Source organism: Lampris incognitus, chromosome 8 (genome assembly GCF_029633865.1).
Source record: "Lampris incognitus isolate fLamInc1 chromosome 8, fLamInc1.hap2, whole genome shotgun sequence".
Taxonomy (NCBI): domain Eukaryota; kingdom Metazoa; phylum Chordata; class Actinopteri; order Lampriformes; family Lampridae; genus Lampris; species Lampris incognitus.
Window position 1 is genome coordinate 18,169,379 of NC_079218.1, and position 72,089 is coordinate 18,241,467.

Consider the following 72,089-nt stretch of genomic DNA (forward strand, 5'->3'; position numbering starts at 1 on the left):
TGTTCACACAGAACTCTTCGAATTCTGTCAGAGCATTCTGCTTCTGTGAAAGCTTTCCTTGCTGCGTGTAAAGATGAAATGTGTTGACCAACCCATGTACTCATAGTAAGTAGTGCCCTAAAGAGCAGGAGGCTTGTCTACTAGTACCGAGGAAAGGTTTGGGTTCTGTCCAAACACCAACTGGTATAGACTGTACCCATGCACATTGTGCAAGGAGTTCTTTGCCATTAGAGCCCAATCCAGGGCTGTCTTCCAATCACATCCTTTGTCTTTCCTTACCTTTAACAAGATCTCAGTGAGGATCTGATTGTGTATTTCTAAAAGGCCGTTGCTCTATGGACTGTAGGCAACAGTGGTTTTTACTTCAATGTTAAAGTTCTCTGCCATGTCTCTCATCTCTTCATTATTGAACTCACCCTCATTTTCACTCAACAGTCTTTGTGGAGGACCGTGAACACTTATCCAGGAATGGATGAAATGCTCTGCCATCTCACTGGGTTTCTTTGTTGTTACAATCCTACCTGCGCTAAAACACGTGAAGTGGTCGATTATGTGAAGATACCATACCCCTGATTCTAGTTCGCGCAAGTCCACTGCCACAGTTTCATTGTACCTTGATGCCATTGGCAAACACACTGCAGGTTTAGGTTTGCTACAGTCATATTCGCTGTTATGGTAAGGACCATATTCTCACGAGCTATTTCTTGGTTCTCTTCATCTGTTATATTCACACAATAGTGTCCTGACAAGGTTAGTTCAAGTTTAACTGAGTGCTTGAACATTACTGCCTTGTCATTCTCAATATCTAAGACTGCATCTGCTCTTTTCAATGATGTTTTGCTCAGAAGTAAAGGAATATCTACTGGGACAACGTCAGTCTCTGTCCAGCACTTGGTCTTGCCCATCTTGGCTGGAAGTTTTACTCTCTTAGTGAAGTGTACCACTCTCCCATCACCAAATTTGAAAGCCTTATTATTACTTTTTGTATTTCTCTTTCCTCAGTCTCATTAATTCCACTGACAGAATTGTCAAACCACTTTCCTCCACAAATCGTTCTTGAACATGCAGTGACTGCAGATCCCAGTGATTCAACCATAAATACTCTTTGGTAAATAGCGCATTTCGATCTCCTCACGTAGTGCTTGTCCAGTGGATTTGTACCGGGCAGTGGCGTCCTCGCCTGACCTGGATATTGTGCTTTCTTTTTTTTATAAATTTATTTCTGATTTTTCCCTTTTTTCTCCCAATTTAGTGGCCAATCGATCCCTATTTTAATTCAAACACCCACGCTCGTATTGCATGCGTTCGCCACTTGCACCTCTCCGGCCGGCAGTCTCGAAGGAGACGCCTCCCCACTTTCGTCACAAGGCGACTCCAGGCCGAGCCACTGTTTTTTCCGACACACACAGGCGCATTCAAGCCGACTCCGCCCCCCTCCCGAAGACAACGTTGCCAATGATTGCTGCTTCATCGAGTCCGGCCATAGTCGGATCTGACGAGACCGGGGCGCGAACCCCCGTCCCCAGTGGGCAACTGCATCGACTCAAAGCCGATGCTTAGACCGCTACACCACCGCGGACCCAGGATATTGTGCTTTCTTGCCCTACCTTTTACCGGTGCCTTCCGCGTAAAATGCAGCGTCTTCCCTCATGTGAATTCCGCCTGCTCCATACATTTTTAGCAGGCATTGCACATTGCTATCCAGGGGTCCTCTCCCCGAGTGCACGGGACTTATTGCACTTCCGGTGGCTAGTGTAGTTTTTGTATGCTTGTATTTCAAAGCACACTTGTATTTCAATAAACACTTATGCCAAGATAGCGTAAAAAAAATCCAATTTTGATTTTCGGCATTTATGTTCCAGTCTCCTGCAGGCCCGCTTAAGAGCTCACGTCTCGTCGTTAAACCAGGGTGTAGGACTCTTTAGTTGCCTAGCTCTGGTAGTGAGAGGTGCAACTGAGTCGAGGAGACTAGAGAGGACCACATTTAAGTCACTGGTGAGATTTTCAACAGAGTCTGTCTCTACAGTGAAGCGAGCCAAGACCTCAGGCAGCTGCTGGCCAAATGCATCTACAGTGGACGGACCAGTATGGTCAGTAGCAGTTACCTCTGTGCCGACATTAACTGGAAAGGCCAATAGTGCTTCAAATTTGATGAGAAAATGATCTGACACAGCAGATGTGGTTGGCAAGACATTCAGACCAGAAACCACTATCCCTTTAGATAAGACCAACTCAAGGGTGTTACCACTGCAATGAGTCGACTCTTGAACAAACTGAGCGAACCCAACTGTATCAACAAGCGCCAGAAAGGCTTTACTTAGAGGATCAGCATCCTTATTCAGATGCATATTGAAATTGCCAAGAATTAGAATCTAATCAGCAAGAGTAACAAGACCTGAGATAAATTCTCCAAATTCTTCAAGATATATTGAGTAAGGGCCAGGGGGACCAATAGAGTATCACAATGTGGACTGAACAATCTGTTCGTGGCTGAGGGAGATGGATTTAGAATAAGAGCCTCAAAAATTTTTAATTTAGTTTCAAGTTTAGAAGTTAAATTGAAACTAGACACCCCCACCTTGTTTATTTACCCAAGCTACATGGGCACAAGTATAGTCAGGTGGGGAAGCTTCATTTAACGGAATGAAAAAAATGTGGTTTCAGCCATGTTTGACATAGCCCAACCATACCAAAACTATGTTCAGGAATCAGATCATTTATTATTAAGGCTTTGGTAGACAGTGAGCTGATATTTACGAAACCAAATTTGGACAGTGATTTTTTTTGTGGTATTTGTTAGTTTGGGTATGTGTGTTCTTGTAGTTTTTGGATGTGTTTTTGTCTTTGTGTTGTACTGCTGTGGGCTGGGGGAAACGGCATTTCATTTCATGTATGCACGTGCATGAAGTAAAATGACAAATAAAGTGTTCAAGCATCTTGTTGAAGTGATCAGTAGATGATAATGCTAGATGTTTCATCCTGCAGATTATTAGCTGCTTCTTTGCACATTTCACCACCACCGGTGGTAGGAATGATTATTAGATTATTGTGATTCACATATTTAGGAGAGGAGCACTTTGGAGCAATACAGCAGGGTAGGGGGACGGTCTCAATGTTATAGACCAAGCTGTCCCTGACTAAACATATTCACTAAATAAGTCGATTCCACATCCGCACTAGATTTAAACCTAGCAGGCTCTCTAATCATCTGCAACCTGCTGAATGGTCAGTCCCTAGTGGCAAACTAACCATAGACAGCTATCTAGACAAAAGAGCGGTGCCGTCCCAGGTAACGTGAATGCCATCCACTTTCAGCAGGTAAGGGTGGTCCCAGAAAGTAGGCCAGTTATCAACAAAGCTGAATCCCTGCTCATTACAGTAATACGCCAGCCAGCGGTTCATTGAGGTGAGCCTACAGTACATCTCATCATTACCCCTCACGGGTAAGGGACCAGAGACATTTAATTGATGCAGTCACATCTTTCTGGCCAACTCAAGCATCCTGACTAGGCTAGCTTTTGTGATCTGATTACTTCATCCTAGCATTATTGGTGCCGATATGAATAAAAATGTTGCTGAAAGTAGTGGTACTGTGTGCCTAGGTTCCCCGATCCTCCCTCCATGATGCCAGCACCCCAATATTATCCTCTGTGTCAGAGACTCTGGCCCTAGGTAAACAGTGAACCAAGGCTGGTGAAGCTAATCTGATATTGTGGGTAATGGAGTTTCCGATCACTAGCCCTAAATTGTGATAGGCCTCTGGAACTGCTGATAAACTGGCCTCTCAGTAAAACTGGGTGTAACCGAGCTAACTGCTGGGGAAGCAGACTGAAGACACTGAAACAAGCACTGAGAGCCCCACTGGGTAATGGCCCCTTTGTTCCAATCAATCTGGGGATTATGAGCCTCAGGGGTTGCTTAACACTATGGGAACTCTAGGAGAACTAATAACATGCAAACTCAAAAGCTCAGAGTGGTTTGATAGTTTGATGGAGGTGAGATGTGGAGCTTAGAGATGGAAGAGGTATGAGGAGCTGGTTTTGGCAGCTGCTGGTGGTGGAGAGGAGGTTTCTACCATGGCTCTGGTTTGTTCCAAGTGGAGAGTTGCCAGTGTGAAGGATATTTTCTTAACTGGTCCATGACTGTTTGCAGCATCTGCTCATGGTGACCCAAATGCTGCCCCTGGTTGGAGATTGCCTGCCTCAGGACATCATAGTCTGCTGGGTCCATTGCGTGGCCAGCACGTGCTGACACAAGGTAGGTGGAAGCACCCAGATCCAGACTCGGAGACACAGGAGAAGGTAAGTGGAAATTCTTTACTGAAGAATTTCCAAAAACTAAGTACAGCAAACTAAGAAATTCTTTACTGAAGAATTTCCACAAGCTAAGTACAACAGAAACTGATCACTTTCAATTCAAAACGGAAGTTGCAGAAAACTAAAACAACTGAGAGGCTGAAAATACTCAAACTAGGAACTGTTGGTCTACAGCAAAGAATACTGCATATGTGTATATATATATCCATCCATCCATCCATTGTCTTAACTGCTTATCCTGCTCTCAGGGTCGCGGGGATGCTGGAGCCTATTCCAGCAGTCATTGGGCAGCAGGTGGGGAGACACACACACACACACACACACACACACACACACACACACACACACACACATATATATATATATATATATATATATATATATATATATATATATATATATATATATATGTGTGTGTGTGTGTGTGTCTGTGTATGTATGTATGTATGTATGTGCATATATATATATTTATATATGTATATATAGAAAATGAGCTACGACCCTCAACTTATATAAACTGCTGATGAGGATCCTTCACAGCATTCATGCTAATTCATCCCAAAAGGAGACTTAAAAAATAAATAGCACACACACTCACACAGGGGTTCACGGGCGGGGCTGGGATCATGACACCTTACAATCTACTGACTGCAAACATACTCCAAAAATGGATGATGAACAAATCTATGTAGCTACATGTCACATCTGCTCAGAATGACTGAGCTATTCTGATCCCTTTGTAACTATATGAAAAAAGAGCGTGTATCTTATTGAGCATGTAGGTCTGTCTCAGGGAGGTTGACACAGCAACTTTAACACTATGAAAAACGGAGTTATCGCAATGATATTTAAAAGATACGGAAAATGAACAGCAACATTTCAAACATTTTTGAAAGAGCACACAATTTTACATGGAAAGTATTTAATTTTCTACAAGATTACACCCGAAAGGCACTGGTCCAGAAGATAGCTTGAACCAATTTCAGGACTGCACATTCGACCCAGGTCTTCTGTGTGAACAGGCCTACCTGTCCCAGTGGTCCGTCTCTCTGCACCCCCTGCCTGTGTTCCACACTTGAGTGCACAGAGGAATGCAAAATCCTCTAAGTGTTGAAACCTGATTGGCTCAGTCTCTTGTCCCCTGAACACCAGGGCTAGATCCATACTTTATGGTGGAAGTCAAGGGTCATGCAGACGCCGTCAGCATTAGAAACCAGTGCCAGCTAACCATCTCACTCTCTTTCTCAGACTTGCCTGCCAGATCACTCAATCACACATAAACAGAGGGGCATTAAAAAACAAAACAAAACAACAATCTGCATTGTGAAAGCTCCACTTGCACCGCTTTATGCTGTGTGGGCCACATGAGAGCAACTGAACAAGAATAGCTCAATAACACAGAGAAAATCAAAGCAAATAAATCAATGACCCTAAATGATTCTTGAAACCAAAACGGCCTACAGTGGATATTGTATCTTCGGAGAGAAGTTAGGGAGAGAGGGGGGTACGTTTTGAATAGGAGAAACTGAGAGAGAGAGAGCGAGAGAGAGAGTTTAAAGCTCGTGGTGTGTTTTTAAGCTGCTCTCAGCCTGAGGCGCAGCAGAAGAAAGACATCTCCACCAGATTAAAAGGGCTGAAGACCAGGAGGGGAAACATAGGAGAGAACACGCCTTGAGCCCCCAGGGGTAAAGACCCTCTGGAGAAACAGAAGAAAGAGGAATGCCCGCGAGAAAGCTGAGCTGGAAAGCATTGAGGGAAAGAATGGGGGGTGGGGTGGGGGACTTAATTCACACCCTCTCAGCCCCCGTCTCCGTCCTCACTGTTGGGAAGATGATAGTGCATAGGGAAAGGAGTGTTTGAAACGAGAGCTAGTGAGAACACAAACGCATATTACACTTGCGTCAAGAAGATACTCCCGATTCCAGTACGTGGCACACACGCATCAGATGCACTTCACCGTAAAAGAAACTCCCAGTGACTTTCAGCATTTATGGAGTACTTTTACGGTTAACATATGTCCATACTGGAATGACACTGATTTGAATTATAAATGTAAAAGCCCACAAATTCAGTTCCTACTGCATTGTCAATGGGGCAGGTCCTGGTTTTGCGGGCCTTGATGAAATCAAGGGTTGACACATTGGCCCGTTATCACCGAGATACTGTGTGAATTCTATGTGACATATTTAAAATGTGTGACACACAAAATGTCGCTTGTGCGCTTCATGTGTCTCAACAGGTTATGAAGAGAACGGGCATTTGCCGGGAAAATGTAAAAGTATTGTTCATTACGTGAGGAAATGGAAGTCTTCCTTAGATGGTAAACAGTGGTGAGAATCTTTATTATGAATACTGAATACACATTATCTTATTATCCACACGGAGCAGTAACCAAAACATACTTTACCTATCAAACAAGGTACATAGCGATAGGGACACCCCCCCCCCCCACCGCCTCCACCATTTCTACCAGATTTCAGATTTTGGGGGTGTGGAGGGGGTCGTTATAAATCACTTCAGTAATCAGAACTCGACAATTCTGCCCCTCGAATAAAACATAATGATACAAAGAGAAGTAACTTGTTGGTATATAACATGAAAAGGTAATGGGATTTCTGATCATCATCCTCCTGGATTAATTAAAAAAAACAGTTAAAAACTGTCACTCCCCCTTTGAAAATACACTGGTTTGTCAGGGTGTAGACCCCGACCCCATCCCGCATGTTTAACCTAAACCTACGCCCTTATATAGAGATCTTCAATATGAAGACCACATTTCACTAGTCTTTTAAGGGACCTCACATTCATTCCAATTATCTTTGAAATATCTTGGAGCCGTTTGTCCTGATTCACCATTGCCATAGGTTTTCAGTGAAACTGAAAATGTCCCTTGAAACCTCAAAATATCATATTTAACTGAAAAGCTTTGCTAAGAGAGTTGTCATTTCAAGGTACAATCCTGAAAATTTACATGCAAACAAATAGTCTTTTTAAATTCTTTCTATTGCTGGCGTATTCAAGACAATAACCAATCCACTGGCAATGGCGGCTGTGCTTGAACCACCACCGCATTTATCTCAGATCACCACAGGTGTCAGTAAGTTAAAACCAGTTATCAGGATTGCAACTTGTTCCTAACAGTTGCTCTGACAGACCATACAATGTCATACAATCCACCGACTAAGGAAGAAAAATGAATTTTCCCACTGAAGCTTTTCCACTTTGCAATAGTGTAAGGCTTTTTTAAGAGATACCCCGGAAGGAATTGACATTAAATGTGCTATTTTAAGTGAGTTTCACCAGGTTAAAGGTACATTTTAAGATATACTGCAGTACGACAGTGATGAATCAGTACAATATGCGTACTAAATATCTCAAGTTACAGAAAAAAAAAGATGCAAAGGAACATTCTGTAGTATGAAGTTGCATCTACAGTATTTAAGACATTACAGAAATGCAAAACAGACGGCATCTGTCAGGAGTACCTTGACATTTTGAGTTATAATGTGATATTTCTCTCAAACTCTCACTCCCAGACATTTACAGCTGGGGAGAATTCGTGAAAGGAAGAGTAATCTGTCGCTACTCTTGCCTGTGTAAGCCAGTCCTTGTGTACATATCTGAAGATTGCTGTGTTGTCATGTTGTCATTCTATGTTAAGTACAACGAGAGAGCCACGAAACCGGAGTCAAATTCCACGGAGGCGCAAACCTACACGGCCAATAAACACGATTCGGATTCCACAACGTGAATAAAGAAGCTGCTTCCGAGGCAAACACATACCGTTACAGAGGCGGCATGAGTCAAATGAGTCGCATCATGTGCCGTCTGCAGCACAAATGGGAGGCGCCAGCTGAGGTGCCCAAAATATAAAAATAGTTGTTTTTAGCACTTCTCTGACACCTTTTACTCAAAGAAAATTCAAGTCTGTATGAGTGTCTCGGCTGGTGAGTAGAAGTGCTCACTACTCTAGTCAAGACGCTGCGGGCTTGTGTGTCTGTGTGTGTGTGTGCGTGCGTTAAATAGAAATGAACAGGAGGACCCTCCTTGACCCATGTCAAATGGAGCCGCTGTCTTCTGGCCTTTCACATTGTTCGAATTCCACATTGAATCTAACGGATGCTGCTAGTTACAGACATTGTTTTTTTTAGCTCATAGCTACCATTATTCAGTGGTTTCAATGATGAATGCTTACAAAGTCCACTAATCATTTCAGTGATACTTAAAGCCGCATAAGGGAATTTCCGCCCAATGGCGGTGGACAAAGCCCCACGCTGTTTTAGTTGAATTCAGTTTCATGTTGCTTGAACGACGCAGGAAGACAATCGTATATCATGGCTTCTAACACTGACGTCTTACATGTTGTGATTTGTGTACAACCAGCAAAAGCAAAGTAACCGATTTAAATTTAAATAGCGTAAATATAACATACACATCATATAAATGCTAGTCTATAATTACGCAAAACAACGTCACTTCCTGTGCAGCAGTCAAAATTTCATGGAAAAATATGGCAGTTGACAAATGGGTAAATCAGGGGCGTCCGGGTGGCGTAGCGGTCTATTCCATTGCCTACCAACACGGGGATCAGTGGTTCAAATCCCCGTGTTACCTCCGGCTTGGTCGGGCATCCCTACAGACACAACTGGCTGTGTCTGCGGGCAGGAAGCCAGATGTGGATGTGTCCTGGTCACTGCACTAGCGCCTCCTCTGGTCGGTTGGGGCGCCTGTCGGGGGGGAGGGGGAAATGGGGGGAATAGTGTGATCCTCCCGCGCGCTATGTCCCCCTGGCGAAACTCCCCACTGTCAAGTGAAAAGAAGCGGCTTGCAACTCCACATGTATCGGAGGAAGAATGTGGTAGTCTGCAGCCCTCCCCAGATTGGCAGAGGGGCTGGAGCAGTGACCGGGGCGGTTCGGAAGAATGAGGTAATTGGCCGGATACAACGGGAGAGAAAAAGCCCCCCCAAAAATGGGCAAATCAGCAAATCCATCTGACAACTCTTTTCTTAATTTTCCTTGGAACTGGGGGGGGGGGTAGTATTTTGGAAACTAATAGCAATTAAAAGGCAATATTTTACCATAAAAACGTTCCCTCATGCAGCTTTAAGGACATATGTAGAAAATGGCTGCCACTAATGTGACCAGTGACACACAAGAAAAGCTCAAACCGAAGCAAAATCTCAAAATGTCAAGGTATCCATTTAAGTTACACTTTAAAGCAGATCACTCATGGACATTTTTGATTAATAAAACAGACACTTTCAGTCCATAGATATGGATGAATGGCACTCAAAGATGAAAACGTTTAGAGATTTCAAAAACAGACCACTTAAAAGTTGAACAAAATATCTGGCTGGATAGATTCCTTGGCCAAAGTCTCCGAAGAAATCTAATTCAACAGTGCTCTCTGGTCTCAGTGTCCACTTGGTTCTTGTTCAGTTTCAGTGTTTTGAAAATGAGCTGCCAAACACAATCACAGGCATCAGAAAAGACCGACCAAACCCCGAGAGAAACACAGGAAGTGCCTTTAGACCGCAATTCCCATTCTCGCTGAAAACTACAAAAGTGCTCATATGTCTCGGCTTCTCTCTCTTTTGACACATGGCTGAAATGGAGAAAGGAGAGTCACGCAGATCAGAGGAGACAGACTAAAATGGCTCTCCAAAGTCTGTATTACACATCACACCTGAGTAAAGAAGTGTCATTTTTAAACCCAATGAAAACAGAGAAAATCCGATAAAACCTCTATTTAGTTTTCTAAGAACAGTGGCCATATCATGATATATGAATGGATCAATTCAAGACACCTAAGGTGAAGACGTTGCCCGTCGATGAAAATCCATAGACTTCATCATTACGCATTACTATGAAACCAGTAATCCTAATTGTCTCATTTGGTGAGAGATGACAGCCTCATCTCACTGTGGCAGCAATCATGGCCAATGAATAGTCTTAAATTTTCATCAGGACACAATATTAAAAAAGCCGTAACCCGGGGAATGGTATTGGCATTGATCTGTCTTTCCTCTGGCTTGAGCAGTTTTATTGGGTCTTGGCCACAGTTAAACATGACAACAGTGAAGCAGGCAACTAGCAGAGGGTGAAATGGCCACTACTGTAATAACGACGCAGAGGCAAAATGTACAACACCAACTTCAACCCATAGTCCGCGGCTTCAGGGCTTTAGGGGCTAGTGTGGGTGGTTTGGGCTTGTCTTTGGACAGCTCTCTCATGCTGCTGGGAAGGTTGTCTCTCGTGAAATGTTTTATTCAGTGGCATTCAGAAACGGTGCCAAAACCCTTTGATGAAGTCCATATTTCGTGTTAATCACTGGTGCCCCGAAAAGTACTGCGCAGTTCTGTGTGTAGGCAGTGCTCTCACACCGTGGCTACACTTGTGTGCTGGTGTTTGTATTAGGGTTTGGGGCCAGGCGACCTATGCTGTGATTAGAATGGCATGGATGCTGCGCTCTTGCTCCTTATGGTCACAGTCTGAATGCTGGAGAGAATCTTCCTCTGATGTCCAGCCAAAGTCACTCCCATATGCAGCAGCTCCCTGGGAACAGAAGTACGCAGTCAGGTGACAAGAAGTGCAAACAGACCGGCAGGCAGAAATAAGTACATCAATAATTAATGCCTGCAAGATGAATGGACGCATTGTAATAGTTTGATATGCAAGATATTAGACATTAAAAGAATTTAAATGGTGCTTCACTTTGGTGGAACATTTTCCCCCTATGGTCATATACCTTTATGGCCATCTGTAGTTTCTCAATGGTCAAATCACCAAAGTTGGCCACTCTAAGGACCTATAATAGTTCCTACTTTTAAATTTGGAATCCTAGTCTGAAGTTTTTTACAAATACATTTTCTATAGTACCACACATACTGAGGTGGAAATGTCATACCAAAGTTAAATATTGCTTTAAATAAGAAAACATTATAACTGAAATAAACTGACTCTGTGGTGATCTGCGCCAGCTGATCTACTGATGTGAAGCCGGCCTGAAGGAAGCTATCTTCGTAACGCTCCATCTTGATGGCCCTGAGCCAATCTCCCACTGAGGCACATGTTGAGAGGGCCGGGGGCACGCGTTGGTCCAGCAGGGGGTAAGATGGCCTAGGGGACACGGTACCAAAAGAAAGGAGCAAACAAGACATCCCATCATCAAAACAACAGTGTGTGCCTGACATATAGCCTACAGCAACATTCCTGTCCACAAGGAGAGGTGAAATTTGTGTCAGAGTGACTGACAGGGAAAAACAATAGTGTTTGTGAAGGGTGGATGTGTGCTATGCTCTATGTGACCAGTGAATAGGTAGAATGAGGGAGAAGGGAAATGGGCACAGTGAGTAGCTGACAGGTCACAGCAGGGCATTAAGGAGGCCGACAGAAGATTGGGCAGTAGGAGGCTAATGTCAGTCCTCTGACTGGAAGGATTCTTAATGGACTGTGAGAAGACAAAAGATATCATCGTAGACAAGATGTGCTTCTCTATTTTTCTGTTGCAGGCCCAAACTGTATATCACTTGCCACTCGGGCCATCAGATGCAATTTTCTGTCCACGTACATGCTTCACTGAAAGAGAATCGAACTCACTCACCCTGCACCTTCTTGGGCCAATATCTTCAGTGACGCGGGGTTGCGGATCAGCTTGTCCAGGGCACTGACGATGTCAGCAAAGCGTGGACGTGCCGTACGCTCCTTCTGCCAACAGTCCAGCATTAGTTGGTGGAGGTGGGTGGGGCAGTCAGGGGGAGGGGGTAGCCGGTAGTCTTGCTCAATGGCATTGATTACCTGACAAGAGGTATAATAAGAACATTATTTTGGGAAAGTATCCAGAGACACCAGATTCACATGAATACCTTCATGCACATAAACACAGAAACAAATGCACAACTTATAAAGAGAGTTCCAGTTTGCCTTGCTAAATGTATGAGTCACAATGAAGCCACTGTAAAACCTCTCCTGGTTCTTACAGTCACTTAAACTTACATCTTGGTTGCTCATGTCCCAGTATGGCCTCTCTCCAAAGGACATCACCTCCCACATGACAATGCCGTAGCTCCATACATCTGAGGCTGATGTGAACTTTCTGAAGGCTATGGCCTCAGGTGCCGTCCAGCGAATAGGAATCTTACCTCCCTTTAAGGAGCGGGTATGACAACAGTTAACAAAGCACACTTCACAGTCATGTCCATAAAGGGTTCTTTAAATACCAGTGTGATACTTGTTGGTTATCAAATCAGAAGACTTTTAAATAATAAGTACAAGATGAAGAATGTGCTTTTTTAAATATTCATAATCGTCCCGACATATGAACCACATGTAAGGCCGTAATGGGGGGCAGCTAAATTGTGATTCAATTTTATACCAATAGTAGGTTAAAAAAAAAGCTAGCCCTCTCTAGCTAACTAGTCATCATGTCCCTCTCATGTACAAGGCTAATTGGCAGACCATCAGCCCTGCTTATTTTCTTACCTTCCCTTTCCCTTCCAACAAGGCTTATGCTTGATGTTAAATCATTTTCACACACAAAAGCGGATCTGTAAATATTCAGTTTTTCACTTAAATACTGTAGTAACCTACTATTTAGTTAAAAAGAGCAGCCACCGATTTGATGGTTGATCATTTCAATGTTTCCTATCAGGCTTAATTTTGTTATTGCCTGGACTGATACAGCAAAACACAAGCATCTCCAAGCTTGTGGACTTAAACGCTAAAAGCGGGTTCTTCTGGCAGTCAGAGAGGAGGGTAAAGCTGTCTTACCAGAGAACTGGTGTAAGTCGGGTCAGAGGAGTTCTCCTGCAGGAAGCGTGAAAGGCCAAAATCAGAAACCTTGCACACCAGATTGCTGTTGATCAGGATGTTGCGGGCAGCGAGGTCTCGGTGGACATAGCTCATATCCGACAGATACTTCATGCCGGAGGCGATGCCACGTAGCATGCCCACCAGCTGGATAGGAGTGAACTGGCTATCATTCAGCTGCAGAAGAAGAGAGAAAATAAAGGGGAAGTGAATTAATGTAAATGTGTTTTTGTTTTTTTTGCATGTGGTGGAAATTAATTGGTTGCTAGAGTTAAGACAGATTACATTTATAAGCATTCGATTTGCTTTATTCTATTTCTTTTACTGATGATATAAAAACAGAGGGAACATAATTTCACAGTTGACAATTTCAGAGGTGTGACAAAAATGAAACTAGAAGTTAACGTTATGTATTGAATGTTGTTTTTTCATGTTTTTGGATTCAACTGAAGATGAGTTTTGCACTCAAGTCCATCTCGCCTTGTCTTTTTAAATAGTTTTGACCAGAAGTGTGTGTGTTTCTCGTGTCATACTGACCCTCAGAAAAGAGTCCAAAGCTCCATTCTCCATAAACTCAGTGAGGATCATGACCGGACAGCTGGCTGTGATGATGCCCTCCAAGTGAATGATGTTAGGATGCTGAAACTGGCCCATGATGGATGCCTCAGACAGGAAGTCCCGCCTCTGCTTATCAGTGTAACCACCCTTTAGTGTCTTTATGGCCACGTAGTTTTCTTTCTTCCCTGGAATCTTCAGTCTTCCGCGGCAAACCTCCCCGAACTCCCCTACGGCAAACAGTCACATAGTAATTTATTTGTCACTTATAACAATATTTATTGCTTCCCCCCTTTTTTTCCCCCAATTGTATCCGGCCAATTACCCCACTCTTCCGAGCCATCCCGGTCACTGCTCCACCCCCTCCTGCTGATCCGGGCAGGGCTGCAGACCACCACATGCCTCCTCTGATACATGCGGACTGCGGAGTCACCAGCTGCTTCTTTTCACCTGACAGTGAGGAGTTTCACCAGGGGGACATAGTGCGTGGGAGGATCATGCTAGTCCCCCCAGTTAACCCTCCGCTCTGAACAGGCACCTCGCCCGACCAGAGGAGGCGCTAATGCAGCGACCAGGACACATACCCACATCCGGCTTCCCACCTACAGACACGGCCAATTGTGTCTGTAGGGATGTCTGACCAAGCTGAGGGTAACACGGGGATTCAAACGGGCGATACCTGTGTTGGTAGCCAGCGGAATAGACCGCCATGCCACCCGGACGCCCAGTTATAACAATATTTTGAGCAACAACTTTCTCCTTCAGTTACTATGGAGCTGGGTTGCAGTTAATGGGGCCATTTGGTTTGAATAACGGATGCTGCTAATTCCAACACTTTTTTTTACTAGTTCATTGAGGTGAGGGTAGTAAATCTTTTCCCCACCCTATGCCAAGTGCTTGGACAAGGGAAAGAGGCAGACAGAAATTTCAAATGTCAGTACCCTTTAACGCAGTTCACCACATGCTTTGCTTTTTCAATCATCGCTAAAGAGAACAATGAGCCTGTAGACACTATAAGCAAACAATACTAAAAGTCATCAGTGTGTTTATGCACAGGAACCACAGGTCAGTACTAGGTTTATCAATCTAAAAGTAGCAAGAGAAGCATGAAGCTGGGGCTCACCGGCACCGATAACCTCCTCAATCTTGACAAATGAAACATCAATTTCCTTGGCAAACTCTCGAACTGCCTCATTGGGATCTTCATAGGTGAAAGGGTCGATATAAATCTTGACCCCTAAGGGAACGAGAGAGACAGAGGCAAAGGAGATCGTGGGAAAGGAAGAGAAGAAATGCCAGATAATTATGAACAGCAAGCAGTTATATCAAATGCACCCTGATTTTCATGGCATGTATGAAATAACTGTTGGCTCCAGCACAGTTTATGTGTGTGTGTGTGCCTCTGCATGTGTCTGTTATCCATCCACCTTGTCCAACGAGGTGCTGGCTGTTTTTGTCACTCAGCTCTGGATCCTTTATTCTGCCATGTCGGCTGCAGAAAGAAAGAGCACAGAGGGGGCGATTAATGGAACGTGGTGACGGAGAAGGCCAAGACAGTGATGGGGTGGGGTGGGATCATACTTTACTCTTAAGGTATTTTGAGTCCTTTGTGACACCATTGTATGCAACTAAAATATGCATGTTTAGGGACAAAGGCGGATGACCCTCCCTACCCCCCACGGCAAAAACTCAAGCTTCAAAGTGGAACCATGATATGGCAGGTATCATGGTTCCACTGCCGCTGTGCAAGCCAGCAGAGAAACTAAAAATGCGACACAGGGACTGGATTTATGAAGGGTTTTCCATACAAAAAAAAACAAAACTCTGCGTTGGTGGGAAAAGGCTTTCATGATGGTTTATATGACGATAGATCATGGTTGGTGGTTGTGATAACAGAGCCAATCCCTATGGATCTGCTCCACTCATGGCCTCGTCTTCTGGACTGTGACATGGGTGGCTCCATTATAATTCCACTTGCACAAACTCATCACAGTAAGACTGTACAGCCCTGTAGCTACTGGATCTTTGCCTTCCACCGTCTCTCTCTTTTTCTCTCTCCTTCCTCACATTCCCAAAATAGCAATATTGCACCACCCTCAGCTAGTGGCAGATCTGGGCCTCTGCTTTGTGTATAAGTGTGTGTGTCTACATGTATGTGTGTGAGGTGCACACACACACACACACACACACACACACACACACACACACACACACACACACACACACACACACATATGTGAGTGGTTGCGTATGTGAGTGTGTGTGTCACAAGGTCACAGCTATTGTTCTCCTGTCCTGTGGAAACAGGGTTGGGACGCCTGCATCCTGTCTCTCTGCCCTCTACCTCTCTACCTCTCTATCTCCATATCTCTCTCTCTCTCTCACTCTGATGGCATCCAGCACTATTTATTGAAACAATGAAGCCTGAGGAAAATGTTCTAATGAGCAGGATAACTTTAAGCTGTGTAAGCAAAAAGAATCTTGAATATTGTTTTGTCTCTAAGCAGCCTCATAAAATGAAAAAAAAAAACAGTGCGGGGTAACTAAGTTCCTACAAACCCTTGATAAGAGTAGAACAAGAAAGAACAAAGTACTGCCAAACAGTAAGACTGAGGTCAGGTTTATTATTTTCTTTTGGCCTCTCTGATTTCCCCCCTCTTCTCTGTTTCCTGTTGCTCTGTCACCTTAGTTCCTTTCCAAATCTATCTCTCGCTCCCTGGTTCTCACCGTATGCAGAAGACAGCCACACAGATGAGAGTGATGAGCAGCAACATTCCCACAGCGATAAGGACACCAGTGACCAAGAGCTGGGAGGGAGAGTCATGCCCTGTGGGAGTGGGATGAGGTGCGGCGAGAAAGCGAGAGAGAGAGACAGAGAGAGAGAGAGAGAGAGAGAGAGAGAGAGAGAGAGAGAGAGAGAGACAGACAGACAGACAGACAGACAGACAGACAGACGGCTTAAATATAAAAATGGCAGCAGGATGTTTATATTGGTGTTAAAGAACAATATGGTAAAAGAGAAGAAATGAAAAGAGGGAGAGAGAAAGCATGATATAAGGCTGTAACACAGAGAAAAGCTTAACACAAGGGCACCGGCTCAAGTGAAGGACACCGTCCATATTTCCATAATATCTGCAGTGAAATTATCTGCAAAACAATTCAATCTAAAAAACAAAAATATGTGGAAGACTAAAAATATACATCTACGGGAGATGCAAGTCAAAGTCACCCTTAAAAGTACCTTTCCTTACCATCAGGCAGGGTGCGGAAAATGGCTGTTGGACTGAAGCTGCCGTAGCCAGCCATTGTGCGTGCTCGGACCTGGACCTCATACTGGGTGGCCCTGCGAAGGTCGCTCAGTACCACGTGGTTACTGTCACTCTCTCTGAAATGACACTGATCCTCGCCACGCCGCTCCTACCAAACAGAAACAGCGTTAGAAAAAGGCGAGGTGAGGTAAAAGAGGAACCTATGGGGCAGATGACAGCGATAATAAAATTGAATTCCTTATGAACAGCAGAAATGTGAAACCGAGACAAAAGTGGTGAAATGAGCCTGACAGCTTGACAGCGGGAGGACGGATGGATGTTGTCCAAGTTGGCTGTGCGCTCACCTTCTCACAGTAGCGTAGCTGGTACTCCAGGATGGTGTAGTAAGGCTGGGCTGGAACTGACCAGTGGAGAGTCAGACTGCTCTCTGTCGACACGCTCTTCCGAATCACAGATACCAGCACCGGCACTGTCAACGCAGATGAAAATCACAGTCAAGTCATGAACTCCTCACGTTTTAAAGTTACCTGACATGTTATGCTTCTCGTCCTTTCCCCCCCTGCTTTTCGTACCGTCATGGTTTGTTGTGATGTTAACACTCTCGCTGGCAGGGCTCTTGTCGCTGAGCTGAGATACCCCGTTGAGGGCTTGAATGGAGAAGGTGTAAGTGGTGTGGGGCATGAGGCCCCAGACCTCCACCCTGCGACCCAGCAAACCGTACTGCGCGGGACGGTAGCTGACACTGTCTCCGCAGGGCATGCAGGGGCCCCTGGGCGGGCCACAGAGGGAGCATCTGATGGCGTAGCTCAGGTCTGTCCTGCCACCACTGTCCAGGGGCTCATTCCACTCCAGTGAGAGGGTGGTGTCGTTGATTTTGGTGACAATGCTGCGTGGTGCTGAAGGAGGTCCTTGGGTGACAAAAATGAAAATAAAAAAATAAAATAAATTAAAATTAAAATTACGACGTTTAAGCAATTTCCCATGTAATTATAATGGGCAGCAGAGTAACGGCAGGGTGAAAAGTTGATTCTTGGAATGTAGCGTGAGGTTCAGGCCGCCCTGACATTAAAATATCAGCCCTTTTGGCGTGTCCTTGAGGGGGAAACCGAATCCCCAGCAGCGAGAGGGTTGCTGCACTCTGGCTGATGCTTTGCTCTAATCTCCCTGTGCAAGAGGAAGAAAAAAAAAGTGCAGAAAATTTCATCCACTGGTGAGCCACACAGAGCAGCACGAAAAGAGGACGTGTCGAGAGTGCACTACGCTAAAATATGACAACCGTAGTGTGGAAAATACAAACGAATACAATCACTAGACTTTTACAGAACCTGTTCTGTTGTTGCTCCATAGACCGTGTGAGACATATATTTACTTGCTGCAATGGGAACTTTGTTCTGATGACATTTTAATCAGACTGTACCACTGAAGAGAGGCTTAGGGGCACAGCAGGAAACAACAGACATCCAGAATGGAACGGGTGCTCCAATTGCATTTGTCTATAATTGGATGATAATGATCACCGGCTGAAAATTGTAAGAAGATTGCGATTGCTTCCGGCCAAGCATAACTAAACAGCGATACCACTCAGCCGGAGTGAATGAGCCCCTGCCAACGAAGACGGAGCTTTGCCACTGAGCCTGCAGCCGAGAACCTAAGTGCCAATGGCAATGTTCTCGGTGGAAATGGTGGGGGTGGGGGTGGGGAGCTTGCAAGGAAGATGTGACATGTGTCATTCAAATTTACAACAACTCTTTGGTGTCAAAATTAAGATACAATGGAAAACAGAGCAAAGTGTGAAATTGGAATGCCGTGATTGACTGGGAAATCAACGGCATAAAACATGTCCAATTGGCATTATCAGTAATTGGAAAATTGGTGAAAGTGAATGCCAGTTGGTAATTGTGTCACACCTGCTGAGGAGAAATATAGTCAATAGCGTGCGGCTTAGATTTTCACATTATTGTTCCAAAAACTCTTCTTTTTTTTTATAGTCTCTCTGAAAGACTGCACCTAATTAAAAAGTCAATCCCATTTGCACATCAAATGTGTGGCTGAATTTAAATTCCCCGAGTCCTTGCGGAGGTGTCACTCGAGACTCCCTTTGAGTGACCGAACTGCCTCCCCCATTCCTAAAACCTGTCACAAAAGATACGCATCTCAATACTCAGCACCGCGACAAAGGACAGACACAAAGCAGTAGGTACGAAGCCGGCTAAAACCAGCGGAGGGATAAAGAAACAAGGTCACAGACGGTAAAAACAAAAGTGGCCAAGCCAACGGGAGCACAGTGAAGGACAGCAACTCCAACAGGGAAAAAGTAATAGTGAGAGTTGGAAAAAGAGACAGAGAGAGAGAGCGAGAGAGAGCGAGAGAGAGAGAGAGAGAGAGAGAGAGAGAGAGAGAGAGAGAGAGAGAGAGAGAGAGAGAGGCAGACGGACAGATGGAGGGAGATAACTTTTTATAGTGTGGAGCGTCCATATTTGCATGTGTGGCTGTGTGTGAGTTGTCGTGTATGTGTATGCATACTTACTGGTGCAGGGGGAGTCAGGGGGGTCAGACTGTGCGCGCAGATATCCTGGGCGGCACACACACACAGGTGACCCTGTGACCAGGGCATGGCTGAATCCTGGACAGCCTGTGCATTGGTCCTCTGTAGCTGACTTGAACTGACCCACCGGACAGGCTTTTTTTTTTTTTGGGGTGGTGGTGGGGGGGGGGGGGCAGGGTGACAGAGTTTAGAAAAAAAGGGGGGAAAAATCATCAGAAGTTTGGATTGGAAGTACGGAAGATTTTATTTTACTTAAAGATGTACCAACTAAAAAGGGACGTCACGCAAAAAATAAAATAAAAAACTAAAAATAAATAAAAATAAAAGAACCACAATCCCCCCAGTAGTCAACTGTATAAATACACACTTTTTACCATTTGTGTTTTGGAAATTGAAAATATGATATGATATTCAACCATGCAAGAGTACCATCTACAAATGCACTGTTGTTTGAAATAAAAAAAGATAAATTTTTTGGGTTTTTTTTTGTTGTAAATGTACAAAAATAGAAAGTCTTTGTTGCAATACAAGCATGTTTTAAAAGAAAAATGTCGTACCCCCCCCCCCCCACGTTTGTGGATCATCTTGCTTTTTTTTTTAAACAAGGTGACATTCATGTTAAAGGCTTTTAATTTGTGAATAATAATAATAATAATAATAAAATGTATTTGTATAGCGTCTTTCATTGTTAGAGACGATCTCAAAGTGCTTGACAGTGCAGTAAAAGAATAAAAACAGACGGTGAAAACACCACACGGTTAAACGGTCCATTTTGCCCCACAACAAAGTGTTTGAGACAAAATCCGAAAACAAAACAAAGCAAGAAAAGCGAGCCATGAGCAACGACGACCTTTTGAGCCCTCCTCCAGAAACACAATGACTCATCGTCCCGGCAGCCGCTTTGAGATTTTGGCAGAGTTTGGCAGGCCTGCTCGGATACCTGATGGATGGTGGTTGTGGCACAGGATAATTCAGAACAATAAGGAAAACAATACACTTAAGTCGATGCCAGGAAAGTGTTTGATAGTCGATCGAGCGTTCTCCTCTGAAATGGAAAACAGGCCTTGAAGAGGAGGCACCGGACAACCTCTGCTAACCTGCGGCGGGACATCCCACGGATCTTCTGCTTTCAAAAACAGCTTTACCGTATGATCCACGTCCAATTCAAAGTCTGCTCAGTGGGGGGAAAAAAGTCAAAATAAATAAATAAATAAATGTGGAAAAAAAAAAAAGAGGAGTGTAGCACCGAGCAATCACTGGAAATGATGCGTAAACAAAATTAAATGAATTGGAATGTGCTTTCCTCTTATCTGTTTCACTCCGTACTTCAGAGACACACGCATGCACACACGTGGGCGGGCGGGCGCTCGCACACACACGCACGCACGCACACACACACACACACACACACACACACACACACACACACACACACACACACACACGAGATGCACGGGTTGATTCAGTTTGTGGAATCTGTGGTTTTGCCCACAGGCATAGGTCAAGTCAAGTCAATTTTACTTGTGTAGCCCATTATCACAAATTACAAATTTGCCTCGGTGGGCTTTGCAGCAATATAACATCTTGTTCTCGGACCCGCGTATCGGATAGGTTAGAAAAAACCTTGCACAGGTAAAAAATAAATCTTGTAGGCGAGGTTCAGGCAGGTTGCAAGTGGGTCAGGTTTATGCAGAGGAAAAAAAAACAAAACATACTATATATTCAGATTATTATTAGTAGATAAATCTATATTATTATTGTTCCTAAACGATCTAAGCTGTCCTCATTTGGATACTTTCGCCTGACCTGTTCAGACTCAACTACGCGGCCTACGCATGCGTGCGTGCTGAGATGACCTTTCCATTCTTTCGGCTATTTCCATTGCAAAATAATCACAGATCTACATTACTTACAGGAGTTCGGCCCAACTTCGCAACAGACAATATTAATTGGCTGTAAACTTGCTTCACGCCAATTTATTTCAACTCCATCACGCACGGCGCGCACACCGCACCACAGTGTACAGCGACAAGCCTCAAACAAGTGTTTTCCATAAACATCCCACTTAGCTTAGACATGTCTTTTTTCAGTGTAGGTTTAGTCTCTTTATACACCGGTAGCATATCAAATAAGCATGACTGATCTGTTCAATCTGTAGCACACACAGCGTAAGCCGAGAGAGTAATTCTGTGTTTTAAAAATATGCCTAAATACCAAGCGACTACCTCATACGGTAGCCTAAACCCAAGGTATCGCCTACTGTTTATGTTAGCCTACAAGGCGGGCTTAATTCATGAAAGGTAAAAATGAAAGGATTTTTAGAAATTGGGGGCCCGAAGAGCCGCTGACTTCCATATACTACCAACCTAACCCCATCTGGGTTGGTTGCAGGTGGGTCCATTAAAGCTGCTCGATGGCTCCAGAACTGACCGGCACATCTCTCTCTCTCTCTCTCTCTCTCTCTCTCTCTCCTCTCTCTCTCTTCTCTCTCTCTCCTCTCTCTCTCCTCTCATCTCTCTCTCTCTCTCTCTCTCTCTCTCTCTCTCTCTCTCTCTCTCTCTCCTCTCTCCTCTCTCTCTCTCACTCACTCACTCACTCACTCACTCACTCACTCACTCACTCACACATGCACGGACACACACACATGATTCCAGGCAGCTGCAGACACAGGAAGTGTGTGCCAATTGCTGCTGCATGTCTGCTCGGTTCACAGCCCACCGCAATAAACAGTTGTAACTACAAATTAATCTTATGCTAAATCGTGCACATCACATTCATGCGAACGGTGAAATTATATTAGAGGCTAAAAATTACAGAGCAATAAAGACTGACAGATGACAGAACTACCCCTCGAAAGTGGAAGCAGGTGGAACGCTAACGTTCTGGGGATATTTTTAGCCCTTATTTAACCAGCCTGGTTGACAAGTAATTTCTTATTACCAGCAACAGCCTGCTGGCATAGTCTGGGGGGGGGGGGCAGGGTTACCATACAAATACTTACCTGATGGTTGCCCAGCATGACCAATCTTTTACTGCCGGTTTCTAAGCGGCCCCGCTAAAATGGAGCGCATCCTTTTTGCATTTCAATATGTTTCTACAAGGTGACACTGCTTGGCTTGACATTACTACGAGGCAGTGAAGAACGAGGGGCTTGGGTAAGTCAGAAAAGTAAACGGTGCCATCTTATATATATATATATAAAAACAAAACATGGTTCAAATCACAGCTTACTAATGCTGACCTTTCGAACTTGTAGCAATCTATATTAGTTTGCGGTGTGGCCCGTGAGAGTGAAATCCCCTTTGTTGACATGCACAAGAGCAAGCACACAGGGTGAGAACTGTAACAGCAGGAGGAGCGCTACGCACGCACACACACACACACACACACACACACACACACACACACACACACACACACACACACACACACACACACACACACACCTTAACCATGGGACATACACAACTAACCCTTAACCTCATTCTAATTCTAACCATAACTCTAAACCCAAGCCCTAACCACCCTAAAATAGACCCTTCAAGAAAAGAGGACTGGCCAAAATGTCCTCAGTTTGCAAAAATGTCCTGACTTTGATGGTTAAAACTCAAATTGGGGGTCCGCGTTGGTGTAGCGGTTTAAGCGTCGGCTTTGTGTCAATGCAGTTGCCCACTGGGGACCGGGGTTCATGCCCCGGTCTCGTCAGATCCGACTATGGCCAGACTCGACGAAGCAGCAATAATTGGCAACACTGTCTTCAGGGGGGCGGAGTTGGCTTGTGTTCGTCACATGAATGTGTCTCTGTGTGTGTCGGAAAAAGCAGTGGTTCGGCCTGGATTCGCCTTGTCACGAAAGTGGCGAGGCGTCTCCTTCGAGACTGCGGCTGGAGAGATACAGTTGGCGAACGCATGCAGTACGAGGGTGGGTGTTTGAACTAAATAGGGATCAATTGGTCACTAAACTGGAGACAAAGGGAAAAATCAGAAATAAATTAAAAAAAAACCCCAAATTGGTTCTCACAATGATAGAAGTACAAGAACACACACACACACAGCTGAGTCGAAACTTATTAGAAATAATATAAAAAACTAGAAGCAGCGACCCAACTGTTTTTCTCTCGGTGTGCTGTGAAGCCAGTTTTTAGGCAAAATCCTAGATGGCGGTTGGTCATTTCATGGCAACACAGGTAGGATTCTGGGAGAAATGTGTTACCGTAGGAGTAAAAATGACACAAGGAGCACAACAATGAGTAATTCTTCAGGTCTGATGGCGGAGGGTTGTTGCTAGATCACATGACGTGAAGGCACAAGGGGACGGTACCATTGCCTGGTTGGTTTGAGCTAAGGTAAGGTTGTGGTAAGGCTCGGATTAAGGTTAGGTGCGGTCCATCCGCTGCATCTCATCAATACAGTCAGGAGAAAGGTACTGTCCCTTTGGACCCCCGGTTCGTGAGATCAAACGACAACCAAGCAACAACCATGTTGGAGCCCCTGTGTCAATCACACCGCCTGTCAAGTTGAGAGGTCCTGGATGGTCGCAACGCCTAGCTCCTCAAGCTATCAGACCATCAGTTGCTTGTGTTTTTGTGTCGTAAATACACCTTTGATAAAGACTCAGGCCACAGTAATGTTAGATGAAGCAGAACTACACATGCAGACCTGGGGGATTTTTATCATGAAATTCACTCCTTCGTGCCAGGTATTATGGTTAATAAGATTTTTCTTGTAAAATATGTGGGGGGTATTTCTGGGCAAACAGATAGTTTGATTTTTATGACAAGAACTATGATGCTTTATCTTAATTTTAGATGCCGAACGGACACCAGAAACACTGTAATTACGAAGCTTCACAGCCTTAGATTATAATGGCAATATATGGAGTTGGGTCGGGTTGCAGGTGGATCCATTAAAGCTGCAGGGCAGGTTCGGTGGCTCCAGAACTGACCGGCACATCACACACACACACACACACACACACACACACACACACACACACACACACACACACACACACACACACACACACACACACACACACACACACACACACACGTGCCTCCTCTTTTGGCACCATTTTTGTCACCCTTTTTACAGCTTGAAATGCCTGTTGGCTTCAAAACGGAGAGAAACTTTGATCCCCCAGTCTCAACAACAGAGGGAAAGGTAGGTGAGCGCACACCTGTGCTGCAATCTAGAAATCGGCAATGAACTGACGTTTGTGAATACGACACACAATCTTGTTGTAACTACGGAATTTGCTGAGAAATAATTATTTTGGTTTCTAGGCTGCAAAATGTAATCACTACGAGTTTCATTCCCTGGTTGTCAAGGCAAAAGTGGACAAAATGGCCAATAGCGAACATTGTAAGCACAGGTGTGGACTCGAGTCACGTGACTTGGACTCTATTCACAATCGAGTCACTTTTGACTCGGTCTTGCCTGTTTTGACTTGTGACTTGGACAACAATAACTCGATCCCACCTCTTGACTATGAATACTTCACCTACAAACACAGAACTGCTCCAGCAGCACAACATTTCTGCAACTAAAAGATCGGTTGCAAACACTCTTTTCTTTAATGTGTAGGTTTATCAACTTTTCATCATTTTCAAAAGGAAGGTCGCTGCCGGTGTGAGTGCGGGGAGTGGGAGCGACAGGGTCGGGGGGTGAGCAAAGGAGTCTACATGGTTTCATATCTTACTGAACAGCTCTCGCACGCTCTGGGGGCTCTCAGACACGGCATGCGGTCCAGCTCAAATCGGCTTGCCTCACTCTTGTTATTTTTCGAGATCTGTGCTTGTGAGGACTAAAACCTATCACTGGGCACCCACTGGCTCCTGAAAAGTGTTTGAAGCTAAAAATACTATTTTTACTTTAAAGCAGCCAAACCACCATGCTTTTATAATTTTATAGCCTGATGTTGATACTTGGATCATTTTTGCATTGTGGAGCATTTTGTGGCAGATCTGAAAATTCTGTTCAACGTAGTGGCTTTGAATCCATTTCCAAACACGATGAATGTCACATTAAAACCTTGTGTAATTTCTACCACACTGACAGCTATTTGAAAACTAGAGACACATAGGTAAATATATCCCAGCCACTAAGCTCCACTGTATTTTTAACTTGCTAGATCTTTACGTCAAGATTACCTGGTTAAAATATTCTAAGGTTTCGCTTCAAGGTTATCTAACCCAGCATTTTAACCTGGTCGGTTGAATTCGGCTGGTGCATCTACAGAAATTCATGTGAGCTTTATGTACCAGCAAATTATTAGCTGATGATGAACCAAGAGATAAGATTCAAGTTTCTAAAACGAATATCAAACTCAGGGTTGCAGGGATGCTGGAGCCTATCCCAGCAGTCACTGGGCGGCAGGCGGGGAGACACCCTGGACAGACTGCCAGTCCATCAATATGAAAAATATGTTCAATTCCGTTTAGGTCTCTATTTCTCTTTTATAACTGCTGAGACATTTTTGTTGAAATTTACCTCAACGTAAAAATGCAGCGTGTGAAAGCGCTACTGTTCACATTCCTTCAGGAAGAGAAAATTTACATTTTAAAAAAAGATTTTCGATTCGCAACACCACAACATGAACTCCTTATCAATCAATTCAACCAAGTTAGCCTTTTAAACAGAGTGATTACAAATAATAACTAAAAATTCTAGCCGTTTGGGTTTAAATTTCATTTTCTGTATTACTGGCTGATATGAGTGTGTGTGTGTGTGTGTGTGTGTGTGTATGGGGGGGTAGCATGTGTGTTTTATGTGCAGAGTTGGCTAATTGCACTCATTAAAGCTGCAGCACGGCTCCTGAGAGAATTCTCCTCTTCTTCCTCTTTATTGTCCGCTTGGCTTTGATGTTCTCCAAGTTATAGGATCTTTCTCTTTCTGCCTTCCTCCTCTCACTTCAACCCTCTCGCATCCTTCGTCCTTCTGAGATGTCTCAGCAATAATCCTTTGACCCCCATCCTCTCCCTCTGACCTCCAAAATGCTCCTCCTGACCTCTTTCCGTCCCCTCAGTGTCCCAGCCATTCTCCTGATTCATTAACTTCCTTAGCCTCTCATTTCCTCTTAGATTGTTAGACCTTCAGTGAACCCCGCCCTCATGATACCCATTGTTTCATGTTTAGTCTCCCTGCTCCTGTTGTGCCTGTCTGTGTGGGTGTCGAGTGCACATAAATACATGTATGCCAGGAGCTTCTCACCAGAACTGATAAGACATCACTTCCCCGAATCCACTCACACATTCAACCTCATTATTTCTCCCTGTCTGCCAACATTTTTTATATTTATTTATTTATTTATTTACCTGTACACCGAGTGTGTCCTTCAGCAGGCTCAAATCCTGGCAAGCAAGCACATGATGTTGTAGGCTGGCCCACCCACTGGCCATCTTCCCCACAGAAGAGCTTAGGGGGGCGTGGTCGGGGACCCTGTTGGGCTGCATTCTCCACACACACCCCTTGTGCCTCTTGCACCAAGGTGCGGGGTATGGTCTCAGAGAAGGAGGAGAGGGCACTGACCAGAGCAGGACACTTCTTGAAAAAGACCCTGACTGACAGCAAGGCCATGCATGCTCCCTGAGCCTGAAAGGCCAAATAGAAGCCTCGCTTAGACAGAGGGCCGAGTCGCAATGTCTTCACATTGAACTTCTGCTCCCCGCCCTTCCTCAATAGGAAGTCTGCAGCCACTGTGTCCACCTAAGACAGGAAAGTAGGGAAGATTGCAAAGGCAAAAGCTTTAAGTCTTATATAACGGTAAAATTCCATACATAGTATTCAGTCGTGAAAGTTCACATGCTACTTGAAAGCTTGTGACAATGGTCAGATCATAGATAAGGGATAGATATTGAGACCTGAGAATTTACATAGCACATCACTGAATGCACACACACATTAGGATAGGTAAAGCTAAGATTGGAGGTGGCTACCTTGGTGTATGGGTTCTCCATCCAGGGTGGGTGAGTGGCTGTGGCCTCATTTGTGTCTGCCTGGTAGTAGTAGAGGTTAAAGGTCTCCTTACAGCTTCGGTGGTGGGTGGTCCTCGAAGAGCACTCCATCATGGTGAAGCGCAGCTCCACATACACCTGAGAGGCTCCACGCCGCAGAATCAGCCCACTGCGCAGCCAATGGCTGGATGAGCTTTCTGTCTGGCAGATCTGATATATCCTCACACTGTTCTTCTCCTCATCCAGACCACTCATTTCCTCCCACTGAGAAAAGAAAACAGAAGAGGATCAAACAACAAAATGAAATGCTATATAACTCATGACACATCTAAACCTCATTTCATTTTGTCAGTTATTGTAACTGACACCCAAATACCACTTTCACTTCATACTAAAATGCTGTGTTTTTACTGGGTTCACCTTTGGTGTAAAAGTGGCTCAGTGAGTCCTGGGTACCGTTAAGCACTCTTCCTAGGCATTGGCACAGACATTTCCTGGGTTTTTCAGTGTGAAATGGACTCTTGCAGCATTCATAATCCCCCCCCCCCTTTTTCTCACAATTGTACTTGGCCAATTACCCCACTCTTGCGAGCCGTCCTGGTCGCTGCTCAATCCCCTCTGCTGCAGACTACCACATGCCTCCTCCGATACATGTGGAGCCGCCAACCGCTTCTTTTAAACCTGACAGTGAGGAGTTTCACCAGGGGGACGTAGTGCGTGGGATCACATTATCCCCCCCAGTTCCCCCTCCCCGCTGAACAGGCACCCTGACCGACCAGAGGAGGCGCTAGTGTGGCGACCAAGACACATACCTACATTTGGCTTCCTGCCTGCAGACACGGCCAATTGTGTCTGTAGGGACGCCCGACCAAGCCGGAGGTAACACGGGGATTCTAACATGGCGATCCCTGTGTTGGTAGGCAACGGAATAGACCGCCACACCACCCGGACACCCGTATTCATAAATCTGACATGTTGGGCTTGACAGTTCATTGAGAAGACAAAGAAAAAAGACAAATTCAAAGACAAAAGCTTCGTCCACTAGCAACCAAATAGTCGTCGCTTTTCCACAGCACTGTAAAGCCAATGTAATAACAATTGTGGACATGTATTTCATACAAATACTGGCAAAATATAAAATTAGCACAGGAATTACGTAATACACTTTCCATTTTTTCAGGGTCAATATAAACAAGGAGCTGATGATGTGGAGGATAGGATAGGGTGTGGCGTAATTAATTGTGTGTAGTTGTGTTGTGCTGGTTGTTCCTCCTTCACACACAACATACCTGGCATCATCTCGGTGGTTTAACAACCCCAGGATTTGAAACTCAGGAAAATACCAGGATTTTGTTGTGAAAGAGGATCAAGAAAGACTGAAGACCACAGTCTTTAGCTATCAAGTAAACAAAAGTCGCACACTGCATGGCAAACAGACACAGCTCTCAGCCTTAAATGTACTTCAAACAATCTAACTGGCCATTGGCAACTGGCTACCAAACTGGAAATGGCTAAAAAGGGAAATGTTGATACTGAAGGGCTGACCGCTTCAAGAGAGGTAGGCGACTGAAGTCTTCGTTTGGGCGTGCAAAGAAATTCCCGAGGTTTTACTTTGATCGATCTTTCTTAATTCTAATATCTAGCCTACAAACTGAGCCATGCTGACTGGGTTGTAGAAAAGAGCTGTGCAGATCCTGTGAGCGGCTTAAGGAAATTACCAGTTTCATGGCCAGCAAGGGGAAGCATGAACAACCTTGAGGATAAAACTGCATTTGTTGGATAGTCAAATGTAAGAGGAAAACTTTGCTCAATTTCTAACTTGTCAATGGTAAATGTGATCATCATCACTACTCCCCACCGAAAGCAGACTATGCACTCAAGCTGTACATGCTCAAAGCTGAATTTAGAGATTTTTTGACCTTGAGGCACAGAGATTTAGTTATGTAAATATGTAAATTTTTAAAAATCCATTTGCAGTTGATGTGGAAAGCATGACAGAATACTGGCAGAGAGAACTGAATGAATTACAACAGCATGCTGGGGGCTACGTTTGAATCTCTTGGGGTGAGAGTTTTATGCTTTCATCCCAGACATTATACCACGGCTTCGGAAGCACCAGTTTGTGTGAACAAATGCTTGTTCTACAATTTCCCAAATCTTGTTTGACTCCGCTTTGGACGGCTAAATCTGCATCAACGTAAAAATTGTCAGTTGTACAGTGAGAGCCTATGGATCAGAAAACAAGCAGCCATATTTAGGCCTTGTATTGTTCATATGAGACCAATACAAACACTGAAGCGGTCTGTTTCAGTTACCAATATGTTACGTATATGTAAAAAGTAACATAAACACAGTATGATTCTTAATTCCATGTAACATGCACAATCATCCATCTGTCCGTCCATTATTCAAACTGCTTATCCTGGTCTCAGGGTCACAGGGATGCTGGAGCCTATCCCAGCAGTCATTTGGCAGGAGACGGGGAGACACCCTGGACAGGCCACCAGGCCATCACAGGGCCGACACACACACACAGACACAGATACACACACACACACACACACACATACACACCTAGGGACAATTTAGTAAAGACGATTCACCTGACCTACATGTCTTTGGACTGTGGGAGGAAACCAGAGCACCCGGAGGAAACCCACACAGACACGGGGAGAACATGCAAACTCCACACAGAGGACGATGCGGGACGACCCCCAAGGTCGGACTACCCCGGGGCTCGAACCCAGGACCTTCCTGCTGTGAGGCGACCGCGCTAACCACTGCACCACCATGCCACTGCACAACCATTAATTTGTCAAATCCTGACAAAAGGTGCTTAATTTTCTTTCCTTAGTTAAATTACATTCTAATTTGTCAAAGAAGTCATCACAGAAATTTGACAGCCCTGTCTGACGCCCACCTTGAAATGTCTTTCTTTGAGACAAGCCAGGGTATGTGTGAGCTAAATAAGCCCATTAAGGAGGCATTGTTTGCCAGCGTTTAGCAGAGGCAACTAAGTGAGTGCTATCAAAGAGACAGCTGGTCTCCCTCACTGTATTCACATTATGGCCCTAAAACAAAAAGGCTATGCTGATTGCAAGGCGGCAGTCAAAGGCGAAGGACATACAGCCTTTTAGACATGTCAAGTCAAATTCTGTTGGCAAGGGTGGTAGGCAGCACTCACAGTTCTTCTATTGGAAATAATGAACATCCAATTTACCCTGTGGTTTAATGCCACCATGTCAATGGAGCTTTTTTGTATTCATCAAAGTGTACAGTAAAGAAAGGATGAGGTGAATCATGAAAGGCATTCATTTATTTTGCGAGTCTCAATTTTTCTTTTTTTTTAATCCTCTTTGTTTTAACCCCCCCAATTGAAGTGGCCATGGATGGGTAGCCAAGCCATCCCGGCCGTTGCTCCACCCCCTCTGCTGATCCGGGGAGGGCTGCAGACTACCACATGCCTCCTCTGATACACGTGGGGTCACCAGCTGCTTTTTATCACCTGACAGTGAGGAGTTTCGTCAGGGGAATGTAGCGCGTGGGAGGATCATGCTATTCCCCCCAGTTCCCCCTCCCCCCCGAACAGGCATCCCGACTGACCAGAGGAGGTGCTAGTGCAGCGACCAGGACACATGCCCACATCCAGTTTCCCACCCGCAGACACGGTCAATTGTGTCTGTAGGAGCACCCGACCAAGCCAGAGGTAACACGGGGATTCGAACCGGTGATCCCCACATTATTAGGCAATGAAATAGACCGCCCCTTGTGAATAGACTCTTTGTCAGTTTTACCTTCCATTTCATTTTCGGCATCTTGATGTCATAGTTGAGAAATCAGTGCAGTTGAAAAGTCCCTGAGACCTCCATGTCAGCGTCTCCTTAGCCATAATTTGTCAGATGCTACGCCCTTCTCATCACTGATGCACCGGCTGGCTGGGTCAAAAGTCTAGGTATATGCACGCCATGCACACAATGCATGTTGTTATCTCATATGCTGAGAATCGGAAAGATCTGAGCTACACTCTCAGTGCAGAGAAGGACAATTTATTATGAAAAGCAACGGGTTTCGGTATGCAGCCTTCATCAAGGCATTAAAAGATGAGTGTAGCAAGCATCTTTTCCATTCCCTCATTTGCCTTTTCTGTGAACCTTGCATGCGGGTGTGAAGTTATGTCAATACACCTATCCATCATTATCTCATGTTCTTATCTTTTTATATGGCTCGTGTCACTGTTAGTTGTGATGCGTTTTATGCCTTCATGCTGATGTTTATGTGAATTCGTTTCTTTTTATCTCCATTTCTATTTACATTTCTTCTGTTGCTGCAGTGACTCAATTTCCCCACGGGGATCATTAAAATTTCATCTCATCATCTCATCTAATCTTGCCAAAAGTACCCCCGATATCACCCCTCGGTAACATCACGGACAGATAGCACTCTTGGTGGCTACGGTGTCCAAAATCGTTGGCGGTGAGACCCTCACAGGAGGTTTTTTAATCCGAAAGTAATGAGAGGTTTTAACCAACTAATTAACACAGGAATCATATCTTTGTCAACAGATCTGCCTTCGGTGTGCTTTTCAGCCCTCGTTTACCCTGGTGTTTCCCCCCCCTTTGGTGGTCCCGGCAGTTAGTAGTTATACTCAAACAACCCTCCACTTGTGACGGCAGCGGAGAAACAGCTGGAGAACAAATATTCACAGTCACCACCGCCTCTTTCTAAGAGATATACGTAAATAAAAGGTAAGCAGGATAAAAACATTGTGGTAGAGGATTTGCTACACACCTCAGGCTTGGTATTGGAGTAAATAGTCCATTTCAGATCCGAGGTCTCCGTCTTCGTGTTCATCAAAACCTCTGTGGAATAAGACACGCAACCAATATTACTTACTGCACATGGTAGACATAATAAAAAAACGTGCTTGACTCCACCGTGCAACAAAATGTAAATACTGGTTTCTAATCACAGAGCTTAAATATGTGAAATGCAAGCACTCATCGCAGACCGCCACAGGAAGTCGAATCGCTTCATCTGGACACACAACGTTGGTTGGGAGAAAGGTTTCATCACTCATCTCATCATTTTATGCTCTTGCTTTTAATTAATCCTGCTTCATATTTCTTTTTATCCTTATTTTTTTATCTTGTGCTGTGTTTTTATTTCTTGCCTTGTTTCATGTTTTGTTTTTGTTTTTTGCCCAGGTCTGTGTTTTATTATTTTCAACTTATTTTATCTGTATTGTTGTTGAGTTTTATTGTTTCCCCTGTTTTTAATGTAAAGCACTTTGAGCTGCACTTTATGTATGAAAGGGTGCTATACAAATAAAGTTTATTATTATTATCATTGTCATTAAGTGACCCTTTCAGTCTCAACTGAAGCACAGTTGCATAACGACTGAAACAAACGACTGGCTTCATTTGCATATGAAACCGATCACTGGTTTCAGCTGTTATGCCACTGTGCTGTTTATAAGGGGGGGGGGGTACCTGCAGTCAGTTCAGACCGAAGAGGTCACTTGAGATGAGCGACGAAACGTTTTCCCAAAATAAACACCATGTCCAGATGAACTGATTCAACTTCCTGTGCTTTCCTTACCTGGACCGCTGAGCACGCATAAAGACAGCTGGAGAACATGTTTGTTGTGGCACATTTATTTGCCATGTAAAAGCTGCACTAGCTGCTTTGGGCTGAGGACAGAAGATTGAGTATCATCGGTTATATGGAGTGGGACATTCCCAGTACTCTGAATTGTCTTCCCTTGTGCTTATTTTGTTTTTTTTTCTATTCCCACAAGTCACTGCTGTTCCCAGTCACACACCATACTTGTGGTCGCTGTAAACCTGGTAAAATCCCTCCCCTTTTCAAGGGAGAGCGGGGACGAGCGGTGGGAACAGGAGTATCGGCCAAGCCGACACAGATACAAGCACGCGCGTGCGCGCACACACACGACCAACTTTTAAGCCCTTTCAGACATGAGCCGTGGTTACAACAGAACTGTTTTTGTCTTTTTGTTAATATTTTGAAGGCCTGGCTGCCATCTCATTCACAGCCAGAGCAGCTGAGGTGTGATTCACGAACAATACAATAACAACAAAAAAACAAAAAAAGAAGGTCACACAAGTTAGAACGGGGGACTCGCTTTCATGCGAGGACATCTCTTTCCCACTCTCTCAGTAGATTGGCTCCGCCGTATCGTGACCTTTAGTTTTGTGATGGGATGAGGTTTCCGTCAGGGTAGCTTTCAGATCCCTGCCTAGTCCCAAGGGGATGTTCCCTGTGGTTCATCTCAGGGGCCACGGAGTCTGCATTTACCAATAAACAGGATTTGACGCAGCTTTTCTTTGTGCCCAATTCCGCCGGCTCGCAGCCACCTACTCCCATGCACACAATCTGAGCAGACGTACGCGAAACACACGTGCGCTGGGCCGACACCGGGAAAGGCAGAGGTGAACTGGAAGAGCGTGACATGCACATGCTGAAGTACGCCAATTGTTTTAAAAGGCCCAGTGCGCTCAGAAATAGCACATCAACCCGCCTCCAGGCTCCTGCTCCAAACTTGTCTTGATTTTGGAGCGTCAACAGAAGACCCGGGGACCAAAACACAGCTGTTTTTTTTTTTTGGGAAGGGGGGGGGTTCTGCTGCCACAAATGAACTGTTTGAAAGCCCGCAGTGCGCCATAGAGGAATCAAATAAAGCAAGTCAAATGAAGCGTGCCAATTATTGCTTTCATTGTTTCTGGGCCGTAATTCAGGGAAAAATAAAAGGAGATAATCATAATCAACCTCATCAAGCCGCCACCATTTAATGGACTAAATCAGTGGTGCCTAGTCATGTGCCGCCAAAGGGCCATGTGTATATGCAAGTTTTTATTCCAACGCAACACACTCGCCACCTGATTTCACAAATTAGTCCTCCTCTCTCTAATTGAAGGTGTGTTAATTAGGGATATGAGCTGGAGTAATGCTGGCCTGGGAGAGGAACCCACATGCACATGGTCCTCCATGGGACATGACTGGGTACCACTGGACTAAATGGATGCCTGACTCCATTGGCTGAAACCACACACACACACACACACACACACACACACACACACACACACACACACACACACACACACACACACACACACACACACACACAAAACTATTTTTACTTGGAACTTGAGACAGCAAAATCAGCAGTTTAGAAACCATGTTGTGTCAGCAAATCTAAACTCTAACTAACAAAACAAGAATAACAAACAAATTGTAATTAAAAAACAAAGCAAAACACACCAGTCTGCTGCCGTAGTTGTTCCATCGTAGCTTGTTTATAAAAACGCATTCACCCCGCAAACAGAAATCTATTTCCCTCTCCAGTTCATCCTCTTTTTAATCCCCTCGCTCCCCTTCTCACATTTGGAAGAATTGACAGTTTGTAATTCCCCCGGGACGCACAGAGGAAATGTATCCCATATCAGTCTCCCTCCTTCTGTGATGCTCCTTCCTCCTTCTGACAAGCTACACACCTCACTCTCTTCTGTTTCTCTTTTGCAACCAATAAACCTATTGCTACACTCACTCTTACACACTCTCTCTCACTCACTTTATCACTCTCTCTCTTACTCTATCACTCCCTCACTTTCACCCTCACTCATGTAATCACTCTCTCTCTCACTCTCACTCACTCAATCTCTCTCACTCTCTCTATTACTCTCTGACTCCCCATGATCTCTCCCACGTTCACTCTCACTCACTTTATCACCCCTTCTCTCACTCTCTCTATTACTCTATCACTCCCTCACTTTCACCCTCACTCATGTTATCACTCTCTCACTCACTCAATCTCTCTATTACTCTCTCACTCCCCCATGCTCTCTCTCACTTTCACTCTCACTCACTTGATCACCCCTTCTCTCACTCACTCACTCACTCTCACTCACTCGCTCTCACTTTCACCCTCACTCGCATTATCACTCTCTCTCTCTCTCTCTATTACTCTATCACTCTCCCATGCTCTCTCTCACTTTCACTCTCACTCACTTTATCAATCCCTCTCTCACTCTCTCTCACTTGATCATTCTCACTCACTCTCTCTCACTCTATTACTCTCTCACACACTCACTCTCTCTCTCACACATTCACTCTCTCACTCAATCATTCTCACTCAAACTCTCTCACTCACTCTCACACTCTCTTTCACTTACTCTATAACTCTCACACTCGCTCACTCACTAATCACTCTCACACTCACTCTCTCATGCTCTCACAATCTCTCTCTCTCTCACACACACACACACACACATGTACATATACAATCCTGAAATGTTCCTGAGGCAGGGGTATTGTTTTGGGCATGGATCAGCAGGGAGAATTAAAAGTGGCTCATCTAGGGCAATGAAGAGCACCTGTTTGCAATTAACATTGCCACCTATATATACAGTATATATACACACACACCAGAGAACTATGCGATAGTCAGAGCAGGAAAAGGGAGGTAGCCTTGGTATGCTACCACTCTGGATGGTTTGTATTTTCTGACTCGTTTCTTGTAGCCTGTTGATCAGTGGCTTATTAAGACTACGCACCGCCCCACAAAGGGAATTGAAACTGACTGAGTGCTTGGCTTTAAAGGGCAAATATTGAGTAATAAAGCCCAGTGAGTTTCCCTTCCTCGTGTGCATCTGAGCCTTGCCACAGTTACACTATGCTAATCTTGGTCCATCCCATTCGGCAGCCAATTCACGTTGAGCGCCATAAAGACTAAAGGCTATGTCCTGTGTCATTACCATTCACACCAGACCTGGGAGAGAACACGCACACAAGCGACCGGCCTTCATTTGCATTTCTTTGCCAGTTGTCACCTAAAAATGTCAGCGGAGGCACTTGATGCAGCTGCCATGCTTACATTCATTGTTCAATTCTTTGCACGAGACTGACGCAGCCCAACAGACAAGGATCAACACGGAGGTGCTGCTGATCTTTCACACAAAGTGCCACTCAAGACAAAGAAGAGGGAAGGGAAAGAGAGCGAGCAGAGAGAGAGAGACATGGAGATGTGGAAGTAGCAGGTCGGTGGTTTCCCAGCGCGTGCTGTAACTCCAGTTCATGTCAACATAATTTTAAGACACCTTCGCGATATATAACTCTAAAGACATCTTAATGACACAACGCCTCTCTATCTCGCCATTTCATAAGCACACCTGGCTCCATTGCGTATGCGTATTTGAAGCAGTGGGGGGGAAAAAATACCACCCCGTGCATCCTAATCACCATTTACCACTGCTCTGTGTGATTATGGTTTATGAGAGAGGATGCATCAACATGGCTGGTTCCATGACAGTGTGAGTGTGCTTATTATGTGCATGTATGGCCTTGCCTTTCACTGCAGTCTGACTGATCCCTGTCAGAGGAAACCAGCATTTCCCCTAAATTCTTTCAGCAGCAGGGGCCACCCACCGATGGAAAATTCACCCAACTGCTTAAAAAAATTCAAAGACAATGAAAATTCATCATCTGGTCAGCTTTTAACACCCCCCCCAAAAAAAAACAACCCCAAATAAAGGGTTATTGCTGTACAAGGACCAGTGGTAAGACACACTTTTTCACAACAACAATCCCAGGAACTGATGATGGAATTGGGCCCGGGAGCTGAAGAACACCACCAAATATAGACAGATATGGACAGATCACTAAATACAAATCCAGGTATCGACAGAAATAAGATATGCGGTCAGGGTTTCGTGTTCATTTTGTTCTCCGAGTTCTCTGGTGTTCTCTGTTTCAGTTAGATAAGCTGATCTAGACCAAGACCACGAGGAATCAGTACTCATCGGAGAAGAGCCAAAAAAGGGCTGCAGAACTGTGCACCGTTCTCTTTTAAGATGAGACAAACTCGATCCTGCGTTTCTGACAAGGAAAGAAAGACCTACACAGTGTGTGCTTGAGTACCATTCTGTACTGACTAACCCATGGATATGTCCAAATGTCATACAGCCTTTATAAAATGACCTTGGATAAGGAAGCAAGTCCCGACCAATCTCAACCTGACACAAAAAAGCTTCTTTTTTTTATCACATTGCCAATTCTTGACTTTCCTCTTTATTTCTTTGCCACCCTCTGTGGCTCTGATAGGAAATTACAGGCCGGTGAACATTCGCCCTGCATCAGCTGCAATTAGACCCCATTTTAATTAAAGAAACTGAGGACCAATTACCCGTTACACACCTAGAGATAGAACGAGACAGAAATGGAAGGGAGAAAGATAGGAACGGAGGATCGTGAGTCAGTCAAGAGCTGCAAGAATGTTTAGAAGTGGCTGATCTGACGGGTTTAAGTCGAAGGTAAGCGATATAAAAAAATGCGTTGGTGGAGTGGCAGAGGTAAAAAGGAAAGAAAGGGATTATGAGGGAATTTCACCATAAAATTACACAACGGCTATGTCAAATCTGCGATCCTGAAAGGTTTAAATGTGGGCCTGACTGAAGCACTTGGGTTTACATGAAGTCATGTCAGACATGGCAACATACTGGAAGTTTGACATTATTTTAAGTAAGTATCCAAGCTGCACAAGCAGTACAAAAGCATCACCAGAAAGCAATAATGCTAAAATGTAATACCACCTATTAAAAAAATCCTTCGATGGAGGGCTGCTGCTAGCAAAAAGTTTTAATTTTGCAATCACAACGTCCCCGAAAAACCTTTCTTCACATGTCCATTTGAAAGCTACTGCCTTGGCCTCCATGCCGAGCACGTCAAGTGGAAAAAAAAATAAGGAAAAAAAAAACGCTCATCTACATTTTCATGCTATGCCCCACGGTTTTGGGAGTGTGGCGTTTTGTGCACTATTGAACGACCATAAAAGTGCAAAAGCTGATGTGCTGGAAGTATGGACTACTGTTTTCGTGTCTGAAGCGCAGTGAGATTAGGCTTCAACTTCCTATAATTTCTGTCCCCTTCCTGTCTCCTGGTCTGGAGGGAGCTGAGAAGTGCCGGCCAGCTGCCGCCCTGCGCATCATTCAACACAGCAACTGAAGTGAGGGGGCCCCCGTGACGGCACACTGAGACCTTTGATGCATAACAAGGGCCTCCTGTGGCACCCGTGGATGCATTTGAGTTATTACAGGTATGTGTGACTGGATGTAATGGATGGGGTAGAGGGAGAGGTGAAAAGAGAGTGTGAGGTGAAGCTAGGCTGTTAATGACCAACACCTTTTTTCCTTTTTCGCCTTCAGGGGTGCATGTCAATAGAGGTTTCTCCCATGACAGGAAACGACCCCGTTAGGGCGGAAGCCTCATACTGGACGGAGCCCAAAACTCCTGCCAGACACAATCAACACAGTTGTAAACCAAAATGGCTGACCGCAGGGCCTGGGAAGTTAAGTATCTAACTCTACCCTCCAAAAGATATCTGGAATTCATTTGGTATCACAATATTTTGGAAGATCCGGGCTCAAGCGGTTGTGTCACAGCAAGAAAGACAAATTGATTTTACCACCATTTGTTAAAATGATTAAACGACATCTGGTTTCAGCCTGCTGTGGATACAGACGATATTTCTCCCACTGACTTCTACGTTCCAGCTGAGCATGTTCGTCTAAAGAGGTTATATCAGGAAGATGGCAGGAAAACGGTCAGAGAACTTTTCACGAGACCCCGAAAAACAAGAGGTACCCACGCTACGTGATACGAAATAAAGTTACAGGGGTGCAATACATTGTGAATCATAAAAAGGACTAGGGGAAGTCATTTTGGATACTGCTAGTCATCTTTTCTAATGAGTTCTCTACGCTAGATGCAGACCTGTGTCATATCATATATTAAAGTGGTGCCACATGAGATTGTCCCTGGCTACGAGACAAGGGTTAATGTTCACTGCATATACAGACGTAATTTTCCAAGGACAGAAGCGTGACACAAGGGAAATCCAGTAGTATTACTCTTTAATTTAACGTGGTTCAGTATAAAGGTAAAATTGTTACAATATTCAATGAGTTGAAAATGAATATGTAATTTAATCAGATCGGAATATAAATCTTACACCCTGCCAGGTAATCAGATGTTAGAGAATAACAGATCTAGTGCCGTCCTCCTTTCATACCAGCGTCTCCAAGTAATGAATTTTGACCTCATCAATAACACTTATGCATCCCGTATTGGATTTTTTTTTATCTTATAGGCCTAAAATATTCACAAAAACAAGAACCAGATTACAAACGATGTTCAGACCATAATCGCTAGAAATGTGACAGCCATGACTGCATGATGACAGATAGCGCTATTAAAAGGAGGACTGTGTGCATGAGGGACTGTCTGAGTAGGACAACAAGGAGAAATGAACACAACACGTTTTAATGCGTTTCCAAATCTATTCTGCACTATACAGATGGAGGCAGAGCCACCACTCCTGAGCTCACGCTGCACACTTTGGAGGAAGTTTAATTTGGAATGCAAGTGGAAGCAGGCATATTTATGAACTTCAAGCTCGGAAGAATTAATTAGCGGTGCTGTTTCTCATTAGCTTTATGAAATCATCTTGCTTTACGGGATATTTCGGCTATTTTGAAACATCAATATGCCACTCGTGAATGTTTTAAACTGAATTCACCTCATGTTAATGCATATTTAAATTCAATGTTTTCTCTATTCCCCCCTTCTAAGTAGCCGACTCAGAAAAGTTGGATGGTCAATTGAAAATGTTGTTGAGAGCAGCACAGCTGTTATACGTATTGAATTACAAAAGTTTTGTACATTATATTACAACTATCATCCATCCATTCATTATCCACACCGCTTATCCTGCTCAGGGTAATGGGGATGCTGGAGCCTATTCCAGCAATCATGGGGCGGCAGGCGGGGAGACACCCTGGACAGGCCGCCAGGCTGTCACAGGGGGCCCCCCCCACACCACACACACACACACACACACACACACACACACACACACACACACACACACACAGGGACAATTTAGTACGGCCGATTCACCTGACCTATACATGTCTTTGGATTGTGGGAGGAAACCAGAGCACCCGGACGAAACCCATGCAGACACGGCGAGAACATGCAAACTCCACATAGAGGATGACCCCAAGGTTGGACTACCCCGGGGCTCAAACCCAGGACCTTCTTGCTGTGAGGCAATCACGCTAACCACTGCGCCACCATGCCGCCTTACAACTACCATGCTGTGTTTAAATAAAATATATTATTTCAAACATCCCAGTTGGCATGTAGCCAAAAGTAGTAGTTCATCATTAAACTCCCTTTATGCATTTCTCTAATTATTTTTCATACCTGAATCATTTTTGTGTGTTTTTTATGAGACAAAACTTCCTCTGCGAATCTTATTTTTCAAACCTTGAAATTCTCTGCAGTGATGCCCATTCTTTTGAGACAGCGACTAGCTGAAATAAATATCTATTATGTGATTGTGAATTGTGTGAATGAATTATCAACACAGCAAATCTCTCTATGCTTACAAAAAATGTTGACGTTCTAGAAATTCTCCATTCATCGGTAGAGCACCAAGGATCATCTGAATGCACAATTTTTTTTGGAATTTTTTTTAAAGACAAAGTAAAAGAACTCATTGTTAGCCTGTCCCCATCCACCATCCACTCACATTGAAAACGGCGAGAGAGAAAAGTGGGGGGGGGGGGGGTAAAGGGTGGGGGTGGAGGAAGAAGGTGGCAGTGCTGCTGTAGAACAACACGCCCCAGCTTCTCACAAGCCGACACAGAGAGATTAGTTGGCCAAGGCCGGCGTGTCGCTTTTCTACTCGGCTCATATTCTACCGGTCTCGTGTGCTGGACCGCATGTGTGCCAACTGTGCCATAAAAGGTGGTGTGTCTTTGATGCTCCCGCATGATGTGGGCAAATTGGGGCGATGGGGGGTTGGTTGAGGTGCATATTACCCCGGAAAAATGAGAAAGCATGGGTTTTCACCCTCAAAACATCTATAATGTCTATATGTCTATATGTATAATTGTTTTGTTTTTTTGTATTTCTTTTTCCAGTCAGTTTTACATTCCTAGGGAGATGCCAACATGTTTTCAGCTCAAAAAGAAAAGTTAAGGAAAAAGAAACACAGAAGGTTTAGAATCTCTTTAAAGTAAAAGTTTCACTCTGCAGCAGAACTGAAAGTGCTCCACTTCCGTATTTTATTTAATAACCTATATATAACTATTGTCATTTCCCAAGAAGGACTACAGTTGATAATAATGCCTTATATAAGGACTACTGTATACAAATTTAAAGTGAAACTATTGGACGTTCCCTGTAATGCTGCTTGTAATGCGGGTGTAAATGTCAAAATTTAATGTGTTCATATTAGTGAGTCAGATTTTTCTTTTATGTAGTATGTATATATCTAAGGCTGTGCTACAGCTAGAGCAACAAAAAAAGTGTGTGTGTGTGTGTGTGTGTGTGTGTATGTATATATATATATATATATATATATATATATGTGTGTGTGTGTGTGTGTGTGTGTATCAAAGAATGAAGAATGGTGAATTTATATATTTAAATATATATATATATATACACACACACACACACACACACACACTAATTAGGGTCGCGGGATGCTGGAGCCTATCCCAGCAGTCACTGGGCGGCAGGCGGGGAGACACCCTAGACAGGCCACCAATCCATCACAGGGCCGACACATTCACACCTAGGGACAATTTAGTATGGCTGATTTACTTGACCTACATGTCTTTGGACTGAAAAAAAAAATAAAGAAAGAAAGAAAGAAATAAAGAAAAAATATATAAAATGCACTGTATTACAGATGCAGTAATTGGTTTTATATTGCAAACCGAAAAAAGGCCTTCCGCTTAATGAAAGGTTTCAAAGGGACTGCTTGTGTTTATTAAGGAAACATCCCACATGTAGGAACATTTAAGATCGTACTTTGCGCTCTCCCAGCATTAAAACTGCTCTCTAGGCAGCTGATACTCATTCATAAACTCAGCTCACCCGGCCCGGCCACAGGCGTACAGCTGCATTTGCCGTTTACAAGGCCTTGATGCCACAAATTCCTTGGTGGGTGTTTCAACAGAGAGACGAAGCATGTTAAATTGTGGTTTTAACACACCGTTTTATCTTAAATGACACTAAGTTACCTATGGGGGATGCCTTTTAACAGTATGGCTTTAGTGGAAAAAAGGGCGCAACTATGTATTTTCACTTAACGAGATAATGGTGGATGTGTTTGTGATGAAAAATTACTGAGATAATTGAAAAACGAAATGCCATGTGCCTACTCGCTAAATATAAAACGTGTTTACATTGGGTATAAGATGCGAATAATCAACTCATTCATCAATCAATCACCTGGGAGATGCCCATGTCTACAGTGTAGATAACAGCGAAACTAAATTCTAACTGCAACACAGTTTTGCCAAAACTATGACGTGCCATACTTACATATACTTGATCATTATAACCAAAATTTACACATCTTACATTTCTTATAGTTACCAGGGACAAGAAGTGCATGTTACATGCATGAACAATAACATTTACATCTAGCTTTTCATTTTTCAGCTATTCTAATGACACCTGAGGGGTATATTCATCCTATTTCCTTCACAGGTCAGATCAAAGGGTCAATTGCACAACAGCACCCCAGGAACTGATTGGGATTTAGTATCTTGCTCAAGGACACTACAACAGAGGAGGTCACTAGAGGTCAGAGGGGACTGAATCTGAGACCAGGGATGATCCGTCTACCCACTGAGCCCCCCTGCTTCCTCCAGCCAATCAAACAACTGTCAGCTATTCGATTGGACTGGGAGACTGGACTGGCAAATAGACGTCCATAGGTTTCTCTCTACATAGACTTTGAGCCCGTTAGATAAGTAATTACTAATAATCAATATATGAGTGTTTCCGGGTTATGTGCGCTTGTCTACAAGTGTTGTATGGATTCCAAATTAAAAACTGGAAAGTAGACACCTTCTACAGCCAGGATGATGTGTGGGGATGCTGGATTTGCTGCCGTGAAGTCACTCTTCAACATGCAGAAGAGATGTAAAGTACAAAAACAGTGTGCGGTGCAGTCTGTCACGGCGGTGAAACGAGCACTTTACAAGTTAAGAGAACCTTTGTAAAATAAAACAATGGCTGACATAAATTCACATTCATCCTCTGTAGAAATGCACATAAAAAAAAGTGAATTGCTGTGCTGATGACAGAACTTTTATCAAAGCTTTTACTGAGGCAGTTGCAAGACTATAAAATCCGTTTTTTTTCTGGGGTGGGGGTGGGGTGGTGGTCTTGCACAAGCTTTCAGTGACTAATCTGCGGTGGGTGGTGGACAGCTTGAAACTAACAGAGCAGACACCAGCTAAATAAACCATCTAAGGACTGACACATCCATGTGGAGATACAAGAGAATACTCTGCGAGGGCTTCTCTTTTACTCCCGGCACATCACTCTCATTTCCAAATAACAACAGACGCATCAAGAGCAACAACTCTGCCTTAGACTATTCATTGCTTTTGCAAGGAAAGCACAAGGATGTAAAAAAGCCAAAAGCTTACCACTATGAGATTAGGTGATGATCTAGGGTACAGATAGAGTTATATCTGACTGCAAAGTCATTTATCAGAAGAAGAAAAATAGAAGAAAGAAGAAGCAGAGGAGAGGAAATATAATGAGGGAAATCATGTTTAAGAAAATTTAATGCACATCATAGTTGCGGGGGAGCCCAATGTTAAAAGAACAATTTACCCAAGCTGGCTTCCTCCTCGCCGGAGAAGGCTTCCCTTGCTTAGAGCCAGAACACATTGGCTGCGTGTATACTGTGGGAGAGCAGCTACCATACAGAAATATCTCTGTTATGCTGTATTTGGCAAGGCCCACTGGGTCTAACACATTATATAAAACCGGTCCCCGGGAGACCCACTGAAACCTCATGTATTGAGATGGAAACACACAGTATGCATAAAGTTCTCCAGCTTGATCCCTTTCTAATTTGTATTTTCAATAAAAAAGTAGACCTTTAAAGGGAGGGTGTACGTCAGCAGTGCATGCAAGGACTATGCAACATCTATTCCCAACTTTGAATCTTATCATAAGTTTTCATTCAAACATGCAATAATGAACACTCTAAATTAGGCCAATTATCAGCGGGCCTACAATGCAGTGAAAAAGAGTCTGTTTTTACAAACCACATCATCATCCCCATGACTAAAATCAAACCATGTGTATCGACTCTGGGGGCTCATACACCAACGGACATTAAATACGACGTAGGGCGAAACTAGCACAAAGAGATGTGACACGGTGTTTACTTTCAATGTGGCACTTGCTGTGAGGATACTGAGCACATCAAATAACAGCCTAGTTTATACCAGGGACTTAGGCCAGATGGATGTAAGACAAATTGTTAAAATCTTGGAACTTAGATGAAATCTTCTCTTAATGCGCTTGTTTTGCACATTTCTGTAACTAGCAATATGTTTGTTTTTTTAACATCTGTCATTTTCATCTAATCCCATCATTATCCACACGTCCCTACATACACATGGCATTGCTTGTTCGGTGCATGGTCAGTTGTACACCTGTAATGTATGAGCAGTCGTCCATTGGTTATATTCTTAGGTGTACGTGTAGCTGGTTACAGCAGGCTTGCACACACATAATATGCATTGCATACAAAGTTCTTTTTCTCTCTGTCCTTGCACTTTGTTTATTTCCTTGACTCATATTGGCTGGTCTTACCGGCTCCCCTTCACTCACTTCAAAGAGTACCCCCCCCCCAAAGTGCCATTCTCCCTGGTGCTTATGGCTGATAGGCTGTGGCCTCATTCCCTCTTCTCTGCAGCTTGTCCCCATTGTGTCCCACTCTCAGAGCGTAGAATGTGTGTGGAGGTAGAGGACAGAGAATACAAGCTGCCCACGCTGACTCTTAATAGCAAACACCTGATGTGGATGTATGGGCTTGTGGGGGGGGGACTCATCAAGCTAGACTATCATCCACCTGCATGTCTCCACTTCCATAAGCACCCTTCTGAAAAGAGAGGGAGAGCGAGAGAGGGAGAGCGAGAGAGGGAGAGAGAGAGAGAGAGAGAGAGAGAGAGAGAGAGAGAGAGAGAGAGAGAGAGAGAGAGAGAGAGAGAGAGAGAGAGAGAGAGAGAGAGAGAGAGAGAGAGAGAGAGAGAGAGAGAAAGCACTTGTGCCACTCGGATGCCTGTTTAACTCTTGACGAAGCTAATCATAGGATTGAGGTGCTGAGGATGATGGGTTTGGGGCTTTCAGAGGGTGGGGTTGCTTTAAATGCAAATCCCTTTCTTATAAAAATCGGTTCCGTTTAAAAGGATTTCTGGGAAACGATCCACATTTCTACAGCAGGGGAGACAGTCGGCGAGAGAAAACAACATAGCAGCAGTCAAATATCAAGGATATAGAGGACGTGGAAAGAGTAGAAAAATAAAAGGCTTCATGTCAGAGATAGAGGAGACTGAGGCCTAAGCAAGGTCAGTTGAATTCGGAATTAAAACATCCCTTCCGCACCTACTGGTCTGAGATACTTAATGAGCACTCACCGTCACTACACAACGGAAGAGGATAAGTGATTGGTCGAGAGATGAGCGAGTGAATAAACAGAAAAGAAATATAAAGAACATGAGCATGCAACAGAGGGAGGATAAACGTCTTTAGAGAGTCTTTACATTTAAAGACTAATCTGAAGGGCAAACAGTGAAAGCTCACTGCCTAATTGAGATGGATTGTTTTTTGTTTTGCTTTTTTCCAAGACAAGATCCTCAACCTGAGCTTGCTAGCGTTGTATTATTCATTGATTTCAGGCTAGACATGGGTGTGTGGGACTCACCTTGTGGCCTAAGTACTCCACATAAAGTCAGCCAAGAGTAAACTACTGCTATTTTGTGCATACAAGCTGGACAGGTTTGAGGTCCTGCTCAGACCTGTGATAACTGCTGTGGGGACTGAGAATTTTCAGTATGCCTTTGCTCGCATAAAGGTTTAATCAACTTCTCGCCTCTTTTCTAAGTGGATTGGAAACCATGGAAAGTTTGTTGAAGGTTTAACTCCGCTGTCCTCTGTACAACTGCATATCAACCAAACGTAATGTAGGCTCCGTAGTATCCTTATGACAGCTTGACTTATACTTTGACCCTTAGCAAACTTATACTCACTATCTAAAAATCAGAGGAAGTTGCCTCAACCTCCTTTATGAGAAATCTCAATCAGGTTTTAGTGTATTCCATGGCAATGATATGTAATAAATGTCCAGCTCCTGACTCAGGGTTGATTTTTCATTCTAGCACTTGCAGAGAATGAGTTAGACACCCCTGCAGTGTACCAAATAGGGCAATTTTCAGCAACGTCATTCTCCGTATGATACCATTCAATTACAATAGTCAGAGACATAACTAGCAGCTCCACTGTCATGCTTATGATAGCTGGTTATATTTGGCTGTGAAGACAGATGATTAAATCTGCCTGTCACGTCATTTTCTCAAACACGATGACAATCAATTTGAGACCGTCTTATTTGACCCACGTGGGTTCAAAAACCAATGTAAGGACATTACCACAATTTCTAGTTTTAATGATCTTAGTTTGATGCCACAGATCTTATTTTGAGTTAACACATAAACTTTGGTTTTCTCTGGCAGAGAAATCCACACACCAAGTCATTCATATCAAGGAGAAAGTTCTCATTTTGATTAATCCTCTGCCTTCATATAAAAAGCTGCAGCGGGGCTTTTAACCATTACTACAACTCACAGTCACATCCACCCCATAGTATGTCTCCACACTGCACAACATGTTCAAGAGAAGACTTGAGATTCTCATGATCAAGTGTTCAAGGCATCTGGGCATGGTCCCTCAGACCATTTTTCATCTCAGTTGAACCAGAATACATTTTGGGAACCTCGGTCTGAGATAGGGTTGGGTACGAGTACCGCTTGTACCGGACCAGTCCTGTACTATCGGTAATCAGTGCCACATGTCCTATAAACATCAATAATAAGGAACTGAATTACAGACCATTAATGTCTGCAACATACAAAAAATGTGCACCTTTATCGGCACAACCCACAACGCACAAAATACAACCACAACCTGACTGAATTATTGCATGTGTAATAGACGGGGCTTATGATTATTATATGACAGAAAAAAAATGGTTAAGTCAGTCTCAACCAATAACTGCAATGCTTCACAGCTGTTCAGTACGCTGCTGTTATGCATTTTATATGTATATATTGTATTATGTTTGGTTGTTATCGACAACACAAACATTGCATTCATCAAACATGATGATGTTGTTGTTGATATTTGGCAATTACCAACAGTAGCAGACATTTTTTTTTATAAATTCCATGACAAATAATGATGTTAAGTGGTATCATCGAGCACCGGGATCAATAAGAGTTATATCAGTGTCGATGTATCAATAAATTCCTAACGATAGCCAGTCAGAGACATCCTGGTCATTTCAGAGTCTAGAGTGAAAAACAAGATTGTGAGCGGGACCCTCCTCATCTGGGTATAGATTTGTTATTTATTCATTTATTAGGGAAACTTCACTCTCACCTTCCTCTGCAGAGGCCAGAAGAACACACTTCAGGAGGATAAACCACACTGGGAAGACAGTCTTGCATGTCAGCTCCATAATGCCACACAGAATAAGGCGAAAAGGCGAAGAAAATCCACTCTATGGACGAGACGCAAAAGCAAGTCGTGTGGACTGCTGGGCCGTGCACCCACTGACCGTAGCCTTGCCCACATGTAAGATGCAGCCTGCTTGGAAATCTTAACACAAACGTGATCGGTAGATTATGGTAGAAAGTCGACGTGAATGCCTGTAAAAGTTCACCCGGTTGAAAAAAAACACAGTCACGAATTCATAGTCCAACTGACTTAACATATGGTGGCTATTGGTAATGGTTAAGGCAGCGGGGGGGGGGGGGAGAAAAAAACTTCTAAGAATGTCCAACTTTGTCTTGAGTAGGTTAGAAGAGGGAAAATGGCCTTTTTTCCCCAAAATCGAAGGGTTACATCCTATACACAGACGAAACTCCTCGTATGCAGGTCATCGATGACTCCTTTGTCCGTGTTTCCAGTCGATTTCCCCCAAAATTCTCATCGGGTCGATGAACCCAAGCAAGCCACATCCGCAAGCAGAGCACTTCAATAGATCTGTAAATTGTAGAGATGGAAATCTAGTTACCCAAGACGTCTCCTACCACCCAAATCACCATGGGTTGTTTTCTCTCTCTCTCAAACAAACAGCTCTTGTACCCCCCCCCCCCGATGCATTTAAGCTATTTTGACTGAAACAAACGATAAGAAAGATAAGTAAGATATTTACCCGACACACCGGTCAAATCTGGCCCACTTTTGGTAAAAACGCAGAATGAAACGAGAGAACAAAAAAATGACACCGCGGATCGCACTCGGGAGACCACTGGGCTATCTATACGTACGCACAGAGGGCATCAAAAGTAATGGAAGAGATCTACTTGGCAGGATATGCATCGGCCGACCGTCTGCTGACGACCTCCTCCTCGCCGCACAACACAGCAGAGTCCGACGGCACAGGCAGCCTCCGCCGTCGGCAGACGCTCCGCCCCGACCGCCCTCCGCATCCGACGCCGACCGAGCCAGCCAAGCAGCGCGCGTTCCTGCGCCTAAATATCGCGAGATTTGGATTTTCGCAGAATTTTCGCGACGGGCGACGCAAGGAGCTAGCGCGGGCTTCCCCTCTTTACTATCTATACGTGTCCTATACATTTTAAAAAAAAGTCCCCTTAAAATCAGGAGATGGCAGCAACAGATCAGTCAAGCAACGAAGGCATTCCGAGTTGAGGGAATTTGAAATCGGGCCGGTTCCTATCCATTTTATTATACAGGGAACTGTCGTTGTTGGTTGATGCCCAAATTCTGTTTTTACAAGAAATTTCGCTTTTATTGCAATCCAATGGAAAAGATCAACTATGATCATTGTATAGTTATAGCTTGTGCTGTTCTCCATATTATTTTGGAAGACAAAAAGTATTTGCAGAGCCATTTATATGCAGTGATGTTTACCTGCAGGCCTTTGCTGAACGAGATTTATCAATTTAATGATTCCACCGCCTCAAATCTACAGTGCATCCCCCCTTTAGCGGCTTCATCAATATCATTCGAAAAAGTTTATTATGCAATTAGCCTATAAACCTGTTTAATTGAGGGGTGTTTCCTCAAAATAGCTTGTAGAAAAATTGGGAGCCATCATTCCTGAAACGCTCAACTGTTGTTTCAAATGAAGAAGCACTGCCCTGAAAAACAAAACAAAACACGACAGCCATGGCCAAGAGCAACTGCATATCTAAAAGTCTGCGTTGCTCTTTGCATCTTATTCAGCCTACTCACTTGCAATGCATACTGATATTATGTTACAACAAATGCTGCAAACACAAAAATAAAACAAGGTAGGCTGCTGCTACACCTCACATCAGCCTGACAGCCAACACTGGTCTGAAGTGTCTTAAGGAGAAAACCATGCAGAGCAACCCTATTCATGATAGCCCGTTAGTAACTCACTTCTCATGTACTAAGTTCCTTTCTCAAGTATGTCAGCGTGTGATGGAAGCGGAAAGAGCCGGAGGCAGCATTGTGAATGAGCTCTCTGATGATACTTAACAGCACTCCAATCACCAAAGCAGTCTCCGTATATATGCAGTATGTAGTGTATGGCATGCTTTCTCCTTAGCTTTTATAAAGCATTTGCTTTCAGTTCTGGTAAATCAGATCTGGTAAAAAGATACAAAAAAAGCACCAGACCGTGGATCTTATATCCAGAATTTATTTCTCAAGTGTGAAGCAGATGGCGTGGGGATCGGACTGAGTTACGGATAACAGAACATAGCTTAACAAAATGGAGCCATTTGCTCCATTATGTCATTGTTCTCCATTTTACAGCTTGATGATCAAACCCCCAAAATGTCACACTATCACTCAACAAGGATGCACTAGATGAGCTGTGAGCCTGTGTTGGCTGATTTTTAGGCTGAACCGAACATCGAGTAAAGAGATTCTGAATGAGAAGAGTTGATCTTTCTTCAAATGCCAAATCTGCTGTGGTACTCCTTTTGGGTGCTTTCAGTAGTTCAACTCCATTTTTAGGGACAGGAGTGCATCTTCTTCATTTTCTACCATGCACCTTGCAGCATGACGGCAACTACTCCATTCACCTTCCAGCAAACTCCCAAGAGATGGCATATCAAAATTGCACAAAGTGAACATCAAGAAAAGCATGTCATGATCCAAAACTAGATGAAAAAACAAAGACTTGGCATGCAGCACTGCCGCCAAGGGCAACTGATTGCAAACCAATTATAAAAATGAATGGAAACTGTCTGCCAACCTTCTTTCAAACTATGCATAAACCAATGTCTTGATGCTGCTCACTACATAAGCACCGTCAAAATACTGACTGATTATGGTGGCAGATAACAGCACCTCCACTGTGTATCACTAGATGTGACTATACATAATAACCCCCATTGTAAATCATGCATACTTCCGAATCTTTTCAGTGTGTCCACAACAAAGGGATCCCTCTCAGTTTGCTTGACCAAAGATGCCAGTCAGGTTCTCCCTCAGTTTCACTTCTGCCGTTGCAGTTTATCTCCAAATAAAAGTTTCTCAAACGGTGGTTTTGGAGTGCACTTTCCTAAGTTGGTGAAACCGTATTAAACCAAAATCGATGTCGCTTGTCTCCTTGAAATCACCATATGGTGGGATAATATTAACCAGAAAGGTAGAAGTTGTGTTTGTGGCAAACTGTCTTGTTTCTCATAATATCATGGGCATAGAGTTGACACCTTGCAAAACGAATACGTTTGTAAGACGTGAGTTTTGTTCTAATGCCGCTCCCTCAGGCCTCCGGTTCTCACGTAATTTCATTACACCCATCTCTGCGCTGCCGAGCTGGGCTTGACTGCTGCTGTGTGGTGCTTTGGACAGTCAGTTTACTGCAATGTGATTAACTGAAGAAGCCTGCACCATACAGATAAATGGGCCAGCAAGACTATCAGATATGATCAGATGCTCCTGGGTTTAATATGATGTCAGCCTGGTGGCATATTAATTTGATATTGTATCGGGCAATATTTCCAAGAAGCCAGCTGTACACTGGAAACTTTCTGCACCACATCATTATCACTACTTAGCTGTGTACTACTCGGAAGATGGTGTGCGTGCGCAACCAGAGCGATTAAAAGAGGAATAAACAGCAACAGAGACGGCAACGCGTTATACTACAACAGTGTGGTACATTGGCAGAGGCAGCTAGAGCGCAAATTATCCAACAAATTAAGTTTGTCGGGGACACCAGCTGAGACCTAATGGGCGGAAGTCGAAGAAGAAGGGACAAGAACGAATGAGCCAGAGACACCAGCATGGTGAAATGAATAATATGCGTAAGGGAAGGATGTGTGTTTTTAAGTTTGATCCAGCAGCTGACATATGTAGTGAGGGATGCTAACATGCTCCCGGGGCCACATGTGTCTGGTGGATTGAATTAAACATCATTCACACTGAGGTGCCTTTCTTAGAAAAAACTTCTCCTGGATTTGTCTGAGCACGAAAGCACGATTTCTGTTCCTCCGGCAAGTCTGCAGCCTCTCTGGATCAGGGAATTTTAAGTAGACCACGACTTTGAGCCGTTTCAGGCGAATACTGTCCCCTCCTGACTCTTCCCCTGTACTGGAAAAGTAGAGGCATCTCGGTAGTTCTCACCAGTTTGTTTTGACACCTTTCTTGACATCAGCACCCCTTGTGACTTAGAGAATACCATGTGCTGCATTATCAGCACCGGGGGGGGGGGGGGGGGTGGAATGTTTGGGGAGGCCAGAAGTCTCCCAGCTCGGAACACCTCGGCTGGTGCACCTTGAGGTCCACTGACTTTGGTGGCTTCGGGTTGTTTGATTGCTTGCTGTGGTTCTTAAAATGGTTGGCTGGTTTCCCAGGTTGTGGTTTATTGCCTGCTGTGCGATTGCTTTGACTGTGTCCTCTCATACAGATAATTCATAGACACACACACACACACACACACACACACACACATACACGAACACTTCGGCACCCAAATTGTACCTTCAGCTCCTCGACCCATAAACTCTTCCGTTACCAGCAGACATAAATATGTGTTACCATATGATCGGGCCATTGTAAAACAGGAGGCAGTGAATAAATGCTGGTGACAACAGGTCAGTCTCTTAAAATGACTCTCAAAGTGTGCGGGCCAGCACCTCGCTCCTCTCAGATACAAATCTGGGACGCTGTAGAGTCCTAACTGGACCCTCCCCTCATTAAATTTTGGAAAATATGTTTGATTCTAATCACTGGGTTGATTTTGAAACTCAGCTATTCATTGTAAAAATCATTCATCCCCGAAATAATCATCCCTTAAGCCTATGAAAGAGGGACACTGGGCCGGCCTCAATCCGTGCATACGTTTGTTGCAAAACATCTTGCTGCGTGTGGCCCCGGGGTCCTCTGCCCTTGCTCCCATCGCTCTCGACTCTGGTTTGGGCTAAAGGAAGCGCAAGCTTCAAAATTAATAAGCAAATGAAGGTTCGGTACACATAAATAAACGTTGCACAGTGGGATGTTTTGAGCGTTTCCTCCGGTTCCAGCCCACTGGAGTGCACCGTTGAGCCTCTCCGAGTTGTCATCAGCCCGGGCGAAACAATGGCGAGGGAAGGTGCCCAACTGATAGCCCCAATTACATGCCTGTGGTCACACACACTCTCTATCCTATTACAGCCAGAATGAGAGCCATGGCAAATTAGCTTGCTTATGAGATTGGCTAGTGGATTCCTGACGGTGTAGCCTGATGTCCGCTGCGGCATCCGTTAATAGGTTACTACTGAGCCGGGCCTCTGCACAAGCGCTCGGTTTGTTTTCAGGACAGAGGAATTGTTATGTTAGATCCAGAGCATCCGTCGATAAATCAGCAAAGAACATAGAAATACACAATATGCAATATGCAGTATGCAGATCAGAAGCAAGCCCTGCCATTGTGTGGGTTTCTAAAGACAAAATGCTTCTCCAGATGGGGGTGGGGTGGGGGATTTTACTATCGAAGAGGGACATAAGTTGGTACAGTATGTGCAAAAGCAGCGACTGAAAGAAGAAAAAAAAAATCTGGTTTCATGTGCTGAAAAAAAATAGCTTGTGAGCGCCCCCCTCTGGTCATACGTGTTTCCACCAGGGGTGGTGTGTGAACCGTAGCCCTTTCTTGTACGGTCCCAAGTTAAGTGAATAAACGACACGGGAAATAAAAAAAAAAACAAGGCTGCACAGTCAGTTTTCAGAAAGCATTTTTAAATTAATTTTTATTATTTTAGAGCTAATTTACAACAAGCGATTCACTGAACTGGAACATTTTATTTTGCTTGATATTGTCAGTTAAATATATTTTTCTGCATCAGTTAACTTTGTTGTAACGTTATAATCAGTCTTTTCTGTAAAAATTTTTATCTTATAAGGAATATCACACTATGATATGGATGGCTGAGAGATATTAAGAAATACATTTAACCTTCAAATTAATGAACTGAAAACATATTATCCCCTTCATGAAGAATGTCATTTTGTCTGTGTTTCTGTGGTTCTGTAGATGTGCATGGATGCGCGCCAAGTGCTAATATAGTCGTGTGTGTGTGTGTGTGTGTGTGTGTGTGTGTGTGTGTGTGTGTGTGTGTGTGTGTGTGTGTTCTCCAAGCAAAGTGTCTGGATATCGCTGCTGTCTTGGAGCAGATAAACCGGGCTGTGGCTCTGATGGATTCTCTGTTTCCACCTAGTCAGCAATGTGCATGGCTAAAAGACCCAAAGCCACATAGCACCCCAACATTTCTATTATTTACAACTCTGGCCAGGACCCCCAAAACTTTCTAAAAGTAAGAAAAAAATGCAACAAAAACAAAAACAAATATACAGACCTAAAGTGATGAAAAACAGGATCAGTGAGAGTTCTTAACCATAAATCATAAACAAACAACCAAAACATTGATACCTTTCATTCACAAGCTTTAGCTGGTCCAACTGCAGCCAGGAGATGCAAGTGGGCAAAATAAAGAAAGGATAAATATGGACGGTCACTTCTACCTCTACTTCTATTTTCACTCTTATAGTCATAAACCAAAACAAATTCTAAGTAAACACAAACACAGGCTTATAAGCCCTTGGAATCCGTTGCCTCGCACTCGTTTTTTTCCCTTTTCCCCCGCTGATACCTGGAGCATATAATGCTGTCAGTGCAAATGTTATAAATATCGATATATTCCTTGAAGACACACACAAATCTGCCTTTGTTGCATAACATCTTAACACTATTGCACTACATTGTCATGTGCATTTCCCACTTCCTTGCACCAACACACACACACACACACACACACACACACACACACACACACACACACACACACACACACACACAACACATACAATCCAAGTATATAGTATAATAATACATTATACTTAGTATATGTTATATTGGATAAATAATATGATATTATTATTATTCATTATACATACAGTAGCACACACGTTCTTTTCACCGAGCACACACCAGCAGGCGTGCATACCTACGCATGCATGCACACAGTCACACAGACACACACACACACAGCTGCATTGTACATGGACTTCAGTTCTTTTTGAACATATACAAGAACGTGTCACATATGTCAGTTCATAGCTTGGGAGTGAGGCCCGCTGCACCTTGACCTTCGTGGGTTAGATATCTCCGTCTGGGGTTTTGGCTGTGTTTTAGGACAATAAAATGGGAATTCTGAGTAAATTCAACAACAACCAAAACAGCAATACTACCCAAAGGAAACGATGAAGTTTTGTTTTGAGATGTTAAGTTTTTATAGACTAAGTCCTGTTAGAAATTGTCATAAAAAAGATATATATATCTATATATCTATATATTTATATATATAGGCCATTTATCTGTTAAACATAACTTCACTATAATTTGTGTAGGAGGAGGGAGAGAAAAGCAGAGAAAAAGAGGAGGAGATAGATAAAAGAAGACTTGTGACGCCCACGCGCATAACTTCCCATGCACACGTACTTCCACACGCACAGGCACAGGAACACAGATACACACGCACACACGCCATGGCTGCTGCTGTGTGGCCTTGGAGACAGTGTGCATGTCTGCGGCTGTAGGGACTCTCCGGACAGGTGATCAGTGGCTTGGCTGTGATGTGATGAAGCTAAGCAGCTGTGCTGTTTGTGCCTAGAGATAACATTCATCTTGAACTCTGACTAGCGGGTCAGAACAGCCAGTACCCCCTGCAGAGGAGTGTGCTAGGCTACAGCTGAGGTTACAACTCTGTTTGCAAGTGTGAGAATGTGTTTGGATTAGTGGCTGGAATTGTGTGTGCTGTGTATATGTGAACATGTTTGTGTGTGTGTGTGTGTGTGTGTGTGCGCGTGTGTGTGCATCTGGGTGCACGTGTGTACATAAAGGCAACGGTATACTTGCTGCAGAAACTAAATTCAGCTAGTTCATGTTAGCAAAAGGACACAATTGTGGAAATAATGGCGTGCTGCGTTGGCTTCAGCCTCTGCAGAGCTGGCTGGAATAGACATATCCCTCGTACTGGACAAATTCTTTCACACACCGGCCCCAAGTGCACCGTCATCTGCAAATGATCGAAAATATCACGTGTTGCCTTGTGCGAAAGCTTCTCCTGATTATTTCCAGCTGATGTCTCTGTTGCAGCATCTCATGTTCAGCCTTTTCAAAAGGAGCCGTTGTGAGACTTGGCTTGCTGGCATTATTAGAGCGTATCTGCACCTTTGCAACTGATAAACTAGGGGTTTAAAGACCATCAGATGGCATCAATTCTCATGCCCCCTCGACACACCACCTGCAGAGCATGTGAGTAAACAAACAGAATGAGACCACAGCAAGTACGCACATATTTGTATGCAGTGACGTGTTCGTTTGTGGCTTGATTTGGGGCGTGTCAGCCCTTCGTTGTAAGTATACCGCTGCCTTGTGTGAGCAAAGGCTGTATTGTGTGTAAAAGATCCAATTGTGTACGTGATCTACACTGCCATAAGACCACTTCCTCTTCCCCCCATCCCTTCATAAGACATGCTAAAAAACTCCTCCACAAAAATGGGGTGGAAAAGGAGAACTCGGCCTGGTTATTTGCCTTTCTTCTTTTTATTTTTTTTAATTTCATTTTCCCATCGTTTTTGTCTCCCGTCTCCAGTGTCTTTGAGGATGCATGCACAAATTCTGTGTATGAGTGTTTTTTTTTGTTTTTTTTAAAATAATTATTTGAGCTGCTTTTAAATAATTCCTTGCAATACTTGTAATGGGTGATTGAGAAAATGCCAGTCTTGGTCACTGAGGTGCTGTTCTTTGTTCTGACTCAGAACTGAGCCTTTCCGACGAGAAAAGACCCTGATCTGGACGACCCCTCCATCAGTCTTCCTCCTCTCCTATGCTGAATGAAGGCAGAGCTGACAGGAGGAGGAGGAGAGAGAGCTGGGTGATATAAAAAGGAGGGATCAGAGAGTTTTTGTCTTTTTGGCACCTCCGTGTCAGACATAGGGGCATGGAGGTGTTCAGCAGGAGAAGGTGCGAGAAGTATGGGGAGGGTGAGATGGTCTAATACTCTGTGCTTACCCTGGTTGAGTGTTCCTGCTGGGATCACCCTCTTTATTCTCTCTCAGTACTCAGCCCTGCTTCATTAAAGTGGAATACTGATTAGATATTTTCCGTCAGTCTCTTTCTGTCCTATTTCACGACACTCTGTGTGTTTATATCTATCTCTGTGTTTCTCTTTTGGTGTCACTCTCTGCCCCACTTTGTCACTCCCTGTGTATGTCTCTGTGTTGGTCTTTGTGTACATTTGTCTCGGTGTCGTTCTCTGTGATAGTCTAAGCACTGACTTCGCTGGAGGACAAACGGGCAGGAAGGCTGGCCGCTGGGGTGGAAGGGTGGTGTACAGGTAGGTGGGTGCGGGAGTGGACAGACTAGGTGGGTGCAGCATCACAGCCTCTCTCGAGTGGGAATCCAGATGTAAGGCCCTGATTGCTCCTCGATCACTGTCTTTACTTTGTGGTAAACCTCTTCAAAGCTGTCCCCTTCCACGACAGCTGGAGCAAGGGAATGGGTGGGCGGGCGAGGGGAGCGACAAAAACGGGTGAGGAAATGAGGGACAGAGAAAGGGGTGATGCAAAAAGTAGGGACGAGAAAGGGGGGAAAAAGAGACAATAGGGAGGAGGAGGTGGGACAAGAGAGATATTGGGGAGAAAGATTATCGGACCTGTTGGCTTAGTGAGTCAAGAAAAAGGATTTAGATGTCACATTACGCCATCAAGATCCACTGACAAATTTCTGCTGCAGATCTCTACTATGTTTTGCCTTTCTACTAAGTCCCCCCATGCCCTAAGCCCCCCCCCATGCCCTTGTGAGAATCTTTATTAAAAACCTTTGACATCAGTTGAGCAGGCTCATGCATATACATATTCATTCACAGATTTATGAAATGCGATACTCTCATTAGCATTCAGCTTCTCATTTACCTAACTCAGCTGAAGAAATAACACATAGCGCCAAGTCTCAACGACTAAAGTGTGGCCAACTGTGAAGATGAACACCTGAGTTGAGATGTGAGCCTCAAAAAAGAGGAGGCTTTTCCGGCAAATTTACAAACCAAAGGAGAAAACGTGTCATCTTGTAAATCATGCTAACTGCAAAGAAGGGAATGTTTGTTATATGCACATATCAATCACCAGCATCCGAAGTACATGGTCACTGCCAGTGGTCGAACAATCTCGGGGTCTTACCTGAGAAACACTCTAGGAAGTCTTGTTCTAGTTTAAGGGCTCGGTCCATGCCTTTCCTGGCCTGCTCCTCAGTCAGGCGAGTGTTGATCTCTCTGCACAACACCATAAGAGCAAACCATTATTGGTAAGTTATGGTTTGCTTGGTATGTGCACTGATTATGGCCCACAGTTTTTTATTATAGATCATGAATGTATACGTTACATACAGGACATTCTCCAGTGACTTGGGCCGGACAAAGATGGCGATAGGGTGGAGCTGAGCAGCTTGTAATCTACGCACAGCATTGGCCGACACATCCAGGATGCAGTGTTTCCCCTGCTACTTGCACACATGAAAAAAAGAGAGAGATGACGGGGAGCAATAAGAAAACTCACAAGATCATAGATGGTGTTGAGTAATGTCTTAGGCTTGTTATTATATATTATTGTATTGTCATTATACTAATGACATCATACAGCATACATTATTATTGTATTCCAATATCACTGCATATTTTTCGAGTCCCTCACTTCCCTAAAGGAACAAGCTCTCCGTTTCACCCCCCACCTGCTCAGCCACCTCACGGACACTCTGGACACTGGTGCCATAAAGGTGGCTGTTGTACTGGCCCGCCTCGATGAAGCGGTGGCTCTGGATGTCCTTCTCCATCTGTTCCCGTGATGACACAAAGTGATAATCCCGCCCATCCACTTCATACTCCCTCTTGGGCCGAGTGGTGTCTGCGAACGCAAGGACCTTGCAGTCACTGTGGCGGTGGATCATGATTTGCACTGCTTTTATTCATCTGCATTTTCTCCCCCGATGAATCTTTATGAGGCCCGAGTCCGTGTGAATTACAGTATAGATACTTACGCGGGACACAAGAGCCAAACTTATCGGGGAACTCTGACAGCAGGTCATCATTTATCCTGTCCTTTACGGGTCCCAGTATTATGATGGGCCTCGCATAATGAACTTTGAGTGGAGAAAGGAGGCGAGAGAGAGAGAGAGAGAGAGAGAGAGAGAGAGAGAGCGGTTGAAAGAGGGGATGCATAAGGAAAATTCAATACAACAGTTACGAAATCCAATGAAACATGGAGGAGAAATGTGTAACTAGGACGTTCTGGTACGATCTTACCTTCCACTTGTGTGACTGTTTCATAACTGTGAGAGGCATTGTCCCGCACTGCAGACAGGACACACAAACAAGTCGGTCAGACTTTTATGATCAATACCTTTGAAATAAACGTTCAATGGAAGGGTGTCTTACTGTTTGTTAGAACTGAAGGCAACTTTGGCCAGTTGGTCACCAGGGTTCAAAACAAGAGAAATCGGCCGGTGGTGATCACGGTCAGCTTGTTTTGTTTAGTTTTTTTATTTGTCACCACGGCACAGCTGACTTTGGCTGCCTGTGTTGTTATGTGTCTTGACTATTGCTGCAACGCCACTGCAGCCATTTCGAGCTCTAGTGGCGGGGATTTAGTTGCTGTGGTTACCGTCTGAAAGCAATGCACGCTTCAGGCTAACTTACCTTGAGAGCCCAAGGTGTCCCGACTGTGGTCCTGCAACAGAGATAAATAAAGGTTGGGGGTTTCGACTGGGGGACGGTTTGAGAGAAGCTGCCTCATTTGAACAGTTCTGGTTAAAATGCTTACCCTCTCTTTGGCGTTAACACGAGACCACTCTTTCCTTTCTACCCTGTAGAGGTTATGAATAAAAGAAAAATAAACATTAAAAGTCAGAGAGGAGGGGGGGGAAATGCAGAAATCCCAGCAGGAGATACTTTGATCATGGGTATGAGAGCACTGTGGCTAGAATATAAGGAAATTGGGTTAGCTTCCATCAGCGGCATCAATGTGTCCAAATAGAGTAATTTACATGTTCGAGGCCATTTTTTTTGGGGGGGGGGTGATTTTTCTCCCTCTTTTTCTCCCCAATTGTATCCGGCCAATTACCCCACTCTTCCAAGCTGTCCTGGTCGCTGTGCCACCCCCTCTGCTGATCTGGGGAGGGCTGCAGACTACCACATTGCCTTTTCCAATACATGTGGAGTCGCCAGCTGCTTCTTTTCACCTGACAGTGAGGAGTTTCACCAGGGGGACATAGCGCGTGGGAAGATCACGCTATTCCCCCCAGCTCCCCCTCCCCTCTGAACAGGTGCCCTGACTGACCACAGGAGGCGCTAGCGCAGCAACCAGGACACATACACATGTCCGGCTTCCCACACGCAGACATGGCCAATTATGTCTGTAGGAACGCCCGACCAAGCCTTAGGTAACATGGGGATTCGATCCGGCGATCCCCGTGTTGGTAGGTAACAGAATAGACTGCTACGCTACCCAGACGCCCCGCTATAAAATTATTTTAAGAAGTATATCAAACCAACAAAAACAAGGACATGTATGTATATGTCATAGGTGTGAAGCACAACGTTGATAGAACCACCATGTTCATTCTGTTATTAAAGACTTGTAGATTTTGACAGATTTTCAGTGCACACACACACACACACACACACACACACACACACACACACACACACACACACACACACACACACACACACACACACACACACACACATAACTAAACTACATACTTAAACAGACAATATTATGGGATCAATGTCATTCAATTTGTAACTGGAAGAAGGCCTTGTCTTAACCGCACATTTTCAACTGAGTAGTTAAAGTTACATATTATTTACATAATATTTATAATACTTTCACTTTATATGATACTTATGATATTTTTGCATTGTTTAAAAGAGCCAATGGTTGCTCGTCTGAATTGTGTTTTTAGCAAACTGATAATCCAGAAAAGAGCGCAGTCATATCTGAAATACTCAGAGCTTTTATTAGGAAATTGACTTTGTTTGAGCATGTTAGGTGATTGAGCTCGTCTTCCTTACTCTGTCGTTGGTGTTTCTGTGAACTCCTACTTGGAATTATACCACATGGGCAATACCAAGTGACAGAATACGAGGGAGAGGCTGAGAGAGAATAGCGGTCAGAGTGCAGAAAAATATATATTTTGCCAATTTTGTTACCAGTGAGGTTTATAATGTTAGGATAAAAAAAAAACCCGCAAAATCTTGTACGTCTTCCAACAGCATATATTTCTAGATGGACTCACAAACATTTTTGGAGGGGTTGCACACCCACTCCCCCCCAATCTACTCAAATGGTACAGCTAAACATGAGACTATTTCCTATTCTGTTTTCATGAATCAATGCCCGTGGTACAAAACGCGGTCAGCTTCATAGTGGGCAGGGGGCTCGGGGTGTGGTGAGCACACTTTTGGTATTTTTGTGGCAGATGTGAACGGGGAGGAATATATCTTCGGCAGATGTGGTCGGGCTGGCGCTGGATGAACCAATCAAATCTCCTTTCCTTCCCTTTAAAAGGCACCCACACCGTTACTTGAGCTCACTGATTGGTGATGGAAGCAAGAGAGTGCAGTCCGGCGCTTTCCACACACAGGAAAAAGTTTCTTCAAGGAAGAAACTGACCTCTTTGTGCAGGAAGTGTAAAATCACTTTGTAAATTTGAACCAAGTTTTGTTTAGATAAATTGTGAGTCAGAAAAGAACAGGATACAGGGGTGTCCATGTAGCGTAGCGGTCTATTCCGTTGCCTACCAACACAGGGATCGCCGGTTCGAATCCCTGTGTTACCTCCGGCTCAGTCGGGCGTCCCTACAGACACAATTGGCCGTGTCTGTGGGTGGGGAGCCGGATGTGGGTATGTGTCCTGGTCACTGCACTAGCGCCTCCTCTGGTCGGTCGGGGTGCCTGTTCTTGGGGGGAGGGGGAACTGGGGGGAATAGGGTGATTCTCCCGTGCGCTACGTCCCCCTGGTGAAACTCCTCACTGTCAGGTGAAAAGAAACGGCTGGGGACTCCCCATGTATCAGAGGAGGCATGTGGTAGTCTGCAGCCCTCCCCCGATTGGCAGAGGGGGTGCAGCAGTGACTGGGATGGCTCGGAAGAGTGGGGTAATTGGCTGGATACAATTGGGGAGAAAAAGGAGGACCCCCCCCCCCCCAAAAAAGAAAAAACAGGATACGGTCTGCAAATATGAGTTGTCATGGCAGAACTATATGATTTGATAGTTTATAGGCCAGTGATGCTACCAAGTAATAGTCAACAAGAGGTTGGCAGTATCACATTACTAAATAACAGCATCGATCCAGCTTGATAATAATCCAACACAATATAGCCAACCTTACTCCATTCACTGGAGACAGAGCCAAGAGTGTCAAAGCTCAGAGCCATCCATTTTCTCTTTCCCACTCTAAAAATAAGTGTGCACCATACTTTTCATTTCAAAACGCAAGCCATTGATTGTAGAAATATAGCTGCCATGTATAAATTGAATGGTGAATTAGATGAACAGCGGGAAATTTATTTTTAGGTTACAGCATGAGAGGTATGACAATGCCACTTTCATGTTTTGAGCTAAATTTACAAATGTTTGTAACTCACAAGAGTCAGCCTTGTGCATCTGAGTAGATTTATTCATTAATTTACCAACTTCATCCTGTTCAGGGTTGCGGGGACTGGATATATATGCATACACTATGGCATCTTGCCACGCTCCTGCATCTCTGATGAGCATTGAACACGTAGTAAATACGCCTCTCTTCCACCTTCTTTCAATTAACACAGGAGAGTAGGAGTAATCCCGGTAGTTAACCGTTCATTAAGCCTTTTAGGAGGTAGAGATCTATATGTGGAGATATATTGGTCTGTTGGGGTGCACCTCCATCATCTAAATTGACAAAAAGAGCAATAAAATCGAGTGCACCCTGCACAACGCGCTGCTGACCTGTCCGAGCAGGTGGGCTGGAGGACGGCGCAAATTCTCGACACCCAAAGTGCAGCACACCACTGGACTGACAATGACACACCTCCTACCTCACACCTCTCCTCCCAATTCAGTGCCCGGCAAAGTCACCAAATCACCAGTGAGTGTAGCACATGGCGAAAAAAATGAGATTGCGCCTCAGGAAAATACCACTTGGCAGGCGAAAATCCATATTTTGTGCCACACGCCTCTATGAAAACAGGGCTCTAAATGTCGGTTTGTGAGTCAGTGAGTAAGAAGCCAGGGTCATAAGGTGCTTCGCATCTAAAAGAAAAAACAAACTGAAGACAATACGAACTAGTCGTTCACACACTAACACACAGTGTAAAGTGTCTGACCTGTGCTTGCTGGGGATGAAGCCAACCTCCTCAGCTTCATTCTGAGGGCTAACCCTGCGGGCCTGCCACCACTCCTCATCCCCACAATCCAACACGTGCAGCACATCCCCGAACCTGAAGCCCAGTGCCTGACTAAGGAAGCCACAGTCTGCAGTCTTGTCATAGTCAAAAAGAGCCCTGAATGACAGAACAAAGCAGTAACCACATAAATACATCCTGTTGACTCTCAAAATAGAAACAGAAAATGGATAATGTAATAAAAAAAACTACTTATCACTACTGAGTAGTGTCGTGCTGTAAGACTGGTATGTATTATCAGTGATGTAAATTCTGAAACCTAATATAGAAGCCTCTCTTTGGGTTGCTCCTTAGAGTTGTGGTCCCAGACCCCATACTGCTGTTCATCAGCTGCTCCCTCAAATCATGGATCTTAGCCTCAAAACGGCTATATTCTGAGAATAAGAAATACAGATCGCGTTAAGATTGCACTGCTGAAAAATGCCATATATTATGAATGCAACGGAGAAAAAAAAGCACAATGAAAAAAAAAGACTTGATTCAATACAGTTCCTGAAACAAAATGGCTTTCATTGGAAATGAAATTATGTCAGCCTATCAGCAGACTTATTATTGTTTTAAGGAGAGATTCAAGAAGAGCTTTTAAGGCGGGTACTACTTTGGGGGATCATACACCGATCAGCCAAAACATTAAAACCACTGACAGGTGAGTGAATAACATTATCTCGTTACAGTGGCACCTGTCCAGGGGTGGGATATATTAGGCAGCAAGTGGACAGTCAGGTCTTGAAGTTGATGTGTTGGAAGCAGGAAAAATGGGCAAGCGTAATGATCTGAGTGACTTTGACAAGGGCCAAATTGTGATGGCTAGACAACTGGGTCAGAGCATCTACAAAACAGCCGGTCTTGCAGGGTATTCCCGTATGCAGTGGTCAGAACCTACCAAAAGTGGTCCAAGGAAGGACAACTGGTGAACCGGCAAAAGAGCCATGGTCACCCAAGGCTCAGTAATGCTCGTGGGGAGTGAAGGCTAGCTTATCTGGTCCGATCCCACAAAAGAGCTACTGTAGCTCAAACTGCTGAAAAAAATAATGCTGGCTATGATAGACAGGTGTCAGAATACACAATGCATCACGGCTTGCTGTGTATGGGGCTGTGTAGCTGCAGACTGGTCAGAGTGCCCATGATGACCCCTGTCCACCATCGAAAGCGCCTACAATGGGCACGTAAGCATCAGAACTGGACCATGAAGCAATGGAAGAAGATGGCCCGGTCTGATGAATCATGTTTTCTTTTACTTCATGTGGACGGCCAGTTGTGTGTGCGCCGTTTGCCCGGGGAAGCGATGGCAACAGGATGCACTATGGGGAGAAGGCAAGCTGGTGGTGGCAGTGTGATGCTCTGGACAATGTTCTGCTGGGAAACATTGGGTCCTGGCCTTCATGTGGATGTTAATTTGACATGTGTCACCTACCTAAACATCATTGCAGACCAGGTGCACCCCTTCAAGGTAACAGTATTCCCTGATGGCAGTGGCCTCTTTCAGCAGGATAATGCGCCCTGCCATACTGCAAAAAATGTTCAGGAATGGTTTGAGGAACATGACAAAGAGTTCAAGGTGCTGCCTTGGCCTCCAAATTCCCCAGATCTCAATCTGACCGAGCATCTGTGGGATGTGCAGGAAAAACAGGTCCAATCCATGCAGGCTCCACCTCATAACTTATAGGATTTAAAGGATCTGCTGCTAACGTCTTGGTGCCAGATACCAGAGGACACCTTCAGAGGTCTTGTGGAGTCCATGCCACGACAGGTCAGAGCTGTTTTGGCGGCACGAGGGGGACCTACACAATAAATAGCCAGGTGGTTTTAATGTTTTGGCTAATGGGTGTATGTCCATGGTAACACTACTGAAGTTAGTAAAAAGCTTTGTCAATGTGATGCTGTTTTATCAAATGTGGGCTGCCCCGAATTGGCCATGGATGTCTTCACAACAGCATATTCTTTGCAATAAAGCACATGAAGTGTGGTATATGTGGTGTATTTGTGTTGCATTTCTGACTTTACCATCTGGCCTGTACTGAGCAATGATGGTCACTGTCTGGCCAGCATTCTTCAATGCTGCAGCTGCCTGTTCGTGTGTGGCCATGCGCAGGTCAACGCCATTCACCTGAAAAACAGAATGTCACTTTGTAGTGTGTGTCTGTGTGTGTGTGTGTGTGTGTGCATGTGTGTTCAAATTTCATGAAAAAAAAAATCCCCTTACGCTAAGGATCTGATCGCCTTTATGCAGCTCTCCACTGAGGTCAGCAGGACCCCCTGCTAGAATGAAGGAGATAAAGATGCCCTCACCATCTTCTCCTCCCACAATGTTGAAACCCAGCCCGGTGGAGCCTCGATGGATTAGCACTCTTCGAGGTTCCCTGATGGGGAACAGATCAGAGGGAGGGGATAGGAAAAAAAAAACAAAACAAAAAAAAACAAGCAATGGTTACATGAACGATACTATACTAATCCACCCATTGTCTTTCCCTGCTTACAATAATTCAAGGCCAATGGGGATTTGGTGGGGTGGTGGGAGTGGGGAAGCCTATCCCACTATGCATTGGGAGGAAGGCTGGGCAATATCCTGGATAGGTTGCCAGCCCATCATGAGGCCCACATGTGCACAATCATATGCACACCGTTTACACTGATGGGCAATGTAGAGTCACCAGTTGACCTCACATGCATGTCTTTGGACTGTGGGATAAAACTGGAGCACCTGGCCTAAACCCATGTGAACATGCAAATGGCACACAAAGGGCAACAGTGCTAACCGATAAGCCACTGTGTGCATCCACTAATACTAATACTGATAATGACTAACTAAGACTAATACTCCTAATCATCACTGTCCTGCCTTGCCTTCTCCTAGTGTTACTATTACTGCAGAGAGAAGGAACCAAGTCAGTCTATTAATTATATATGATAGATAGATAGATAGATAGATAGATAGATAGATAGATAGATAGATAGATAGATAGATAGATAGATAGATAGATAGATAGATAGATAGATAAGGAATCAGGAACATTTAATTTGTCCTTTCACTTCATGAAGTTGCGTACATGAAATGAAATGAAATGAAATGCCGCTTCCCCCAGCTCACAGCAGTACAACACAAAGGCAAAGACACATCCAAAAACTACAAGAACACACATATCCAAACTAGCACTTATATCAAAACTAAAAAAAAAAATCACTGTCCAAGGGAACAAATTCCAGCCAGGATGAATGTCGGAACCACCGGTCTACATTGGCTAGCAGTTAGCTTAGCCCGCCCCGCTTCCACGTCCTGTCAGACCAGGCTCTCCCAGCCGATCCAGCACCAGCTCTCCCAGCCAGACACCCTCGACACACCTCCCCGCACTCCTCATGACGACATCAAAACACCACAGTCAACGCCAGGTGAGGCCGTCACCAGACCACCCTCGTTGTTATTGGAACTGCCGGTCTGCATGGGCTAGCAGTTAGCTTAGCCTGCCTCGATCTCCCAGCCGATCCAGCACCAGCTCCCCCAGCCATCAAACGAAGACAAAACTTAGACGCAGACGTGGACAAAGACACCGCATGGAGGGTACTGGGTGAGGCCGCCGCAAATGTGAATTCGCGCCGCCATCTTCCGACACCGGCACTGGGTGAGGCTGCTGCAAACGCAAATTCGTGCAGCCATCTTCCCGCACCGGAAGCGGAAGATAGATAGATCGATAGATCAATAGATAAATCGATAGATAGATAGATAGATAGATAGATAGATAGATAGATAGATAGATAGATAGATAGATAGATAGATAGATAGATAGATAGATAGATAGATAGATAGATAGATACTTTGTCATTGCCATGCAACAATGTTAGCGGTAATTGTTAAAAAGCTTTTATTTAGACATGGCTGAAAACCTATGCGTTTTGGTAGAGGCCGTTGTCACACCCTGACGAAGACTAAGAACACATGAGGTGTTTCTTTACCTGGGCAGGTCTTCATCTGCCATCATGCCGTGCAAAACAGGAGAGAACCGGCTAGGCGAGGTGGGAGTAAGAGCTTGTGGGTAATCTGACCCAAGGTAGTTGGGATGACTGAGGTCTGTGTCCATATGCGAATATGCTGGAGAATACAGACAAAACCAGAAGCGGTAAAACACATGAGGAGCATTCAAAGATCGTGCTAAAGGGGGCTTAAGCCTCTAGCTGTTTGGGTTGCCACTCTCAAGGCACCGTTCAATAAATTGACCATTCAGTTAAAACAATATAGAATATGTATGAAACAATAGTTGCATAGTGCTCGCTCACCTAAACATGTAAGAATTTGTGGGGGACATTTTTATCTTTTGCCCCGAAATGTCGGACCAGCTCCTGCATCAGACAGTGGATAAATAACCATCGAAACTACAGGAAAGGGGGGAGAGAAAGTCCTTACTGCTGGTGAGGTCCGGAGGGTTGTAGGAGTTGGTCAGATACAGGTTGTTGGGCTTGGCCACCCTGAGGTAGACCACCTCGGCTGTGTTCTTCAGAGCCCCAACTGCGTCCTCATGCATCACATCTTCCAGACACACATTGTTCACCTGATGGGTCACAACAAGCAGAAAAGTACAGTCAGCGGTAGCCATTATAGACCACAGCTATACACAAATCTGCATCCAAGCATGCTGCTGCAAGAATCTTGGGGAAAATAGTACCATGACTTTCTGAATTTCTGATATTGCCACACTGGCATACTCCCCTGTTTCCTGATATTGGTAGTCCCATGCTGTGTGTATGTATGTGTGTGTGTGTGTGTGTGTGTGTACATGGGTATGTGCACAAGTGTGTGACTGGAGGCAGATTTTGCATTTATAGATCTATTAAAACAGTATATATATATATATAGGCGTATGACTGACACAGGGAAAATATACTGATGATGAATTTCATTTGGAACAAAATTAGTAGGCGTTTGCTATCACATATCATTCAGAAGTAAAACCTGTTAAGACACCATTTATTAGTAAAACAAGCACCATTTTGAGGTTGCAGGTATTTTACTTGCCAGTCACCTGCTTTGCCACAGTCTCACCACTGTCCAACAGATGGCAGTGATACTACTTGACCCAGAGTGTGTCAGTGCTCTGGCTGATCATTTATCCCAACCAACACATCTATTACCATATTAATGAAAGTAATCTCAGTCCGTGGAAATTACAGCTGTAATTTATCTTGGCTCTTAATAAATCTGTGCTGCCGTAGTACACACGATGAGTGTGTGTTTCTGTGTGAGTGTCTGTATCTCTGTGGGATGTGTTTATGTTTGTGTGTATCCGTGTGTAAATGTGTGCGTGTGTCTGTAGCCACAATAATGCGTTCAAAGGCGTATGGATGACTGACCGCTAGTATTTTATCCCCGATCTGCAGACGCCCATCTTTGTGAGCAGCCCCGCCCTCAATGATCTTGGTGACATAGATACTATTATCTCCTGGTATATGCTGGTTCCCCACCCCTCCAGCGATGCTGAAACCTAAACCTGAGGGGGAGAGAAGAAAAAAAAAGGAGAGAGACGTAGGGAGGGTATTAAAGAGGCAGAGGTTACAAAAGAGCAGCTATGCTAATTCCAGATGACAGAGCTAAACTGGGTATTAAACATGCATGCATGTGCTCACACACAAACGCACACAGCCGCACACTCCCAGCTACCTTTGGGCCCTTTGATGAGTTTTATCTCAGTGACTTTCTCTGCAGCTGGCTTCCTGCGAAGAACGTAGAGGCGGACGATAGCACCTGCCTCCTTCAGAGCCTCCACTGCTTGGCTGTGTGTCACCTCCCTTACATCCACATCATTCACAAACAGGATGCAGTCGTTCACACTAGGGAAGGTGAGAAACCAAGACATTACAGTGAGACGATGCTTGTGTGAAGGCAGTTTCGGTGTTATGGTAAAGAAGTACGGAGGCCCAGCAGCAGTCAGTGTCCAACGTTAGCTGCATTGGGGGTATACTGTCCCCAACTGCAATCAGCCTTTTTTTTTTGCCATGAAATTCCTGTAAAATAAGAGTAAAACAGAAAAGAAGACCTTTTGCTATTGCACAGCAGTTACTAGCTGATAATGTGTCTATGTGGAAGCAGTTGTTGTGAATGAGGAAGGGCTCCAGTGAGGTAAATACTGAGATCTTGATTTTAGGGTATGCAGAATTAAAATCTTTAGACAGACATCATTTTTCTTGAAATGCTGACTCTGTTTATTGTAGTGCAATATTGCTATCTAAAGTCAAGCTTAAAATTAAAATCTGAGCATTTGAATTATGTGTGTGAAAAATTTTTTTGCACTGAATTAACTCGAGATTGTGAGAAATAAAGCAAGGGAAACATGGAATATACTAAGCAAATGATGGCGAGACAATGCACAAAAATTTATAAGTGTGCTGGGTGAAGAATATTTTTTAAACGTCTTTAATAAACCTAATTGAATAATTGAACCACTGGATAATAAAGAATGCATGCAAAGCAAACAAATATAGGGCACGCCAATTGCAGTTACGTGCCTTCAAATACCCCTATTTTTAAGAATTCCTTTCAAAAAATGAAACACAGTGGACAAATGTCAACTCGAATTAAGGTTTCGATTGTCGAGCTTGAGGTGGCGTATTTGAGACATTTGTTTGGAGCAGTCAGAATAGACCAAAAGAAGCCATACATATATTCAAGCAAATCAGGTCATCCATCCAGCCAAGCCGCTTATCCCTAGTGGGGTCGCGGGGATGCCGGAGCCTATCCCAGCAGTCATTGGGCGGCAGGCAGGGAGACACCCTGGAGGCTGCCAGGCCATCACAGGGCCGCCACACACACACACACACACACACACACACACACACACACACACACACACACACACACACACACACACACACACACACACACACATTCATACCTAGGGACAATCTAGTATGGCCGATTCACCTGACCTACATGTCTTTGGACTGTGGGAGGAAACCGGAGCACCCACAGGAAACCCATGCAGACACGGGGAGAACATGCAAACTCCACACAGAGGATGACCCGGGATGACTCCCAAGGTTGGATTACCTTGGGGTTCGAACCCAGGACCTTCTTGCTGTGAGGCAACCATGCTAACCACTGCGCCACTGTGCCACCCTAATCAGGTCATCTTTCCTTGAAATACTGAAGTCATCCCAGAGGGATGGTGATGGGCCAACTGTAACGTGACGTGTCTGATGCATCTCCTAATGGCTTACTTATTGTAGTTAACAGTTAACTGGATCACAAAATACAGTTCTGTGCCTGAAAGAACAATTTAAAGAATAAAAGAATTATAAGTGCTATTACTATTTCAGAAGCAGGGGACACACTGTCTGTTTGTGATAGACAGCGAGGTTTTCCTTCAGAATCAGATCTCACAAGAACTATTATGGAGTTTAATATTGTAAAGTGAAAAGACTTGCCAGTGAAAAATGTGCATACCTGCTCTGCTACTAACACCTGTATATTACTGCTACTCAGTATAAATGGGGCAATATTTCAGAGTTTATGGGATACCCACTTTTGTTTGAGGGGAAAATGCAAATCAAATAAAATACATGAATGATATAAGGTCTTTTACCATGTGAAATTGCAGGACCAAGAAGTCAGACAGGCAAAAACAAAGACGGAAAATAAAACCATGAAAAAACGACATGAAATTCGATGGCTGAGAACATTCTGATTGAGGCACCCTGGCCTTGACTGAGGGGCATGCTTGGCCATTCTCAATTATTAAGATTTGATGCTGCTTGGGCTAGACATCCTCTCAGTTGCTCCTCTGGACTAGCTGGGCTTGCTGGTGGGAAAACATCTGGCCATTTGGGCGAGCAAATGCAAAAGGAGGCCGTGCAGAGAGAAATGTAAAGATGGTTGCACTCTCCTGTCCTGACACCCCTGCTAGCCAAGACATGGGTACTCTAAATCCCCAATCTATCCCTTGGTTTTTTTTATGCAGGCTGAGCGTATGTATGCAGCTTTACCTTAGCCGCCCATCTTGAGCAGCAGCTCCTCCTGGTATGATCTTGGTGATGAAGATGCTGGGGTCATCACCCACATGGGGATTGTCTGTTCCCCCTGCTATGCTAAAGCCTAGCCCTGAGTTACCCTGCAATGGCAAATACAGACAAATACATGTGATCACAGGTGCTCTCCATGGTGGCGTCGGTCATTTTATCTAATAATGGTTCCTGGTTAATGGTTTGCAGGATTTGCAGCATTGTCACATGTATGTTAATACTAGTTAAACTGGTTTACAATGCTATATTCAAGTAAAGAACACTGTATAGTCACAAAACACCAGAAGTGACCAAAAATTGACCATCTGTCATGTGTCATATATAAATTAGGGGCGTGATGCAAGGCAACATAAACTGTGTTTTTCTTTGTTGAATCACATCAGCAGCTGATGAACGCACGACGCACGAAACAAGCTTGTACTGCTATGTATTAAAAGTTGTTTTTTCCTACATTTATGTTGATATTCCGCTCCTTATTTGTTGAGCACTTTTGTCAACACCATTGATGGTTTCCGGAAAAAAAACAAAAAA

The 72,089-nt window shown here is 44.2% G+C and overlaps 2 protein-coding genes across 3 annotated transcripts in view; both read right to left on the bottom strand.

Moving 5' to 3' along the window:
• Positions 1 to 6,638: 6,638 nt before the first annotated feature.
• ephb4a (eph receptor B4a) lies at positions 6,639 to 48,981 on the bottom strand. The gene is made up of 18 exons (XM_056285013.1): positions 48,789 to 48,981; positions 48,011 to 48,616; positions 32,237 to 32,307; positions 27,431 to 27,712; positions 26,810 to 27,200; positions 19,477 to 19,629; positions 17,522 to 17,857; positions 17,294 to 17,418; positions 16,932 to 17,097; positions 16,408 to 16,507; positions 15,108 to 15,172; positions 14,804 to 14,917; positions 13,663 to 13,910; positions 13,087 to 13,302; positions 12,313 to 12,462; positions 11,921 to 12,114; positions 11,278 to 11,436; positions 6,639 to 10,872 (listed from the first exon to the last, which is right to left on the bottom strand). The coding sequence occupies exons 2-18, from the start codon at positions 48,087 to 48,089 to the stop codon at positions 10,764 to 10,766; spliced, it is 2,958 nt and encodes a 985-aa protein (XP_056140988.1). The 5' UTR covers positions 48,090 to 48,616; positions 48,789 to 48,981; the 3' UTR covers positions 6,639 to 10,763.
• An 8,510-nt stretch (positions 48,982 to 57,491) lies between these two features.
• The window catches only part of LOC130116915 (disks large homolog 4), a 67,803-nt gene continuing 53,205 nt past the window's right edge, over positions 57,492 to 72,089 (bottom strand). Inside the window, exons 5-21 of one of the 2 annotated variants that reach the window (XM_056285017.1) lie at positions 71,523 to 71,647; positions 69,202 to 69,371; positions 68,895 to 69,031; positions 67,951 to 68,095; positions 67,503 to 67,638; positions 65,758 to 65,914; positions 65,559 to 65,661; positions 63,814 to 63,928; positions 63,477 to 63,653; positions 59,921 to 59,969; positions 59,672 to 59,687; positions 59,410 to 59,457; positions 59,145 to 59,246; positions 58,839 to 59,011; positions 58,498 to 58,607; positions 58,292 to 58,383; positions 57,492 to 57,598 (exon numbers count right to left, since the gene is read on the bottom strand). In XM_056285017.1, coding sequence (XP_056140992.1) covers positions 57,492 to 57,598; positions 58,292 to 58,383; positions 58,498 to 58,607; positions 58,839 to 59,011; positions 59,145 to 59,246; positions 59,410 to 59,457; positions 59,672 to 59,687; positions 59,921 to 59,969; positions 63,477 to 63,653; positions 63,814 to 63,928; positions 65,559 to 65,661; positions 65,758 to 65,914; positions 67,503 to 67,638; positions 67,951 to 68,095; positions 68,895 to 69,031; positions 69,202 to 69,371; positions 71,523 to 71,647 — 1,962 coding nt within the window. The remainder of the gene's footprint in view (positions 57,599 to 58,291; positions 58,384 to 58,497; positions 58,608 to 58,838; positions 59,012 to 59,144; positions 59,247 to 59,409; positions 59,458 to 59,671; positions 59,688 to 59,920; positions 59,970 to 63,476; positions 63,654 to 63,813; positions 63,929 to 65,558; positions 65,662 to 65,757; positions 65,915 to 67,502; positions 67,639 to 67,950; positions 68,096 to 68,894; positions 69,032 to 69,201; positions 69,372 to 71,522; positions 71,648 to 72,089) is intronic. The other variant, XM_056285018.1, reaches the window with a different exon arrangement.

What these genes read in the sequence shown, in the direction of transcription:
- ephb4a (XM_056285013.1), bottom strand. Translation starts at nt 48,089, where the DNA reads ATGGAGCTGACATGCAAGACTGTCTTCCCAGTGTGGTTTATCCTCCTG. An exon ending in CCAGCACCTCGTTGGACAAG is followed by an intron (nt 14,918 to 15,107) that starts GTGGATGGATAA and finishes TCGTTCCCTTAG; the next exon opens with GGGTCAAGATTTATATCGAC. An exon ending in TTGGCCCAAGAAGGTGCAGG is followed by an intron (nt 11,437 to 11,920) that starts GTGAGTGAGTTC and finishes CGTGTCCCCTAG; the next exon opens with GCCATCTTACCCCCTGCTGG.